At 45.9% G+C, this 71,114-nt stretch overlaps 1 protein-coding gene across 3 annotated transcripts; it reads left to right on the forward strand.

Moving 5' to 3' along the window:
• The first annotated feature begins 744 nt into the window (after positions 1 to 744).
• GRHL1 (grainyhead like transcription factor 1) lies at positions 745 to 49,046 on the forward strand. 3 transcript variants are annotated; one of them, XM_017853700.1, is made up of 15 exons: positions 745 to 1,720; positions 6,008 to 6,186; positions 8,265 to 8,655; positions 9,689 to 9,765; positions 11,134 to 11,290; positions 11,483 to 11,594; positions 12,540 to 12,634; positions 33,276 to 33,434; positions 37,742 to 37,793; positions 39,031 to 39,170; positions 40,228 to 40,265; positions 42,977 to 43,068; positions 43,412 to 43,497; positions 45,748 to 45,812; positions 47,367 to 49,046. In XM_017853700.1, exons 3-15 carry the CDS (start codon positions 8,440 to 8,442, stop codon positions 47,479 to 47,481), a joined length of 1,404 nt encoding a protein of 467 aa, XP_017709189.1. In that variant the 5' UTR covers positions 745 to 1,720; positions 6,008 to 6,186; positions 8,265 to 8,439; the 3' UTR covers positions 47,482 to 49,046. The 3 variants fall into 3 exon arrangements, with proteins under 3 accessions (XP_017709189.1, XP_017709179.1, XP_017709198.1); XM_017853690.1 differs by having other exon boundaries at positions 6,008 to 6,078; XM_017853709.1 differs by lacking the exon at positions 9,689 to 9,765 and having other exon boundaries at positions 6,008 to 6,078.
• The last annotated feature ends 22,068 nt before the right edge of the window (positions 49,047 to 71,114 follow it).

Below are 71,114 nucleotides of genomic sequence, written 5' to 3' on the forward strand. Positions count from 1 at the left end.
GCCTCCCAAAGTGCTGGGATTACAGGCTTGAGCCACCGCGCCCGGCCTCTTTATTTTCTTAAAAGTTGAGATTTGTGTAAGCAATCTCCATTTTTAGACAAATGATCTGCTCGCTTTGAACAGCCTTTTATGTTTGTTTTGTGTTAAAATAGTATACCACCTCAAGACTTCCTTACCAAATGTAAGATTTATGCCATGAGTGAGTAAAAACATTGGCTTTCAAGTAACACTTCATTTTGACTGAGGATACATTGTTGGATTTTTTTCCCCTTTTTTGAAGATGTTCTCCTTTTCTAAATCTATCTGTTTTAAAGGCCTTGGGTGATTCCCAAACCCTAACCTTTGTTGATTACTTGAAAAGATAATCAGTCTTTCTACATTCACTTTTAACATAGGTAGGTCACCTTTAGGCCATTTACATATTTCATTTGTGTGTTGCAATGAGAGCCAGTCCTTCAATTCGCTTGTTAGAATAGTAATAATTCAGAGGAGTTCCAGACATTTAAAATTTATTTGTCTCCTTGAAAATAAACTGCTTTGTTTTGCTAGAGTCAGTGTTCCATTTTTTCTCTTTATTGACTTATTAAATAGTACCAACTGAACAGTTGTTGAGACTGTTTACATTTCAGGTTTTTGGAATTAGTAATGTTTGCTTTAATCTTTTAAATTAAATCTTCTATAAGGTTTCACTAAGATCGCCATTGATTTTTTTGGATTTTTCCCACCAAACTACAGTGTTAAAATGAAACAGTTCTTGTGCAGTGTGGAAAACTAGTAAAGACTTTTAAAAGCCAGATTTTCCCACCTATTTTTTTTTTTTTAATCTTTTGTTCAGTGGCTTCATTTATTGTTGGAGATTCTTAAGTGTTTATCTCTAAGATAAACAGTTAACTCCCATGCCAGAAAATTATGCCTCTTTATTGATTTACAGTCCCCTTTGGCCACATTCCATGCTCAATCTGCTGGTAATCAGTAGAATATTCTGGCTTTCTCATATACCCCCAAGGATTGCGTGAAGTATCCCTTTTTCTTTCTGCTGCTTCTCCCCTCCCATGTTCAGGTAGGAATTTTTAAGGCATGGCAACCACAGTGGAGAGAGGGAATAACGTAGCAGTGTAATGAACGGCACATGCTCTTCTCAAGAGGGGACAGTCCTGATTGTTGTTGGAAGAGAACAGATATTCTCTTTTCCTTACTGTGTCCTCCTGTTTGTTTATGGAAAGTATTTGAATAGCGTGGCATTTTCTCAGGGATGGTTTTGTTTTGCTTTTTTGCCAAATTGTGTATCCTGAGTTCCACGTGTAAGTGAACTGCCAGTTCTCTGGCTGCTTAGACACTTTATGTCTTACTGTGGGACCCATTGGTCTGCACTAAATGTGGTTTGTCTTCTGGTCTTGTCTTAATTTGACTTCCTAGGGTCATTGATGAAACAGTAAGCTGTTTTATAGGAATGTCAAGGAATTGGTAGCTTATGATGCCTTGCAGTAGAAAATTATGTGTTTTTTTGTTTTTGTTTTTTTAATTTCTCTGAAGCAAACGGCCAGTGTTGGTTCTTCAGAATGAAGCACTTTATCCACAGCGGCGGTCCTACACTAGTGAGGATGAGGCCTGGAAATCCTTCCTGGAAAACCCTCTCACTGCAGCGACCAAAGCGATGATGAGCATCAATGGAGACGAAGACAGCGCTGCTGCGCTGGGCCTGCTCTATGACTACTACAAGGTGGGTTTGCCTGCCTTTAAAACCCTTAACAGCAGTCTCCAATACACTTGATTCAGCAGCATATAAAACAGTCATTTGCTGGTAGAATGCCATGCAAGTTGCTTCTATACTGACTATAAATAGTTTAATGAGTACTTTGACTTACTGTAGTTCAAAGCTAAAAATCTGTGATTGTAGAATCAAAGGGTTGTTTTTAAAACATGCAAAGCAGTCAGCTGCTGTGGCTGTATCCAGAAGGTGAAACCACCATAAAAGAGGATGCTAGATGTGCCTTCTTGGGTTTGAGCATCTCACTGAAGGTGGTTCTTAGTGCCATGGAAAGTGGGCAGGGCTCATTTACCTTTCACCTTTATTCCTGTGTAGTCAGGATGATTTCCTTTCCCGAAATGATACTACAGAGCCTTTGAAACCATATTCTCTAGTCTAGGGCTGTCTAGTTCCAAGATCAGGATATGTTTTGTTGCTTGTTTCTAGAGATTTGGAGTAGTCTTATAATCTATACTCTGCATGGAATTTTACATGGTTTTCATTATCTGGAAATGACACTACTGATCTGTGTCATCATCATCATTGTCCTGATAACACTAGCTGTCACTGTTATGCTAGACATGTTACCAGCCTGTGTGCGACTTCTCACTCAGAGGTCATAGCTAGGATGTGTGCATCTGGGGCCCTAGTCTGGTTCATGGCCGAGGCCACTGTCTTTCTAATGCAGGGTGCATACCGCTTTTCTTCTGGGTTCACCTCTCCATTCTTCCTTCTGACCAGGAACACACATTTGGGGGTGGCTACGTCTTTAGGGTGCTACTTAAAACAGCAGACTACGTTGAAGCACAGCTTTGCCATGGGGCCTTTGTCTCATTGTCACTCTGTGTGACTAACTTGTGTAATCATTGTGTTGTCATCAGTACCTGTATGAAAACAGGATCTGTTTGGGATTACCAGAAGCTTCTGAATGACAAGCATCTTCTCATGAATGTAGTGTATATTTTTTAGTTTATTTTGCTATATTTTGTTTTAAAACTTTCAAACCTACATAAAACTTAAGAGGATAATTAATTCCCGAATACCTTTACCCAGAATCGTCAGTTGCTGGCCATTGGCTACATTCTGGCACTGTATTCTTTCCTTAATATAAGAAATACAGAGGTGAAAAAAGCCTAGAAGATAGTTTTATTCTTAAAATTAGGGTGATTAGCCTGAGCAACATGATGAGACCCTGTCTCTACCCAAAAATACTTACATACATACATACATACATACATACATACATACATACAGAAATTCGCTGGTTAATACATGCATGCCTGTAGTCTCAGCTATTTAGGAGGCTGAGGTGGGAGGATCACTTAAGCCTGGGAGTTGGAGGCTACAGTGAGCTGAGATCATGCCATATCCCTACACTCCAGCCTGGGTGACAGAGACAGACCCTATCTCAAAAAAAAAAAAAAAAATAGGGTAATTATTTCCTAGTATGAGGCCATGTGTCTAACTAAGTTGGGGCTGGGGATTGAGGTAAGCTCTTTTTTCTTTGAATATGAACAGAAACTTGTGTAATCACTAATGATGCTAGAAGAAACCCTTACCAGGGAAACATAGCCATGAAGAGTTCCTTTGAAGGGGAAATTATTATATATCTGTTCTTATAGCTTGTTTTATTGACTTATTATAAATTAAGTTCCTAAAACATTTATTATGAAGTTACACATTTTTAACTGAAACTTTTGAGAATGGGAGAAACTTGTTGGTACAAGTTTCGTGCCAGAAAGACCAGTGTAATAACACTAGGTATACTACTCCTGTGTCTCATAAGCAAATAAATCCTCACGTCTGTCTGTGAAGGGTGACAATTTTAGTGGTATTTATTTGTCAGACTTCTTGTGATAAGTATAAATTTATTTTCTCTTCTTCTTCTTTTTAATTTTTCATTTGGTATTATTATTTTTTTTTATTATTATACTTTAAGTTCTAGGGTACATGTGCATAACGTGCAGGTTTGTTACATATGTTATATTGTGCCATGTTGGTGTGCTGCCCCATCCCATCAACTCGTAGCAACCCATCAATTCATCATTTATATCATGTATAACTCCCCAGGCAATCCCTTCCGCTCCTCCCATGGATAGTCCAGTGTGTGATGTTCCCCTTCCCAAGTCCAAGTGATCTCATTGTTCAGTCCCACCTATTGAGTTGCAGAACATGCGAGTGTGTTTGCGTTTTCTCTTCTTGTTGATAGTGTTGCTAAGAAAGATGGTTTCCAGCTGCATCCAATGCTCACCTTACAAAGCGGACGCCAAACTCATCCTTTTTTTATGGGCTGCCCATTAGTATTCCATAGTGTATATGTTGCCACATTTTCTTAATCCAGTCTGTCCTTGATGGACATTGGGGGGTTGAATTCCAAGTCTTATTGCTTATTGTGAATTAGTGCTGCCAATTAAACATACGTGTGCACATTTTGCGTATTATTTTTAGCAGCAGAGTCTCACTCTTACCCAGGCTGGAGTGTAGTGGTGCAGTCATAGCTCGCTGCAACCTCAACCTCCTGGGGTTGAGTGATTCTCCTGCCTCAGCTTCTTGAGTAACTAGGACTACAGGTCATGCCTGGGTAATTTTAAAATTTTTTGTAGAGACGGAGTCTCACTATGTTGCCCAGGCTGGTCTCAAATTCCTGGCCTCAGGTAATCTTCCTGCCTTAGCCTCCCAAAGTATTAGGATTACAGATGTGAGCCACTGTGCCTGGCCTATTTTCTTTTTTAAATAAACTGAATTGTTTGTTTCAGGTCTTTGGTTGTAAGCATCAGTCATTATTACATAATAATTTTGATAAAGCTTGAAAAGCATATTGTTAATAGATGAAGCAGTGTTTTTTTTGTTTTTTGTTTTTTTTGTTTTTTAATTTTTATTTTATTTTTTATATAGAGTCTCGCTCTGTCGCCCAGGCTGGAGTACAGTGGCACAATCTCAACTCACTGCAACCTCTGCCTCCTGGGTTCAAGCGATTCTCTTGCCTCAGCCTCCTGCCTACAGGAGGCTGTAGCTGGGACTACAGGCGTGCGCCACCATGCCCGGCTAATTTTTTGTATTTTTAGTAGAGACGGGGTTTCACCGTGTTGGCCAGGATGGTCTTGATCTCTTGACCTCGTCATCCACCCGCCTCGGCCTCCCAAAGTGCTGGGATTACATGTGTGAGCCACCGCGCCCGGCCAGCAGTGTTTTGTCTTTAATGGTGAAAACAAGGATGCAGGAATAGAATTTTCACGCTGAAAGCCATTTTTAAGCACCTTAGCCATTTTGGAGCGTGCAATGGTGTAAAATCTCAGTTGAGTTATTTCTACAGGACACTCACTAACGTTTGCCTACTTTTCACTTCCCTTGCAAAGAAAAGAACCAAAAAAGGAATAGAACACTGAGTTAGACTTGTCCTTTGGGTGATGGACGTATGAATCCCAGCATATCTAAAGACAGTGATCACATGAAGCCCTCATTTGGATCTTAGAAGAAATGAACGGTTAACATGGCTGTTCCTTCTGCTTTTGCATTTGATCTGAATGGAGAGTAGTAGGAAAGAGCCCTGAGAAAGTTGGAAGAGCTCTGTTGTGTTTTCATTAGCTTCTTCTCTAATGTTGTGTAGATAAACCAGTAAAACCAGGGCAGAGGTATTTCTTTTTTTCTTTTTTTTTTTTGAGTCAGGAAGGGTCTTGCTCTGTCGCCCAGGCTGGAGTGCAGTGGCGCAATCTCTGCTCTCTGTAACCTCTGCCCCCGGGTTGAAGCGATCTCCTCACCACAGTCTCTCTTGTGTAGCTGAGACTATAGGCACATGCCACCACGCCTGGCTGATTTTTAATTTTTTTTTTTTTGTAGAAATGAGTTTCACTATATTACCCAGGCTGGTCTCAAACTCCTGGGCTCAAACAGTCCTCCCACCTTGGTCTCCCGAAGTGGCTGGGATTACAGACATGAGCCACAAGCTTCGGCCAGTGGAAGTATTTCTTTTAAGAGATGAGACCCAAACTCCATGACAGAATAAATGTATCATGCCCTGAGTTTATTTGGCAACTCAATAACAGTTACTTTTTACATATCAACCAGATGGGTGACTAGATTTTAAGCTCATTGAGGGCAGATACTGTCTTTTTCTTTGTGTGTCCCCATAGCCTGGTGTTTGTTAGGCAACCAGTAGATAAATGAATGATTGAATTTACTGAAAAATAAAAGGCTATATCTTTGGGTAATCTGCACTTCACTGGATAAGAGCTAAATTCTTTTCATGTGTGCTAATATCAGGTCCCAAGAGAGAGAAGGTCATCAACAGCAAAGCCAGAGGTGGAGCACCCTGAACCAGATCACAGCAAAAGGTAACATTCAGTGCATAACAGCGTAAAGAGTGCAGGGGGAAATGCCACGTTTCTGTAACAGCAAAATGGGAGTTTGTTTGAATGAACAACCACTAGTGGAAGAGATAGGTAAGCTGGACGCTTATTATCTAAATTCAGATTTCATCACTGATTTGCCTCTGTTGCTCTGAAAAGTTCCTTTTTTCTTTGGGCACAGTAGTTGCCTTTTCTAGAATGAAAGCACTAACTTTCTCCTCCTCCAAAGGGTTAGTTTTAGTAATAACTTAAGTATTTGCTGATTTGTTTTTGAAGTTTTCTTTAGAAGATGTGGCAGTGGTCCATTAAAAAAATTAAGTACCAATTGACTCTTAACAGCTGCCTAAGTAAAATTGAATAAAGCAAGTTAAATTGTATTCAAATTCCTGTTGAAATTATTTGTGAAATATTTTAGATTAAAACTTTCAGAAAATTTAATTAATGCTTGTCTTTATAGCCATGAAAAACTTTAAAAAGACACCTTTTAAATTGCCCTGTGTTTTATTATCAATCAAGGAATAAAACATATTTAAAGGAAGAATGATCATCACCCAGTATCCCATTATCCTGATGATTGCTTTATTCATTGTTTTGGTGTGCATGCAAATTTTATGTGGCTGTGGTTTTGTTCACAGATAGGATTTGGTGGTATACTTTCTTCTACTTAGTTTGTTTCATAAACATTTTCTCTGTGTTTTAATCTTCATAATTATCCTTTGGAAGAGGACTTGTGGCTTTACTTTTCATTATGGGCGTTTTCAAACATAATAAAAATAGAGAAATAGTATAAGCCCACATGTATCCATGACCAGCTTCAACAGTTATCAACACAATTCCTCGTTAGATGTATTCTTCCGTCTTCTTCAACTTTGAGATTAATTCATGTTTTTATTTTATTTATTTTTGCTGGAACGTTCTGAAGCAAACTCTAAATATCCTTATAATTGCCGCTATACCTAGTTTTCACTATTTTGAAGCCTTAAGGAACAACTTTCTAGATTTTTTTTCTGTTTTAGGATAAATTCCTGAGAGTGAATTTATGGTTCAGGGTTCAAACAGTTGTATTGATCTTGAAATGTACAGAATTCCCAATTTGCCTGTTTCTTAAAGCTTCAGGCTATATGATTTCTGGGGGCTTTGAAAACTCATCCATTTTACCCACTGGAAATCATCTTGTATTGCTCAAATTATTTATCAAACCAAAATTGAATTTTATAAAAAGCAGATGTATCTACTGATATAACATAACAATAGGTTTTCTTGGGTGAAAGAGAAATCCAGGCCGGGTGCGGTGGCTCACGCCTGTAATCCCAGCACTTTGGGAGGCTGAGGCAGGTGGATCACCTTAGGTCAGGAGTTCGAGACCAGCCTGGCCAACATGGTGAAACCTAGTCTCTACTAAAAATACAAAAATGAGCCAAATGTGGTGACACGTGCCTGTAATCCCAGCTACTTGGGAGGCTGAGGCAGGAGAATCGGTTGAACCCGGGAGGTGGAGGTTGTAGTGAGCCAAAATCATGCCATTGCATACCAGCCTGGGCCACAAGGGCAAGACTCTGTCTCAAAAAAAAAGAAAAAAAAGAAGGAGAAAGCCAAATATCATAGGTGGTTGGAAAAGTGGTGGACCAAGTAATAATGGCTCATACTTCTTGAAGACTGTGTGTCAGGCATTATTATACACGTTTTAGTGTATCATCTCATCTCAACCTGATGAGAATGCATGCCATTATTGTCCCCATTTTACAGGTGAGGATTCAGTTACTAAAAGATGAAATAGCTTGCTCAGGTGACACAGAACTTGAACCCAGGCAGTTTGACCCTGGTGTCTATGCTGTAACCCCAGTTGATCAGATCACATAGCTTCAGGTTTCTAGTAAAACATAGTAATTTTTTTTTTAGGATTATGGAAAGTAAAGCTTGTTAGAGGAGAGCTCTGAGTACTTAGTATTTCAAATGAAATTTTACTTAGTATGTTTCGATTTTATTTGAACGATAACCAGAAAGCCTTTTCCCCTTTACCTAGTAATGGGTAGTTTCAATGTTTTCTGTTTATTCCCTGTCAAGTGTATTGTTATTGCACAGGACCCAACAGCCCAGTGCCATTAGGAAAATAAAAATTGTCAAAGAACTACATTAACATCAAGTTTGAAAGCAGTTTTCTTTTCTTAAAGAAACAGCATACCAATCGTGACAGAGCAGCCCCTCATTTCTGCTGGAGAAAACAGAGTGCAAGTACTGAAAAATGTGCCGTTTAACATTGTCCTTCCCCATGGCAACCAGCTGGGCATTGATAAGAGAGGCCATCTGACAGCTCCAGATACGACAGTCACTGTCTCCATAGCAACGATGCCTACCCACTCCATCAAGACAGAAACCCAGCCGCATGGCTTTGCTGTGGGAATCCCCCCAGCAGTGTATCATCCTGAGCCCACTGAGCGGGTGGTGGTTTTCGATCGGAATCTCAGTACTGACCAGTTCAGCTCTGGTGCTCAAGCCCCAAATGCTCAAAGGCGAACTCCAGACTCGACCTTCTCAGAGACCTTCAAGGAAGGCGTTCAGGAGGTACAGGAAACAAACATCTTCCTAAGACGCCTGTGTGTTTGTATAAGTATTGGGTTCCACCTTTTCCTTGTTATGTAAGCGTGAAACTCGGCCTGAAATGAATGGATTAGGAATAAAAGATTTTTTTTTTTTTTTAAGAGAAAAGGCCCATGGGTATAATTTGGAAGCTAAACCTATAAAACCAGAAGTTGTTATCAAGGGTGCATGGCTAATCTTACCAGCAGCTGAGTTAACAATTATGATTTCAGCTAAGTGATTTGCTGGAGAAAGAGAAAGAGAACCCCATACATAATCTTCTGTTGACCACAGGTAGATTCTCATAGTCTGTTTTTAGCACTTCTCCCAGCGCCAAAAAGCTCCCTGGAACTGGTCTTTATATAAAATGAGTTATTATGTCTTTGCTTGATGTTTCTTGGTTGGCAATATAGTCAGGGAGAGCACAAATGCATTGTGTGAAGTTTACAAATTAATTCCAAATAGTTCTGGGGGTTCTATGGTGATGAATACCTCACTCAGCTAAAAGTTAGGGACTGAAGGTGTTAGAAACCATACTTAATGACTCGGTGAGGTAAAGAGCATCCATCTCTGCATGTGGAGTTAGGGGCAGAATGTTAGCCTTTCCCGAGAAGATGCACCACATCTCTTCAGCTGTGGTGTGAACTTGATGCTGTGTCTTAACTTGATATAATGATAGGGTGACTCTTTAAAGTCATGACATTTTGGTTGCAGATCCTAGTGTTTGAACAGAGTTGGGATGTGTGTGAAAGACAGAAAAGGGGGTCGTGAGTCAGAAGCACTTAGTGGGGATACCTACACAGCTTGTTGTCATTTACTTGAGTGGCATATAAAAGTGGATATTTTCTCTGTTTTAATTTTTTTAATATTTGTAGTTTCAACATTTGTATTCAAAAATAAATGTGGAAAGGATAGTGGGTTGCTGTAAGCCACATACTTTTATGCAGTACCAGAGCTTGGTCTTTAGTAACCATGATAACCAGTTAAATAGTTGTGGCTTATCACATTGATATTTCAGGTTTTCTTCCCCTCGGATCTCAGTCTGCGGATGCCTGGCATGAATTCAGAGGACTATGTTTTTGACAGTGTTTCTGGGTAATAGATGTCTTTTAATTTGATTTTTAATTTGCAGCTTTTATAACTTACTCCTTTCACATTAACTTGATAAATCAAAGGTGGCTTTAGCAGGCTTTCCCCTTATCTTACTACTTTTACTGTGGTACAGTCTTGGGTAGAGGACATCTGCTTCAGTGCTTTTAATTTTGAACTCTTTAAACTACGTTTCAAGTTTCCTTAATTCTTGGTGTTGGTGCTTTTCCTTTCTTTTGGTTTCTTTATGTGATGGTAGTAGAATGGAATCTAATAGGAGAGATGACGGGATTAAATTAGGTCTCTGAGGTCCTTTCTGTTGCCAAAAATATATAATTAGGTGAGAATTTAGGAGGAATATCAAGTGATAAAAAAGTGATAAAAGCTTTTTTTTTTTTTTATCAGCCTCACTAACGATAAAATAAATGAAGTCAACTTTTTTCTGAGCTGACAACTTTCTTTTGACCTCACAAAATCGTATCTCACTCTGGCAATATGAATATTTTTCATGTTAATTGGGAACTCATATTTTGTTTTATGTGTTTTTTACATGTGTTATATTTTATGGTTTTAAAGGTGTCTAAGATTTTATGGGAACTAAGACTTCCCTTATAGATCTGCCTGAAGATGCAGGAGTCCCAAACGGAAATGCCTTTAGGGTTTGAGATAGGGGTCAGCTAACTTTTTCTATAAAGAGTCAGAGAGTAAATATTTCAGGCTTTGTGGGCCATACAACCTCTGTGTGTTTTTGCAACTACCCTGGTCTGCTGCTGTGCAAAAGCAGCCATAGGTAATATGTAAACAAATGATGTGGCTATGTGCTAATAAAACTTTAGTTACAAAAATAGATGTAATCTGCTGAGCCGTGGCCTGGGAAGGTTCTTAAATAACTTTAGGGGCACATATGAGTGGTAGTGTTAGGTAATAGGTAATGTCGAGAATTGGGGAGTGCCTGCTATTAAAGACATTTAAATTACAAGTAGAAACAACAAAAAAGTGCTATATAGGCCAAAAGGAATTTAGTCAGAGGAACACCAGCCACCTGTCTGAAACCTCTGCTGGAGAAATACCAGATTGGCAGCATGTCTTGTGAGAAGTTCCTTCCAAAGTCCTTTCCACCTATTAGTATCTTTAATATCTCGAGCCCTCAAACTCAGGATGTCCGATTGCTAACATCCATCACATCATAGAATTTTTAATCGGCAATAATTTGTACTTCCACATCTGAGAGACTTGAGAATTTTCAGCTGCTGAATACTTTTGTTTCAGATTTTCTTTATCATGAAAAAGATAGCAAACGCTATTTATAATATGATATATAGCAAACTTCCACGAGAGTAGATTTAGAGACCTGTGACTTTTTTTGTCCTTTAGGAACAACTTTGAATATACCCTAGAAGCTTCAAAATCACTTCGACAGAAGCCGGGAGATAGTACCATGACATACCTGAACAAAGGCCAGTTCTATCCTATCACCTTAAAGGAGGTGAGCAGCAATGAAGGAATCCATCATCCCATCAGCAAAGTTCGAGTAAGTTCTGATCTTAGTCCTGTTCTCTAGGAAAGCTAGTCAGAGTCTAACATTTCTAGGTCTGAAGCAGCTCTGAAGGACTGCCTGAAATTGCAGCTTTAAGCCTTCACTGTAAAATATAATATTAAATACATTTTCAAAAACATACTCACCCTTCAATGTCTTTATGTTGTAACGCATTCTCTTTCACAGAGTGTGATCATGGTGGTTTTTGCTGAAGACAAAAGCAGAGAAGATCAGTTAAGGCATTGGAAGTACTGGCACTCCCGGCAGCACACTGCTAAACAAAGATGCATTGACATAGGTAAGCAGCTCAAGAGCCCGCTCTTATTCCCAGAGGTACAGCCATCCAGTTTCTAAATCCAGTTATTTTTGGCAGTGATCAGCTTCCTGCCAAAAGCATTTGAATTTTTATGCCAGCTACTGATCTGTTCTAAACGCTGTCCTCGGCCTCCTGGAACCGGTGCGCTCACCATTCCTCCCATGCAGTAATGGGACATGTGCCCACGTGGTGGCTTTCCACAGGACACTAGGGCCAGAAGCCATGTAGCTGGCTAACCTGAGAATGTCCCCACTTTTCAGTCTGCAATTGCTTTAAGGGGTAATATCTTCTTTAATAGATTCTGATTATTATTTGGACATGATGGAGATAGAGAAAAAAAACAAGTAAAAGAAAATAAGTAAAAAAAGATACTGCTGCTGTGCAGTTGCCTAACATTCTTCCCTAGTCATGTGCTAAACTGTGTAACTAACCTATCTGTGAGCTGTAGTGGCAAACCTGTGCAAATTCGTATTTACTGAAGTAGTGTTACACAGACCTCTATCCTTGCCATGTATGTTATTTTCATGTAAAACCATTGTCTGTATCACAGATGGCTGTTAATATTAGTGTTACTTTTTTCCTTTACCTTTTGTAATGCTCTTGTTGCCTTTTCAGGAGAATGAGAACTCAGTTCTAATCTTGGTTCTACAGAGTAGTTTTGTGACCTTGGGACTGTTATTTAAACTTTTTAGACCTAAATTTCCTAATTGTGACATAATGAGATTGAATTAAATATGTCTGAGCTTGCCTCTATTACAAAACTCTGTGATTCTTTTCTTCATATTTTGAACTTCTTCTAACCAAACAAAATGTTAAGTTGTCCATAGGTGATAATGTTAAAAAATAGGTCTTATTTTGAACTGCTGGGATCCCATGTTAAAACTAAAACTCATGAGTTTTCATTTTCTCTTCCCCTGCTTCCTATAGCTGACTATAAAGAAAGCTTCAACACTATCAGTAACATCGAGGAGATTGCGTATAACGCCATTTCCTTCACGTGGGACATCAACGATGAAGCAAAGGTGGGTGGTGAGGTCTGGGCGCCTTATGTCCAGCCGTTTGAGAATGGGAGGAGTTTAATGATTTGACAACTGATTTTTTTTTCCCACAGTTTTATGTGTTTTCATTCTCAGGTGTTATGAAACTATCCTCTGCCCTTTCTATTCTCCCCTCCTCCAAAACAGTTCATTTTTGTTGCCATCCTTTGCGTGGAGTCCAGTGTGTGTGAAACACCGCGATGAAGTTGCAGTCTGCCACTCCTGCCTGTTCAGCCTTGAGTCTGACTCCCCATTCGCTTTGCCTCATTTCCTCATTTGCACAGTGGAGGCGCTTTCTGTCTCCTCCCTCTATTCAAGGAAGTGTAAGGAGTCATGAAACAAAGCCCATCAAACTGTTGGAGTGTCTTTGAGAAAGGCTCTTAAATATAAGTGATTATTAATAGTATTCTGTTTCATATCATCACCTTGTAAATATGATTCCGTGTTAAGATTCTTTTGTCTTGTGCTTTTCCCATTGAAGAATTGCCTCCAATTCAGATGGAGTAACTCTAATTGGCTAGAGTTACTCCATCTGGGTGACTCTAATGAGACTTTTTGTGCCCTTTAAGACAAATTCATCATATTCTTTTTTTTTTTTTTTTTTTTGTTTGAGACGGAGTCTCGCTCTGTCGCCCAGGCTGGAGTGCAGTGGCCGGATCTCAGCTCACTACAAGCTCCGCCTCCCGGGTTCATGCCATTCTCCTGCCTCAGCCTCCCGAGTAGCTGGGACTACAGGCGCCCGCCATCTCGCCCGGCTAATTTTTTGTATTTTTTAGTAGAGACGGGGTTTCACCGTGTTAGCCAGGATGGTCTCGATCTCCTGACCTCGTGATCCGCCCGTCTCGGCCTCCCAAAGTGCTGGGATTACAGGCTTGAGCCACCGCGCCCGGCCTAAATTCATCATATTCTTAAGTCCTTTCTGCCTTTCCTCTGCCTTCCCTGTGAGTGTGATCCTTCTCTTCACTCCATTATTAGAGTTCCTGTATTTCTTTCTTTCTTTGGATTGCTTTAAAAACTGGGAACTCAAGAAACTGAATAGAGGCCAGAAGTGGTGCTTCACACCTGTAATCCCAGTACTTTGGGAGGCTGCGGCGGGTGGATCACTTGAGGCCAAGAGTTTGGTGAAACTGGCCAACATGGTGAAACCCTATCTCTTCTAAAACTACAAAAAGTTGCCAGGCGTGGTGGCACATGCCTCTAATCCCAGCTACTCTGGAGGTTGAGGCAGGAGAATCTTGAACCCGGGAGGCGGGGGTTACAGTGAGCTGAGATAATGCCACTGCTCTCCAACCTAGGCAACAGAGTGAGACCCTGTCCCAAAAAAAAGAGAAAAAAAAAACTCAATAGAAACATAGGTCATTTTTCAGACAGTTGTTAACAGAAGGCTGATCTTTAGTTTTCGTTACAATATTAGGTATAGCATTCTCTCAGAGACCTGGTAGAAAGAAGTTATGTTCATCTTCTTGTCCTTTTTAAGTCTCTGTTTTTTACTTTTTCTTTTATGTATTCAATAAGAATTTTAGTAACTTTAAGATACTGTATTAGGCGCTATTAGGGTTTCATTTTATCCTGCCCAAGAATGCTTTTGAAAATCATGTGACTGGGTCTTGAGAGTCACGTTAAGCTTGTATTATAATTGCCCTTCTTTCTTATCATCATCATCATGTCCAAGACAAACATGTGCCTTTCAGACTGCAGACTCTAGGCAGTTGGGCCCACCAGGCAGTAAGGAAGCTTAGGCAATTGTAGCTTTAGATGGGTTTTCCTGCCAACCACCTCAGTCACATACAATTGTCAGGTGGCTGCATAGTCCAGAATTTGTTGCTTGGCTAAGCAATAAATAGATAAACTTTCCATTTTATATAATTGTTGTTACGGTTGTTTTGAAATTAAATATCATAATAGGACTCAGTCCACTGGCTACTAAGAACAGCCCTATAAAAAGTGTTGGCCTTGTGCCCCAGGACGCTTTCATTCTTAAAGCAAACTGGAGTGTTACTTGCTATTTGCCATTGGGGCCTCACTGAGAAATTGTGGAGGAGGTGATAAAGAGCCCGTAAGTCCTGAGTTCCCTTTTCCAGCTTATCCATGACCTTGGTTTAGTCCCTCAGCTCACTAGCTCAGTCCTTTCCCCTTGATCCCCCAGGAGACTCACAAGGTTAGAGCGGCCAACTCTTCTTTATTGGGTGTTGTCAGGATTAATAAGTGCTTGTCAGAGGCTTGGAGATCTTGGCCGAAAAGCCCAGTGCATGGGCAGGGTGCTTTGTTTGTTTGATGTGTCACTCTTTGGGGTGGGAGTAATGAAAGCCAAGATGACGGGTAGGGATAATGGCTTGTTTTATTCTGAAGGCCTGCAGCGTATTTGTATTAGAAATATTGTTGGGGGAGCGGCTTAAGTAGCCTTAATAGCATTGCTAATTGATGTAGGTAAACTCAGTTTCATTTCCCCTTTCAGACCCCCAGCACTGACGCGATTTTAAGCCTTTGCCTGCCGCCGGAAGGGTGTTGTGCCATTTCTTAATGAGGCTACCGTCTTTTGAAGCTAATATCAGGCAGCAACTTCAAGCGCGTGTTCTAATTAAGTATCGAGGTTTTTTGCTTTCCCTGGCCGACTTGGTGTTTTCTGTTTTTATTCTTAAAGTAATGAGTGCCTCAGGGCAGCAAGAGTGAACAAGTATACATGCAGAATCCTGTATAGTTGGGTTTTGTTGTTGTTGTTTTACTATTTTCTGAAAACAAATAGGATACATTTGTTGATTTTTTTAATTTTAAGATTTATACTTGGCACATAATAATTGCACGTATTTATGTGGTATTTGTTAATGTGACTTCCAGTTCTTTCTTCCTCACAAACATAAGGGTTTATTGGAGCTATGTGGCATTTCCTCCCCTCCCCTTTTAGTGATCTCTAACGTACTCTTTTGGCCATGCTAGGATGAGTAAAACTGAAAATCTGGCTCAGTGTCAACATCTGAATCTTACCTGTAGCTTCTGCTTCTCCATTTGGAAATGATGATAGTTTGAGGATGTTTTGGGTTGAATCGTGAATGCTTTGGTTTACATTCCACTTTGGGAAAAACACTGACCCGTCTACACTGGCCCTGTGTGCACTCTGTTCATCACCATAAACACATGTCTACCATTGTCATGGAAACTTTTGGAAGTTTTGGAACTTGTGAAAATTTGTTCCTTTTCCAAGTGGTGGAAGAGAAGGAAGTTGCTTTTTGAGAAGCAGAAATGCCTCAGAAACAGGCCCTTAGTGGGATCTGTCTGTCGTGTAGGTGTATCTCATTCCTTTCATGGTCCTCCCACAAAATTAGATTTGTTTGGGCAGTTAAGAGTCAGAGGTCTCTGGACAGGTTAAAGGCCATCAGGCATTCACATTTCATTGTGAAATAATCAGTTTTCTTCCTGATGCACAGCTGAGATTAGCTGCTTGAGGTAATTGTTGCAGGGAGAAAAAGCAATTGCCTTTGAAGCATTAAAAGATGGAGCTCTGGTAAGATGCTGAAGTTTGGGACTTGTAGGGCAAGGTGAGGGCACTGGTCTCCTGCAGAAGAGAGGCCTATGAGCTGAGGGGAGGGGTGCATACAGTGAGGTGGGAGAAAGATACACACAAACTCAGCTGGATCAACATTTTCTCTGGAGCCAGCGGTGCACCTTTGCAGGAATTCAGAACTGATCCCAGCACTTATCCCAGAGCCTGCCATGGACAAGGCGTGGGCTGGATCTAGGCTCCTGCCACTAGTTCCGCCAGCCAGGTAGATAGTGGCATAAGTTTGTGGGGACAGCCTGAGATCTTATATATGACATCGTGTTTTCTTAGGAAAATGTTTTATGCCACTTTAAAATGAACTTTGGGAATGCAGTTTATAAATTGGGGCTGTTTGTTCTGCAACAATTTCAGTATTTTCTAAACCAAGCGAGTTTAGAATAGGCTGAACTGAATGGGCTGTGCATCTTGGCCTAGAGTGTAATTTCTTGCCTGAGTTGTAAATCTTAAGAGTCTACAACAGCATTGAGATTTGCTGAATGATAAGAAGCAAGGGCCTCTCGAAGCCTGAAGATCTAAAATAAACAGAGGAAAAAGAAGTTAGGGAAAGAGCATTAACTTCTTTGAGTGCCTGTTATATGCTAGGTGCTGTGCTATGCTGCCTCACCTATGTTCATAGTTAGTGGGGCATGGCTGCCTGCCCAGCACCCATAAAAAGCACTCAGTACTCCATGCAATTACGTGCTTGGTGCTTGGTCATCCAAATGAGGTCTTCTGAGGAAGCTAAACTCTAGACCTTGAAATGAATAGAAAACGTTATTGACGGGGAAGATTACTTAAAAATGTAGGTATTATTATTAATAGAACAACTTTATGGACTCACTCATATAAATGAGAGCACCTTTGCTCGTAAGAAATAATTTATGTTGGATTATATTATAATGTTTACGTTGAATGAGTAACAGTTAAGCACGGAAGATAAATTATAAACTAAAAAGCTGCTGTATTGGAATCCAGTGAAAACGGGGCCAGCCAGCTCTGAGGGAGACCTGTGAGCCAGCAGGCACTAAAGAAGGGGATGTCTGGGGCTGTTGTGGGGACACCTTTGGTAGAGTCAGCTACCCAGTATGGCAGATGGGAAAACAGCTGCGGTCAAAGGAAATCGCAGGATTTCTTTGATCATCTGTGCATAGGTATGATCTTCATGAATAGTAAGCACACTGTTAAAGGATATAATGAATCCTGGGAGTACAAAATAAGAGGTTTTTCCAGTGGTAACATCTAAATCCTTACACTGTAAAATGAATTATGTTGTACTTTTCATTCACACATTTAATTTTAAAAATAGTAACAGCAAGAACTTTCTGCCAGACGTGCGCCAAGCTCCCGCTGGAGTAAGTGACATCAGAGAAGTAGATAGATGTAGAGTCTGACTTGGTTTTACTGTGTTGTGCCTTCCATGGTAAGACACCCTGAAGATTTGGGCATTTCTCCTGAAGTGCTGTGTTTGGAACCTGGTTGCTTTGGAACGTCTTTATCAAACCTTTGGAAGGAAGCTCTTTGTCCCAGTTTGTGAGCAGGTTGCTCGCAGACAGATGGAACTGCGTCTTTTTCTTGATGGCGTGATCTTATCTCTGGGTGTGCCAGAGCCAATTTCAACATACTTTTGTCTCTTCCCAGTTCAGTCCCTGTCCATTTTTTCCCTTCAATGTGGTGTCTCAGTCTGTGGAGAAGGAGAAGGGGCAGTCAGAGACAGGACAAAATCAGAGAGCCTTGTTTCCTGGGGGAAGAAAACCCTGTCAAATCAGAGGACGCTGTGCTTTTACTTTTAATTATGATCTATCAGCTCTAAGAAGGAACTCTGAGGCCTTTGGAAGGGTTGTCCTTCAGAGTCAAATGGTTTATGTCATGGAAAGACTCATGTTACAAAGGAAAGAGGATTAAAGTAGAATTTGGAGCCCAGCTAAGTACCAAGAAGCTTTTCTGTGAGGGAGTCTGTGTTTGGATGGGAAATCAGTATCTCTCTGTTTTGTCTCCTTGTCTCGGCAAGAGCCGATAGAGTTCTTGGTGAGGGATTATTGAGGCTTGTAGAGTCCATTCTGTAAAAGAGGGGTGTAACCATCCTAGCAACCTGAACGAAAGTCTTTCTGCTTGTGGGATGCAGGTTTATGAGTTTAATAAGTTTGTTGTTTTGTCTAAGCATAATATTTGGAATTCATTGTGAGAGTAATTTTTAGTTTGTTTGGACTGAACATATTGCTTGCATTTAGAAGGATTCCATTCTAGGGAAGCACCCATCAAGTGTGCCATTAAAATAAGGTGTTGCCACGTTTGGTTCCATTAGGCAGGGACAGGTTTGGTTTGTTTCACAACTTTAAATTTCCAGTGTGATGGGAGGAAGGAGGGGGGAGAGAAGTGAGTCAAACATCCTACTTGCAATTGCAATTAAATGAAGACAGGAGATTTAAAACTAAAGGTATACTCCCTGGCCTAAATAGAAAAAGATGTCAGGAAGCACTGTTACTTTTAAAGTGAAGGAGAAGAGGCTTTTAGTGTCTAGGCATATCACAAGGCTAACTAGACTGAGCTGGATTATTCATGCATTTCTATCCTTAAACCCCAAGGAAAACCCAAGGTATAGCCGTGGAGGCTTCTGAATTGAGATTTGTTAGATCCCAGGGGTTTTCTCTTATGCAGTTTAACAATACATATCTATTAAAATAAAAAACGAAATGTTTTGTACCAGAGTCGAGATAGTCACATTCCTGTATAGGGAACGAATAGTCTTTAGAGTTGTAGCTTGATCAGTATTGGAAATAACAAGAAAACTTCCTGAATTGGAAATTTGTAGAGAATGCCTTTAATTAGCTGATATAGAATAAAGTCTTTATTTAGCAATTGGACATTTTTCTTTGACGAAGCTGCTGTTTTCGGGGTGATTGTGAGGATGATTTCTCCTAGAAAGTTCTCATTTTTTTTAAAGCTAAGTCTGTTGGACTTTGGCTTGAAGACATGTTCCATGCAGATGTAAGATAAAGTACATCGAACCACGGTAGAGCTTGGAATCCACAGGTAACGAAGCGTACATTTGTCATCGCACAGGCCGGGGGGTAAGGGCCAAGCGGAAGCTGTCTCTGGACCAGGGAGGGACTTGGCAGCTGAAGAAAGCTGTAGTTTGGTGGTGAAACTTGCGTCTTGTGAAACGGATTTCAAGCACCCATGTCTGTGTAGCCTGCGTCTGGGCTGCCACTGGAATTCCTTTTCTTTTTTTTTTTTTTTGGTCAAATTTTCCCCTTCCTCCACCCCGCCACTGTCAAGAAACAATTGACTCCTCTATAAAACTTTCTTTTTTGATAGCTTGTCACCTTCACCCTCCTTCTCCTAGGTCCTTCCTGGAAATTCTATCTGTGGTAGCTTTCGTAGCTTTCTCAAGCTGTCTTTTCAACCAGTTTTGCTACTTGGAAACTAAAGCAGAGAGCCTGACTGTGGCCTGACATCATTAGTAGTAACTGAACTTACACAGCACAGCAATTTCGAGGCAGCATGGGGCCTTGGAGTTCAGATTTCTTTTCTGCGGAGCCCTTCTGCACACAAGACCCTCAGTCCTTTAGTAAATACAGGGCACGCCCTACACTAACTTAGGGATTTTGTTTTTAGCTTTTCCTTGTAAATGAAAGAGAACTTCTGATTGGAAGGCAGCCTGCCCACCAGCTCTGCCTTTCTGGCCCATGGGCTTGCCTGCCCTGTTCCGTGCCTGGTGAGGATGGAATGTGGCCTGTGTGCCTTGTGTCACACCTGCATCCAGTTCTGCATATTTCAGAACAAACATTGTACTTACTTGGGACAACAGGTGCCAAATCACTGTATATGCCAAGTGTCCTTAGGTTCACCAGGTCCTGCTTACAGGACCGTGACACAGGGGAGAAGAGTGTGCAGGTACCGCCAGAGTGTTTTGGTTTTTTTTTTATCTGTCTCTCTTTTTATCTCTGTGACTTTTTCCCTGGCTCCCTGCACTCCACAGAAACCAAGCCCACATGTGGGCGGTGTGGGAAGGTGGTGCTGAGGCAACAGCCAGGCTGCTGACTCGTTCTTGTTTTTCTTCAGGGAAACGCCCCACATAGATGTGGGAAGATTTCAAGTTAGTGCCTCTTTATTCCCACATCCCTGTCCTCCTCCCTGCCCGCCTCCTGCCAATTCTTTTTCTTTTTCCTTGATGGTGATTGGATAGTCTGAGAAATAACACAAAATGCTGGCTGCCACTGGAAGTCTTTTATTTCTTGGGGGTAACATTCTGCCCTGGGATAGGCTCGTCTCCTCCCACCCTCAGAGTAGGCATGCTGGGGTTCTCTGAGTGGGACTGGGTTCTGCTTCTGAGTCTGTGACTCAGTCCCCAATATCTTCTTGGGCCTCATGAATTAATGGAGCCCACACAGATGGAGGACTAGCAGGGGACCACAAGGCCCAGATAGAAGGAAGGTCATCAGTGTTGGTTTGTTTATTTTGGGTTGGGGAAGGAATGCTATGATGATTATGTGTCTGCCGTATCGTACTTAGTAAAATGTGCCTGAATAATCCGACTTTGATTTGTTAAACTATTTCCCACTCTCCTGGCTTCAGCTGAATTTTGTAACTGTATATAAATGTCTTAGAAAATGGTGATTTCATTCTCTTTTAGTGCTGTTGGATTTGGGGTTAGAATAAACTACATTATGGACCTCACATTTTAATTTTGTTGTTAGGTTTCTATGAACTGTCTTAGAGCAATCTTTTTCACTGATTTAGAGAATTAAAGTAGAAATTTCCCTAGGGTTTCTACATTCAATTTAGTAGACAGATTACTTTCTGAAATGATATTATGTCGGCATTTGACTAAATTGAATGTAAATACTAGGATGGGTTAAAATGATAAAGACTCCCAGAGGCAACTGGGCCTGTGTCCATGACCACTGCTGCTGTCTCATGGAGCCACGTCACCAGCTAGACTCATGACTTATGTGAAGTCAAATAGGAAGTTTGGAACAGCCTAGCTCTGTGGTTTGAAATGCAGAGACCTTTAATTTCATGCCTCGTGACCAAAAAGCAACCTGCTCAGAACCATTCAGGGTTCGCCCTTTTCTCTGCGTTCGTCTACTTCACCAAACAATTTTTCCACAAAGTACTTCTCTGGCTTTCTATTTGTCACTGTCGCAGTGTGATTTTGAGAAAAGAGCCTTGAGGTTGGAGTCAGGAGACTTGGGTCCTGGCCTTGGCTTTGTCACCTGTTTAACTGCGGGTCTTTTGCCATCTATATCTTCAAAGCCTGAGGCTCAGTCACAGCTTGACACCGTTTCTTTTGAGTTTAAAGATACTGATAGCCAGAGACTGTGCGCTGTGTGATATTCTTGTGAGAGGTGAATGTTTTCAGGGTAGGCAGTGAGGATAAGTGCATTTTGGGAATGTAAAACTTTTTTCGGTGACCAACTTTCTGAAGCATCTTCTACAGTTAAATCAACCTACATTACTTTTTTCTTTTCTGCCTTCTAACAGATATTTTCTTGATATATTTACCAGGCAGTTAGAACTCACTTGAAACTTTTTAGTGGGGCGTGATAATACACACATGACAGCACGCCATACTGACATGGGCCAGCAGGCACTCTCAGCTCTGTGGGCTGGTGCTTCCAGAAGCCTGCTGGGGATTATCCTCTGATTCACAAAAGCAAAACACTTCCTCAAAGTTTTTTTTTTTCTCTCTCTCTCTCTCATTATTGACCAATTAGACTGTTTTCTGACATCCAGGAAATTCTATGCAAGGTGATCACTCTGTTGCACCTGTGGAAGAAGTGACTTAGGAAATCATTTTGCAGGGAGTCAGCTTCCCGAACTGTACATTCATTCATTGAGCGAATTGTTTGTTGCACTTCTCTATGTAAGCACTGCGAAAGAATAAGAAAATGACTGAAGCATAAAGCCTGTCCTCAGAGGAGATTACACTCTGTATTATGGTCTATGTTGTAAGTGAGGGTAAAAACATGCTCTTAAGATTTCCAGGGAAATGGACTTTTAGCTGAGGGAATCCCCAAAGTCCCAGTAAAGGGGCTGCAGAATATTTTTGCAAAAGATGTTTGATTGGATCTTATTTATTTTTCCGTATCTTTCCCCTCATAGAGTTGCTGTTGTGAATGTAAGTGGAAAAGGGGCAGCTGGAACAGCTTAGTCTGAAGAGGTGCTTTCACCTTTTAAGGCCTGTGTAGTGCAGAGGCAACAGCTGCAGACTTGTCTTCTGCAGCTCGAAGTCACAGAGGAGTCTGAAGTCACAGACATTACCACATCTGTAAATGCAACATGAAGGGATAAACCTGTATTTATCAAATAAAAATTGTTAGGTACCTGCAGCTTTTGTAACAGAAAGATAGTCACTGGAGATAGGAATTGAAAACTAAAAGTGAATACACACAGTAGAAAACCAGGTCATAGCCTGTGAGGTGGGTTTATCTCTACCCTGGCACTTACTTTGTATGTCTCAGTGTGTCTCAGGCAGTCTCTAAATACTATAATCTTTTCCAGAATAATTCAGGGGATGTAAATAGTCAGTTAGTATTCAGCAAACATTTACTGTTCAGTATGTATAAAAAACTGCTTGGCATTTTGGATTCTACCCAGATGACCGAGGAGTTCAAGTCAGCTTAAAAGAAAGATATAAACACAGGCCGGGCACGGTGGCTCATGCCTGTAATCCCAGCACTTTGGGAGGCCAAGATGGGTGGATCACCTGAGGTCAGGAGTTTGAGACTAGCCCACCAATGTGGTGAAACCCCGTCTCTAGTAAATACAAAAAAAAAAAAAATTAGCCAGGTGTGGTGGTGCGTGCCTGTAATCTCAGCTACTTGGGAGGCTGAGGCAGGAAAATCACTTGAACCTGGGGTTGGAGATTGCAGTGAGCCAAGATTGCATTATTGCATTCCAGCCTGGGCAATAAGAATGAAAATTCTGTCTCAAAAACAAAACAAAACAAAACAAAACAAAAAAAAACAAAAAATATATAAACACAAATAACTTGTGGATTTGGACAACAAGTTACCTAACCTCTAAGCCTTGGTTTCCTCATCTGTAAAATGGGGCCAAAATAGTACCAGTTTCATAGGTGTTTTTCAGGGTCAAAGAATGGTATAAATGTAGCCCAAACACCATAGCAGCATGTAGTTTTATTTGGCTGGAGTTTAGGAAAGTGGGTCATTCGTTCAGGAAACGTGTATTTCTTATTGGCCAGGCACTGCCAAGATGCTCTTGGAATGGAAAGGTGAGTAATCCGTGACCCAGAACTCAGAACTCAGTAGGAGGATTCCACTCTAGTAAGTGTAGGGATGCAGTGACACAAAGGAAGGGAACCTTACTTGGAAGTTTCGTCACGCTTCTCAGGTGACCCCAGTGGGGTGGGGGGTTCCCAAAGGATAGTGGGAACCAGGCTGGCATGCAGAGCCCAGAATGAGCTATGACCTTTGATGTCTTCTGAGCCAGGAGCGAGGGGGACTGCATAGGAAGGCCCTGGGGTGCCCTCACAAGGAGCTTGTCTCCAATCCGTGGGGTCTGTGGGCCAAGGGTCTTGGGGCTGGAGGTTCTTTGAGGCCGTGTAATGTTGTGTTTTCAAGTCAGTGATGAGACTTTTTAGTCAGAAACATATCCTGCATGCCACCAGAGCCAAATGCTGCCAGGAGACATCAGTGCCGGGGTGTGTGCTTAGGTTTGGGGTTGAAGCCAGATAAAGGCCACATGAGGTCTTGGGGTGCTGGGTGATCAGACATTTTGCAGTCGTTTGAATAGAGTGGCATTTCTCAGACTCAGATCTGGGTGTCTTTTTAAGGGTGAAACAACTTTCGCCTTTTAAAGAGGATATGTGTAGTATTCACATTTGGGAAATACTATTACAGGTGGTACAAAGTATGGCTGGAAAGGTGGATTGGAGCCACATGAATAGCTTGAATGCTAAGGAATGTAGTCTTTCACATAGACTGTGGTAAGCTACTGAAAATGTTTAGGAATACATGATTAAGATTCTGAAGTGACACTAATATTTGGCAATTGCCTAATATTAAGCAATCTGTCTCTTTCATTTAATTGCCTGATTTGTAGTCATTTTATTGTTCAGAGGATCCTCTACTAGAGGTTGGAAGAAAATGTTTAATTTCTGTAACTTTATATTAGCTCTTTTTATTGTTTGTGTTTATTTGGTGGGGGCACTGTTGTGTATTTAAAGTTTTATGAGGATTTGAAACTTGTTGAAATAAGATTTGGAGACAGTATGTAGATTTTGTATGCTCATCGTTTTCTGTCTCTCATTACTAGTATTTAATACAGTACCACTTAATAATGGATAATAATTGGAAGAAATACAAAATATGTGCTAAACACTGGAAGAATTTTTTTTTTTTTTTTTTTTTTTTTTTTTTGAGACAGAGTCTCGCTCTGTTACTCAGGCTGGAGTGCAGTGGCATGATTTCGACTCACTACAACCTCCGCCTCCTGGGTTCAAGCAATTCTCATGCCTCAGCCTCCCGAGTAGCTGGGATTACAGGCTTGCACCACCTCACTCAACTAATGTTTTTATATTTTTGGTAGAGACAAGGTTTCACCATGTTGGCCAGGCTGGTCTCAAATTCCTGGCCTCAAGTGATCCGCCCCCCTCGGCCTCCCAAAGTGCTGGGATTACAGGCGTGAGCCACCCGCCCGGCCCGTTGTGGTAATTTTTAAAGAGGAGCAGCCTTTTTGCTAGTTCATGAAAAAAGCCCTGATATGTATTAAACATTTTCATCTCTTAGCTCCTAACTTCACCACTTAATGTTTTTGTAACTTTTAACTGATAAACTCCAAGTGCTTTGTTCATGCCTTCTTTTCTATGAATTAGGAGAGTTAAAAATATTTCTATAATTTCTCTCCACAAATTAAATTCACTTGTAAAAGTTCACATTCCTGACTACTCTCTTTAGACTACACAGTTAGCAAGCTTTGGAATTGTGTCTTGGTTTGTGGTGTTGATGATAAAGCTCAAAAGGAGTGGGTGAGTTGGGTCAGTTTTATAAAACTGATTCTCACTTTCCCTATACCTGCTGTGAAATGAACCTCTGATGGTGATCTCTGTTTTGAGCACAGTGGGTTTTTTGTTTTGTTTTGTCTTTTTCCTCCTTGTTTTCTCTTTGAGGACAAACTTGGCGGAAGCAGCCGAGTGTGAACAGTGCTTATGTGGCTGCCACAGTGCTTCCTGGAAGAATTATTATAAATTCAAGATCTGATTTCTTGTTGGTTTCTGTGCTTGAGAGCATTTAGAATAAAAGTCTGTATCAGTTAATCCTTTGATCATTTAAATCATTTTATTTTGTTTTCCTCTCATTTTCAAACTGAGGTTTGAAAACAAAAAAAAAAATGTTTTGAAACATTCTAAGTGCATAAATTATTGGTCAGGAATGAGGAACTGTCCTTAGAAAAATGGGCTAGACATTTTAAAAGGAACCTTGTAGAGCACCTTGGACTGTTCAGCAGTTTATGTTTGTGGTTAGTTTTTTTCTCTTCCAGTAATTTGGGTGGGAATAATATTAGTTGCTCATCTTTTGACATTAATGTTCTAATTATTTAAATACAAATGTTTTCTCTCAAAATAAGTGGGAAGTATGAAAACAGAAAAGGTCATCTTTTGAGTTCTTAAAGTTTTATGTCAGAGATCTTCACATCTTTCTAGAGAAGGAAGGTTGTAAATCTTCAGCCTACTCCGATTCTGAAATGGGGCTTTTTAAGCGTGTGTGTGTGTGTGTATACATGCACTCCCATATGTTTTACAGAGGAGGAGTTGAACGTGTCCTCATTCATCGTACTTTTTACCTCTTTCCCATCCTCTGTAAAGATAGTGGAGTGTTTTCTGTAATCACATTGATACTGTTTGTCTGCAGGATAGGAATGGTCCGAGCCTGGTTTTACCTGGATTTGGGTGAATAGCCCTGTGGTCTTGCTCACTCGGGGCTCCGCAATAGGTAGAATCCATGCGAAGTGTTAAAACTGAGGAACAAAGTGTGCCCATCTTGTTGCTTCCACTGGACCCAAGGGAGAGCTCTGGCTTGTGTTTCTACACTCGCCTTATATGTATGCCAGCAGGTTTTTAACATTAAACAAAACTGTTTAGTTGCAGACTAAAGAAGGCCGCCCTCCTGACCACAAAGCTCCCCAGAAGCTGCACTTCTGCCTCAGAACTTGCCGGGTCCCCTCCATGAGTGTGGGCTGTGCTGATAGGGACAGTGTGTTTCCACAGGGGAGCAATGCATGGGCAGCACACACTGGATGTCTTGCCAGGAAGTCACTTATGCGGAAAGTGGAAATACTCAATTACAAACAGGGAAATACACCTCCTCCCTATTTACTCCATCATGATGATGTAAGGATAAATTAATGTCCAAGCAACTTAGAGGATGGTTTAGATCAGTGGTCAGCAGATGACACCCCTGACGCTGGGCCAGCTAGCTGCCTGTTTATATAAATCAAGTTTTATCAAAACACCACCACACTCATATCCATGGCTGCTTTTACACTATTACTGCAGAGTTGAGTAGTTGCATGTGGCCCACGGATGTGAAAATACTATCGGGCCCTTTACAGAAAAATAGTTGCTTCTGGTTTAGATAAGGGGATGAAAAAATATTTTATATATCTACTTTGTACTTATTCTTAGGCATACTTATTCACTACCCAGTATGTATTTTCCTCCTTTTATTAAAAGCATACGTTAAGCATATGTTATGATCCAGACATGAGACATAGAGATGATTATTAAGACAGGGTCATCTCAAGGAGGTTGCCGTTTAGTGAGGAAGGCAACACATCATGCTTTGTCCTGTGGTTCAGAGTTACAACCTCAGCCTTCAGCTGAACACACAAGTTCATCCACAAATGCCAATCCCTATGGAATCAAACATAACATGAGTAATAAAAATAAGCGGGAGAGTTTAATACGTGTGTAATTGAATTTTTTTTTCCTGGTTAATATCTTAAGAACTTTTGAGGATTTGCATGACCTTATTGAATAGCAGGGTTGGACAAAATGGCTTTAATCTAGATCTTTCTGTGGATTACATGAATATTCTTATTTGATAGGACTGTGCCTCTGTAAAATTTTGTTTAATGTTAAAAACCTGCTGGCATACATATAAATACATATAAAAATATCTTAACTCTTTAAGGAAAGGAAGCCATGTATTGGAACTTGCTTTAATAATCTCAGAGTTTTAGAGCCAAGGGAGACCTTTTGTGGATCCTAGTGTGTAAGCAGCTGGAAGACTAATCACTTTACTGCAGTGGTTTCTATCTTGGCCAATCACTCAGATTACTCGAATTTGGTGTGGAGCACCAAAAAAAAAAAAAAAAAAAACAGTCCCAGCGTCTCCAACCCACCCCAGGACAATGAAATCAGAATCTCTGGGGTGTGGCCAGGACATCCGACATCCGTATGTTTTTAAGTCCGGCCTAGCTGTTTTTGAACTAGGAATTGAGCCACATGGCCTAGAATGACAGAAAAGATTCAGATTTTCCATTTGGTTGTACATTGAAAAATATATGGTGGTTTGGTTACTAATTCAGTCAGGGTTGTGAGGCACTGTTGTACAGACAGGATTCTGAAACTTTAGTGTGCATAGAATTAGCTGGAGAGCTTGTTTACCTCCCCTTCCACTCTCCCTGAGTTCTTGGATTCAGTGAGTCTGGGGTGGGCACCAGGATCTTCATTTCCAACAAGTTCCCTCATGCTGATGCTCTTGGCATCACACTTTGAGAGCCCTTGCTGTATGAGATTCTTAAGTTTTACATAAGTAGTTATTGTGATGACTTTAACTGGCAACTTATGTGGTATTTTTAAACTAATATGACTTACAAAAAGTTGATAGATAAATGTATTACACAAAACTATTGTCACCAGTAAAAACAGTATGGATATAGGATTCATCCTTTGTCAATGTAAGTATATAATCATGGAAGTCCAGAGGTAGTCATCTAGAGATCCACGAACTCACCCTGCCCTTTGACAGGTAAGGACACTTGCACTGGGTTGCAGCGCTAGTTAGGGGCCAGCTCAGGTGCTTTGATGTTTAGACCTAAGCTGCTTCTGTTGGGAATGTGGCTCCCCTTGTAGACTTTGGTTGAGGGTTAAACCCGGCACACCTGTCCCCTCTGCACCACCATGTCCCTTGATCGTCTGTGTTCTTACCTTGGATCCTTTCTTAAGAGCAGGGGCATCGCAAGCACCAGCCCCATCTTCTCTCTGGCATCTTCAGCCCACTGTTCCTGTCTCTCATGTTCCTGGCCTGCAGTGCTTACATTTCACAGCTTTGTCACTTTCTCCTGGGATGTTTGTGTATTTATCTAGGCAAGGTAGCATTTTTTTTAATGCTGAATTAGGACCATTGTAAACTTTCTTTAATACATTTAGAAAACTGCCAAGTTTGGAAATAACTGATTTTTTAAAATAAGAGAGAAATGTATATCAGTAAGAGACCACAGATCATCACAGATGCACACCAGCATGGGCAAAGCTGTGCCGAAGCTCCATGTTTGCCCTGATCCTGGGATTTGGCCCCTGCTCATTTCTTTTTTGAATAGAAACTTGAAACTGGGAAGCAAAGGGAGGTTAGGTTTTGGGTTGGATTACTGTGAAATCCTCTTGTAAAGGGAATATCACTTTGGGTCAAAGACTTCCTGGAATCGTGAGGGTAAAGTTGAACTTTCCCAGGCAGCTAGCTGTTTTTGAACTAGGAATTGAGCCACATGGCCTAGAATGACAGAAAAGATTCAGATTTTCCATTTGGTTGTACATTGAAAAATATATGGTGGTTTGGTTACTTTGCTTAGTTGTTTGCATGGACTTTTTAAAAAACCTGAATGCATTCCACAGACTCTACATACCTCTGATTTGTGGATTTAGAGATTGTACTTTAAGTGTTTTAAAAAAAAAAAAAACGTGGCCAGGAGCAGTTACTCACACCTTAATCTCAGCACTTTGGGAGGCCGAGGCGGGCGGATCATGAGGTCAGAAGTTCGAGACCAGCCTGGCCAATATAGTGAAACCCCATCTCTACTAAAAATACAAAATTAGCCAGGTGTGGTGGTGCAAGCCTGTAATCCCAGCTACTCGGGAGGCTGGGGCAGGAGAATCGCTTGAACCCAGGAGGCAGAGGTTGCGGTGAGCCGAGATAGCTCCACTGCACTCCAGCCTGGGCGAAAAGAGTGAAACTGAATCTCAAAAATAAATAAAAGATGTAAAGTCAAAGCATATATTTTCTGTAATGTATGTGCCACTTTTACCTATATATCTAGATCTAGGTATTCTTTAAGTTAAAGCAGTTTACTTATTTACTGGAAATAAGTTTAAGTGGAAAGAAAAATTATAGCAGGCAGGATAAGGTACTGTGCTCGGTGTTAGAAGGGACAAAGCGTAGAATTACGGACCCGGCCTGCTAAATATTTACAGTCTAGTCAGGGAGATAAACCATGCACATATCAAAAGGCAACCATCCCAGGTAGGAGATCAGAGCCAGCTATTTGGGGAAGATGTTAGTTTGGGAGTCGTAGTGGGGTGTAAAGGGGAAAGCCTTCCAATGAACCCCAGTGCATCGCTTTCTACCTTGGGACAACTTTAAACACTGTTGTGGGCTTCATCTGTGCAAGAAGGACGATGGTCCCTTTCCCTGTGTGGTGATTCGATGAGAACGGTGCTTGACATGCCCAGCACAGGTCCTGACGCCAGGTGCGCAGTGTGTGGTCCCTCTGCTGTGTGGCCAGCCTGTGCTGCCATCTGCGTGCTTGTGACCGTGTGTGGGGTGGGACTTGGGCCGGCCTTACATGTGGAGACAGACATGGGGAGCTGTGGAGGCAAGCCTGCCTGGGAAGTCGTGAGCAGGAAGCCTGGAGTGGGAAGTGGACGAGGACTGAGGTGAGGCGGGAATGGATGTGCAGATTGTGTTCAGGGATGGTGAGGAGACCAGCTGGGGTGGAGGGCTTGTGAAGGGACAAGATCAGAGATGACTTTCAAATCTGTTAACTTGGACAAGTCTTTCATCTTTTTAGGATGTGTTGGTCTTTTCCTGCTGAGAAACAGTGTGTAGCCCAGAGTGAGGGTAAAATCCCGACCTCAGCTTTCGCATTTTGCATGGCTTCTAGAGAGCCATCTTTGTCACCATGGTCCTGACTTTCCTCTTCTCCCTCCCTTCCTTCTCTTTCATCTTAAAGTTCTTATAGCTGGGCTGGGCGTGGTGACTCACACCTGTAATCGCAGCACTTTGGGAGGCCAAGGCGGGCCGATCACTTGAAGTCAGGAGTTCAAGACCAGCCTGGCCAAAATGGTGAAACCCCCCCGCCTACTAAAAATACAAAAATTAGCCAGGCGTAGTGGTGGGTGCCTGTAATCCCAGCTACTCAGAGGCTGAGGCAGGAGAAGGACTTGAACCCAGGAGGCAGAGGTTGCAGGATTGCAGTGAGCCAAGATTGCACCATTGCACTCCAGCCTGGGCAACAAGAACAAAACTCCATCTCAAAAAAAAAAAAGTTATTATAGCTGTCCCTCACCGCCATTATAACTTAAATTTCTCCCCATCTGCCCTGGTTCAGCCAGTGACACCCAGTGCTGCTCGTGGTGGACCCATTCTTGGTTGTTGACCCAGGGGCTAGAAGGAATCTTCCCCTGTCAGCTCTTGGGTCTGAAATGGGCCAGTCTTAGTTTTAAAAACTGTAATTCCAATAATGTCCACTATGTGGTACACATGCATCAGAAATAAATTCTAAAACTAGTTGAAAGGGAGCTCAAAAACATTTAAAAAATCCAGAATGATAAAAATGGCTGGGAAATAGCACATGTTTATTTGCTGTGCACTGGGTTCCTCTTAAGTAGCAGCTTCCAGTGTCATGTTCATAATGTGACTCAGTTTATTTTAACTTTTGAGAAAATGTGCTGGGAGATAACTGATTTGGAGCCCAGGAGAGGAGAGAAGGTATGACATCTTCTGCCTTCCATTTCGATGGTGGGGGATCCCCCTGGATGGGTTCTCGCCGGCTTAATGCATCGCTCAGGCACACGCTGGCAGCTGGAGTGAGTGTACCTGGTACTAACCTACTGCACTTGGAAGTCATCTTTAAATATTGTTCTTGTGGGCTGGGTGTGGTAGCTCCTACCTGTAATCCCAGCACTTTGGGAAGCCAAGATGGTAGGATCGCTTCAGCTCAGGAGTTCAAGACCAGCCTGGGCAACATAATGGAACCCTGTCTCTACAAAAAAAATACAGAAATTACCTGGGCATGGTGGCACACACCTATGATCCCAGCTACTTGGGAGGCTGAGGTGGGAGCATGGCTTGAGCCCAGAAGGCAGAGATTGCAATGAGCTGAGATCACACCACCAGACTCCAGCCCGAGCGACAGAGCCAGACTGTCTTTAAAAAAAAAAAAAAAAAAAAAAAAATTGCTCCTGTGGGAAGTGGTGGCTTGGGCACTGATAGGAAAGCAGACTTTTGAAACTGTGGGTTGAGAAGCTCAAAGTCTGATTTAGACAGTTTCTCTGAAGTAATTTCATGATTGAATAGTAGAACTGTTGCTTAAGGAATTGGATTCTTCTTTTCTCTCATGGAAATAGACCCACCAGCATAACATCTTCCCGGGTTATTCTAGGAAGTTTTGACCGCATCTGTGTGGAACGTCTTGAACAAGGAACCACATTCCTGAGTGTTTAGTGATCGTTAAGTTCTCAGCCTATTAACAAACTTCACCACTTTTGTTTTAGGTTTAATCTGAGCATGTAAAGAATCCAGTTATGTTTAAATAAAAGACCCTTGCACTGATATTTCCGTACCTAGAAAGGAGTGTGGAAATAATTGTAAATTATAAATTATTCCTTGAAGACTGGGCCCAATGTGATTTGATAACCAAAAGATTAATAAGAACAAACTGGAAAGAAATGAGGACTGTTTAGTCTGGATGGGCAGAGATTGAGAGAGAACTTTATTAGAATCTTATAAAAATTGTGGATTAGAGGAACACTGATTTCATAAGTTCTAAAATATGAGGACATAGAGTACTACAGGTTATCCTAAGAGGTGGTGTCAACATAAACATAGGTGGATTCCCAGGAATTTTTTACTAAGTTACAGAACAGCTGCAGAGGGAGCTATGCTATTGGTAACTTTGGAAAATGGCATCAGGAAAGCTAATCAGCCTCTTCCCCTGTCCTAGCTGATATTAAATAGGAATTCTGGAAGGGAACATGAGCAGAGGTTCAGAGCTGCTGACTCTTCCTTCCCTTTTTTTTTTTTTTTTTTTTTTTGAGACGGAGTCTCGCTCTGTCGCCCAGGCTGGAGTGCAGTGGCCAGATCTCAGCTCACTGCAAGCTCCGCCCCCCAGGTTTACGCCATTCTCCTGCCTCAGCCTCCCAAGTAGCTGGGACTACAGCCTCCCGCCACCTCGCCCGGCTAGTTTTTTGTATTTTTTAGTAGAGACAGGGTTTCACCGTATTGGCCAGGATGGTCTCGATCTCCTGACCTCGTGATCCACCCGTCTCGGCTTCCCAAAGTGCTGGGATTACAGGCTTGAGCCACCGCGCCCGGCCTTCCTCCCCTTTAAGGTCTGCTATTTCTATGACCAAAAGCAGTTTTAAAATAAACCCCTGATCACCTCTTTTTAAAAACCCTTTTTTAAAAAATGAGAAACTGGCCGGGCGCGGTGTTGCTCAGCCTGTAATCCCAGCACTTTGGGAGGCGAGACGGCGGTCCACGAGGTCAGGATGATCGGACATCCTGGCCTAACACGTTTGAACAACCCCGTCTTACTAAAAAAACTACAAAAAACTTAGCCGGGCGAGGTAGGGGCGGCCTGTAGTCCACAGCTACCCGGAGGCTGAGGCAGGAGATGGCGTGAACCCGGGGGGCGGAGCTTGCAGGAGCTGAGATCCGGCCACAGGCACTCCAGCCCGGGTGACAGAGCAAGACTCCGTCTCAAAAAAAAAAAAAAAAAAAAAAAAAAAATGAAGAAACGAAATTCTCATTTAAAATAGACTTGAGTAATTTCAGTGATGTTAATCATGAGCTGTGCTAGGTTTGACTTGGTGCCTGTTGCTTATGGAACCTTCTCTTCCCTTTGCAGGTTTTCATCTCTGTGAACTGCTTAAGCACAGACTTCTCTTCCCAGAAGGGAGTGAAGGGATTGCCTCTTAACATTCAAATTGATACCTATAGTTACAACAACCGCAGCAATAAGCCTGTGCACCGGGCCTACTGCCAGATCAAGGTCTTCTGTGACAAGGTAAGGTCGGCAGGGATGCTTGGAACAAGTGTTTGAGACAACACTCATGGAAAAAAACCAGGGTCTCTTTAATTTAATATTTAATGTCAAAATGAGAATATAGCTGCCAATATAGAATAACTTTAAAAATTATTTTATTTATTTATTTATTTATTTTATTTTTGAGACAGAGTCTCGCTCTGTCGCCCAGGCTGGAGTGCAATGGCGCAATCTCAGCTCACTGCAACCTCTGCGTCCTGGGTTCAAGCAATTCTCCTGCCTCAGCCTCCTCAGTAGTTGGGATTACAGGTGCACACCACCATGCCTGGCTAGTTTTTTGTATTTTTAGTAGAGATGGGTTTCTGCCATGTTGCCCAGGCTGGTCTCCAACTCCTGAGCTCAAGTAATCTGCCCACCTCGGCCTCCCAGAGTGCTAGGATTACAGGTGTGAGCCACCGCACCCAGCCTTTATCAGAGATGAGGTCTCACTCTGTCACCCAGGCTGGAATTCAGTGGTGTAATTACTGCTTACTGTAGCCTCAACCTCCTGGGCTCAAGTGATCCCCCGAACTCAAGTCTCCTAAGTGGTTGGGACTACAGGCGTGTCCCATCACACCCAGCTAATTTTTTCATTTTTTTGTGGAGAAGGGTTCCCACCATGTTGCCCAGGCTGGTCTTGAACTCCTGGCCTCAAGTGATCCTCCCACCTTGGCTTCCGAAAGTGTAAAACAGCCTTTTTTTTTTTTTTGAGACAGAGTCTGGCTCTGTTGCCCATGCTGGAGTGCAGTGGCGTATTCTCGGCTCACTGCAGCCTCTGCCCCTCTGCCTCCCGGGTTCAAATGATTCTTGTGCCTCAGTCTCTCCAGTAGCTGGGATTACAGATGTGCGCCCACCACACCTAGCTAATTTTTGTATTTTTAATAGAGACAGGATTTCACCAGGTTGGCCAGGCTGGTCTTGAACTCCTGGCCTCATGTGATCCATCCACCTTGGCTTCCCAGAGTGATGGGATTACAGGTGTGAGCCACCGTGCCTGGCCTAAAATAGCTTAATTATTGTTTTGGCCTTGCAAAGACACATTATATGGAGATTTTTAAAATTACTTTTTAACTGAAAGATTAGAAGGATTGATAGGTACATTTCGTTGGGCATGTCTGGTAAGTAAAGGAGGTGCACACAGGCCCCTCTGAGCCCAGCTGCTGGAAGTGTAGGCAGTCAGCCCTGCACAGAAGCTCTTCTTCAGCTGTGTCTGATTGGATGAATCACAAAGGGCTATGCCTTCACAGTGCAAGGCCCAGAGGGATCTCTGCATGACCTGTTTTCCCTGGTGTGGCTCCTTTTTATCTGGAGAAGAGAGGCTTGCTTTTGCCCAGTGCAGAGTCAGGGGCTGGGCTGGATTCGATGCAGGGAGAGTCTGGAAGGTGTGTCGAGTCTTGAGGGGAAAGTTTGTGCTGGCTCAGAACTGGGGAGCAACTGCAGATGAGTGGACGGTCCATTGAACTAAGACAGCAAGATCTTGACTTTTCCGACTCAAAATGTTGGACCTATTTTCAGCAGGGGAGGGGGCAGTTCTTTTCATCCTATTAAGGGAGCTTGTCTTTTATGGAGATTTTTAGAAGGAGCTAGGTAACTGGAAGTATGTTTGCTGTCAGAGTCCTGGTCTTTTACCCTGGCTTTTGCATCAGGTATACAAAGCGCAGTGGCTGAGCACAGTGAATGATTCTGAGGCCTTTTTCGGGTTGTTTGGATGGTGTTTACTCTTTGTGTGGCATTTTGGTGATTTTCACCTTCCTGGGTGCTTGACATTTTTGTATTATTGTGAATCTCCTTGAATTTTGTCCTGAAAACTGGTTAAGTTGCTTGGAAACCATTTGATCTTTCAGATCTTATGTCTATGATTTGATAGGCGGATCCGGAGCTGTGCTCAATGTAAGGCTAATCATTCTGCGCTCCTGAGCAGGATTTTCCTGAATATTCTACCAAGTGTCCTGCTCATTACAAGTTTTTCCAGTCATATTGTTTCCTTGTAATAATCCTCATTACAAGGATTTCCAGTCCACCCCATATGGTGGGAACGGGTACTGTTTCTGGCTCTGTGTGAGTTTCGGGAACTGTTTCTCTAATCTTTTCAGATGTCAATTCCCAACCCTGACCCCCAGCCTTGGGCAACTTCCTGGTACCTCTGTACCTGTTGGTGCTGGCCACCCTGAAGATCTCGGAGCTTTTTCCTCTTTGGTACTTTGTCCTGCTGCCTTGATCTCTGTGGACTTCCAGCTCTGTCTCCTCAACCCTGGGCACCTGGACTGAGAATACATGGGCTCCCCCTCCCATGCCACAGCCTGGGAACTCGGAAGGCAGCAGCCAGCATGGTTTTAGGACTTGCCACGCGTTCCTGTTCTCCCTGTTCTTTAGTTGCCTACTGGGCAGGGCCTTGCGTTCTTGTTTTATGCATTTTGTCTGGTTTTTGTTGTTGTTTCAGGGTGGAGGGTAAACGTGATCTGTGTTACTCCATGTTATGTAGAAGCAGAAATGCCTTATTCTTTATAGATACACAGGTAAATAAAGAGGGACAGTCCTGTTTTGTAATATGGGACTGCACCCTCCACCCTTTGGAGGAGGGTGGTGGTTATCATCAGAATGAAGTTATGGTTAGACTGTTAGAACGGACAGGGAGACCCAGACCAACTTCATACAATAATGGCTAGGAGATTGGGGTATTTACCTGTTTTTCTGTGTCAAGGAGGGACTGTTATGTCAATGTTACATAGCAATTTTTATAAGCAGGTTGTATATTTACTATGTTAATATGCTACCACCTTCTAGAAAAGGCAGAAGGTGGTTTTATATTCTGTTTTTAAAGTGTTTTATTGTATAATAATGCTAAGATCAGTGGGATTTTTATTGCCTCTCTTTGCTATCCGCAAATTTATTTAACAGAAAAATAAGCTACCAGTTCATCCTTAACTGGATAACTATGTAAAGAAATCTGTACCATCCAGAAATTCCAGTAAGTCAAGCAAAATGATTAAATGTAATGTTTTTAAATATACTTAATTGCTTGCCTTTAGGTAGTGTTTATTACTAATATGGTTCTTTTGAAAATTGCTGTGGGTTCAGTTGTGTGGTACTATCAGTCTTTGTGCAGTTGGTATACAGAGTACATGAGCGGCCTTTTTCTGGGACTCTGAGTACACTTTTTCTCTTTTTTCTTTGAGGGAATCTCACTCTGTCACCCAGACTGGAGTACAGTGGTGCGATCCCAGCTCACTGCAATCTCCGCCTCCCGGGTTCAAGTGATTCTCCTGCCTCAGCCTCCTGAGTAGCTGGGATTACAGGCACGCACCACCACGCCCAGCTGATTTTTTTGTATTTTTAGTGGAGACAGGGTTTCACCATGTCAGCCAGGCTGGTCTTGAACTCCTGGCCTCAAGTGATCTACCCACCTCGGCCTCCCAAAGTGCTGGGATTACAAGTGTGAGCCCCCGCGCCCGGCCCACTGTTTCTCTTTTAAGTGATTATGCAGATGTCTAGTTCCATCTTCACTTTGTGAATTCTGCTTGGTCAGATCTGCCACATGGTTGATGCCAGGCCCTTGGACTGAATCACAGCTTTCAGTGATAACCTTGGCCATATAGGAGAGTATACTCAAGAGTAGGGCCAACCTAGTTTTTTTCTTTCATTTCCTTTTCCTACTGGACAAAGGGAAAATACCCTTGTGTCTTTGTGGGCGTGTGATATACTCAGATTTTCTCAGCTTTCATTTAACGTGACCGCATCCATTATAAGGAGGAATTTTGCTTTTTTTTTTTTGAGACAGAGTTTCGCTTTGTCACCCAGGCTGGAGTGCAGTGGTGTGATCTCGGCTCACTGCAGCCTCCACCTCTCAGGGATTCAAGCTTTTCTCCTGCCTCAGCCTCCCAAGTAGCTGGGACTACAGGTGCCCGCTACCATGCTTGGCTAATTTTTGTATTTTTAGTAGAGGTGGGGTTTCACCATGTTGGCCAGGCTGGTCTCAAACTCCTGACCTCAAGTGATCCACCCACCTCAGCCTCCCAAAGTGCTGGAGCAACTGCTCCCGGCCGGAATTTTGCTTTATTTGTTTTTCAAATAAATGTTGTTCCCTGTGATTTCATGGAATTAAAATAATTTTAAGACTAATCTTTTAGAAGAAACTACTATGATAAGCTTCATGAATATAGTAAGTAATGGAGTTCCTGTCCAGAGAAGGGAGAAGGGCTTTTTCTAAACTCCCTTGGTCAGGATAAGAGTTAAATATTTTAAAGAAGATCAGAAAACAGAATCATATCTTGTCTTCTCTTGACCTACAGGGAGCTGAGCGGAAAATCAGGGATGAAGAACGAAAGCAAAGCAAAAGAAAAGGCAAGTGTCCTGACCCCAGCTCCCAGTTGAATGCCTGTAAGTAGAAATGTTCCCGGCAAGCTTCAGACCTTTTCCGTTCAGAATGGTGGCTGGAGTTTGCACACAGAAGACAGTGGGTGTTCTTCCTGTTCTGCAGTGTGGCACTGCCTCTTCCTCAGATCAGCAGCAGATGCCGCTCAGCAGGGAGTTTTCCTGGGGACCACAGGGTAGATCCCCGGGTTTTCCCGACCTCAGCGTTTTTGACTCAGTTCTAGTTCAGACTCCTGCTTCCAGTCTTGAAAAATGACAACACATTCTGCATGAATCACTGTTAAAATTGGGACTTGTCTAGATTTTTTAAAGTTAAAATAATGGTCTTGAGAATTCAAGATGCCTTAACTCCAAGTAGGATCATATTTTGTATCTTAAGTATAGTATTTTAATATTTGCAGAATCTGTAGGGCTTCTGTTTGGACATTTCACCAGGAAAGCTTTGTTTTCTTGTTTTCTTTTTTTTTAATTGTGACCAGTATTCGTATTCACAAAATCTTGTATCTACAATGAAGAAGGTGCTGCTCTGTGCCTGTAGGGTTCCATCCGTAGTACGTGGGCTTCTGGCACGCTCTTTTGAATGGTCTGTCTGGCTCAGCAGACATTTGCCCTGCAACACCTTAGTCAGGATTCTCCCACTGGTATCAAAGTGCAAACTCCCAGTGACACTTCAGAGAGCAGCTGACGAACTAGGAGACCTCATTACTAAGTACTGCAGGGCCAGATTATTGGGGAAGATGGAGTCTATAACTTACTAAATTAAAAATTGGATGGGCATGCTTACACTTCACCTCATTGTCGAGTTTCTTGATATGTTCTGAAGTCAGTGGGTACGTGAGTGTTGGAATGTAAATTATTTAATGAGGACAGCTGAGGTGAAATTTCTCCCAAATTTATATAAATTTTAGCCTTTCCAATGAAAACTAAATACGCTCTGCCTCTGTTACAGATCTTCTGTGGATATGTGTCTGTGTGTGTTTGAAGATACCTTTTCCCTTTTGATTTGATAAAACATTCAGTTGATTTTAGTGGAAATACAGCAAATTCCTTTACATAAACTGGGATTCTTAGGCAGCGTGCCCTGTTGTATCTTACAGAGTGCTACACTTGGAGTGTCTTACACAGAGGCGAGGGCTCTGTGGCCTCATCCAGTCTGTATGTAATCCTTTGACCTTGGCTTCCTCTTTGTTAATTTTTTTTTTTTCAGTTTCTGATGTTAAACTACCACTGCTTCCCTCTCACAAGCGACTGGATATCACGGTTTTCAAACCCTTCATTGATCTCGATACTCAGCCTGTCCTCTTCATTCCTGACGTGCACTTTGCCAACTTGCAGCGGGGCACTCATGTAGGTAACCAGGATCCCAGGGGAGGCTACCAGGAAGGAAGGCATGGCAAAAGGAAATTCTTTGGCATTATTCATGGGAAATAGAAGCCAAAATTGAGTGAGGTTTGACCAGTTAGTCAGCTCTTTGGAATATTCTGCTGGGGTGACATGATGCCCGTGCAATAAAAATGGTAAGCATCGTTGATTGGAAGGTGCAGTGCAGCCTGTCAGCTTTATTCTGTTTGTATTCATTCATTCGTTCATTCTTCATACCTACATATCCTAACTCATGTAAAAGATTCTAGAAGAGTCACATAATTTGGAGTTTGAGCCTGTGATCTGTTTGGATTTAACTTGGGGGAATACCTGGGTTAAGGAGCTCTCATAACATAAGAACATCCGAAGGCTTTTCTTGTGGTTCCAGTTACTGAGCCGTCCTTGCCACGTGTAGTTACCGATGGCCATGTCTTGGCAACTAAAGCTAAATTTTAAAAAATAGTCACTCCCTGTTTTGTGGCAAAGGCTTACAAGAGATAGGAGCTTCAGTAGAATGAAGCATGGTTTTATGCTGAGTGCAAATAAATATCAAAAAGACAGTCTTTCATGCACTTTGTGGACAGATTTATAAGGACTAAAGATTTGTCGGAGTTCTTGGAGCCGTGGCCAGTACGTTTAGTTTCTAATGGGAAGCTGGAGGTGAGCAGGGGTTAGCATACTGTTTTTGTGAAGGGCTAGGCAGTAAAGGTTTTCGGCTTTTGGGACCCCGCGGTCTCCACTGTGCTGCTCAGCTCTGCCGCACTAGTGTACACGTGGCCATAAGCAGCATGTGAATAAATGAGCATGGCTTTGTTTCAGTAAAGACTCTATTTACATAAACTGGCTTTAGACCAGATTTGGCGCAACCACTGAGTTAGAGGAGTTCAAGACTTCTGTGAGAATCTGGTTATTGAAAAATAAGGCTTAAGGATTTTATATTAGATTGATCAAATTCAAAATTATTTCCATTTTAGGAATAATTCATTTATGGTCAAATATTTTGAGCATACATTTGAAAAGCAATCTATTTCTTTGGTCTTAGGTCCTTCCCATTGCCTCCGAAGAATTGGAGGGTGAAGGGTAAGATTTATGTTTTGTTTTGTTTTGTTTTGTTTTAATAATGGAAAAAGTATCAAACTTGTGGAAAAACCGGAACAATGATTTGCTCCTGGATCTGGGCGTTAACTGGGTTCCACTGGGCAGTTCTTGCTCAGGGACTCCCATGTGTTTCCAGAGACATGCAGTGTAGAGTACAAAGAACTCATTTTTCCCTGAGCCATTGAGGGTAAGTTGCCAACCTGATGGGCCATCACTCCTGAATATCGTGGGGTATATATCCTAATATCCTAGCAACAAGGACATCCTCCTTTGTCACAGTCAAGACCAGAGTATTCACATTGCTACATTCGCACCAATAATGTCCTTTATAGCAAAAAAAGGATCCAGTTCAGGATCACATGTTGTAGTTAGTTGTCATGTTTGTTAATCTTCTACAGTCTAAAACTAAACACTCCTTAACTTTGCTGACCAGATATTTTTGAAGATTACAACCAGCTGTTTTGTAGACTCTTCTCAGTTTGCCTGTGTCTGCTGCTTTCTCATGGTTAGATTCCAGGCCTGGCAGGGATGTCACAGAGGCGAGGCTGGGTTCTCCGTGCATCCTAGCAGATGGCGCTTGATGTCAGTTTATCTGTTACTAATGGTGTTCTTTGGTCACTTGATTAAGGTGGTATCTGCCAGCTTCTTCACTGCAGAGTGGCTCCTTTTATAATAAGTGTTGCCTGGGGAGGTGCATTGTAGCTTTGTAAATATCTCATTCCCCATCCAACTTTCGGTTTACTCGTTCATTTATGGTTATCAGTATGAACTCAATAGTTTCCTGTTTTATTCAATAAGTTGTGATTCATTAGTCATTTACTTTGATGCGCAGGTTGTCCCAGAATTGGGCTCTGCCTTCCTGTGCCGGGCAGCCCCCTACTCAGACACTCTGCCTAGCGGAGGGGGCTGACACTATCCCTCTTTGGGCCATCAGAAACTTCTTGATGGCTCTGGGACTTTTCAACAAGGCAAAGATTCTTTTGTTTTATTTCATTTTACTTTTAGAGACAGGGTCTTGCTCTGAGGCCCATGTAGGATTGCAGGGGTGCAATCACAGCTCACTGCAGTGATTGGGCTCAAGTGATCCTCCTGCCTCAGCCTCTCGAGTAGGCGGGACTACATGCACATGCCACCACGCCCATCTAATTATTATTGTTGTTGCTATTATTATTATTATTATTATTATTATTGAAATCCTGGTCTCAGGCAATCCTCCCGCCTCAACCTCCCTCTTTCTGTTATCCACCTTCAGAAAGGTGCATCCTGATGGAAAGAGCCAAGGTTTCCATGGGAAGTTCATTCCTCAGCATCCTTCTTCCCTCGTGTTCCATCCATTCCCAGGGCTTAAACCATCATACTGGGGACATTCATGCCCCACCCGTTACCCACCGTGCCTCTCTCTGAAGGCGAGTCCTGCGCTGCCCCTTTGATTCTTAGTGTTTCAGGCTTGAGTCCTGCAGGCACCTTCACTAGATGGCTGCTGTGTGCTAGGAACTGAGATGGCAGAGTCTCATAGGCTCAGCCCCAGCTCCCGAAGTGGCCATTCTGCTCCAAATCCAGCACTCCCTCCCTTCACTTTCAGTTATTTACCTCTTCTCTTGCTCGCCATGACAGCGCCTGCTGGACCCTCCATGCCAGGTGCCCCTGGTAGCCAGGCGCTCAATCTGAGCTTTTCTCTCCTCAGACTCTCCTTGGTCTGTTCTCCCCTTCTGGCTTCCATGATACCACCGTATTTTAAACCCGTGGAACCCTGTGCTCAGATCGCACCAGCCTCTCCCTCCCCTGTTTTTTCTGCTTGAAGGTCCTGGGGTCCCCTCCAGTCTTGACCACGCTTTGGGGACCACACTCTGTCTCACAAAACTTTCAAATATTCCGTCTTCCCTGCCATGTAAAATTTAATTCCTTAGAACTGAACGATCAGGACATTCACGGTAGAGCCAGCTTCCCAAAATTTCTAGATGTGGCTTCTTTTGGGCCATTCTGTTTGAGCCAGGCTGGCCCTACGTTTTCCTGCTCACACTTCCTCAGTGTTTTGAAACATCATCTCCTTTGTCACTGCCTGTACGAGGTTATCTCAGATCCTACCTCCACCATAGAGTGTTTCCTGAAAAGAAGCACCCAATAGCCAGGCACGGTGGCTCACACCTATAATTCCAGCACTTAGGGAGGCCAAGGTAGGAAGATCGCTTGAGCCCAGGAATTTGAGAACATCCTGGGCAACACAGGGAGAACCCGTCTCTACAAAAATAAAACAATTAGTTGGGCATGGTGGTGCGCGCCACTTGGGAGGCTGAGGTGGAAGGATTGCTTGGGCCTGGGCGGTTGAGGCTGCAGTGAGCCATGATCCATGATTGCACCACTGCCCTCCAGCCTGAGCAACAGAATGAGGCCCTGTCTCAAAAAAAAAAAAGAAAAAAACCAAAGCGCCTCATCTTCAAGAAGGCAACTTTATCTAATGAGAGTGCAGATACCCGCCGGGAACCTGAGTGTGGTCCCATGTCTGCCTGTAAATATCCATGAGCCCTGGAGTCAGGATTTTCATTCAGCCGATTTTTCATCCACAAATAAGGAAGCTGGACCAGATAAAGAATGAAAGTCACTTTAAATCTAGTTCCATGATAGGCTCTAAAACACCTTTTGTTGATGCAGCTGGTTAAGTTGAATTGCTAACGGCATATTTTGGATCACTGCAGCTCTGTCTTGAAAAGGGGGCCGTATGGCACAGAAGATGACTTTGCTGTCCCTCCTTCTACCAAGCTGGCCCGGATAGAAGAACCAAAGAGAGGTGTGTTGGTTTCCATGTCTTAGTGGGAGTTTTAAATCAGAAATGAGTTCGGAATCTATCAAAAGCATAAATGGTTCAAGCACATTTTTTCCAGTTTCACTTGCTTAGGAATTCTTCCATCAGACTGACATCTAGCTTGAGCTAGGACTTACAGCAAAGTTCAGAGAAGCTGAAACCCATGTTCCTTAAAACAGAATTGATACTGGCTAATGCCTGCCATCCTTGATGTGAATGTGGTTTTTATTTTAGCTGGTACCCTGGTCTGTTTTCCTCTTTTGCTCATGTGAACTGTATCCTTTTTTCTCTCATTTCCCTTCCTTATTCCTGGTTGGGGATTGATTAGTGCTGCTCTACGTTCGAAAGGAGTCAGAAGAAGTCTTTGATGCCCTGATGCTCAAAACCCCATCTTTGAAGGGCTTGATGGAAGCTGTAAGTAGGATCAACTCTGTAATCCCCTGTACAAAATGAAAGGACACATACATAGGATTTCACTGAAACACTTTTTCAGATGATCCAAATCCTTTGTCAGACCTTCTGGAATCCTTGACACCTTTCTTGAGTCATCATGTGTCCCACATTTTATCCTCACCCAGGCATCTTAACTCACATAGTCACTAGGTCATACCTGTTCCACTGAAGTGAATGCATTTGTGATGGCCTATGAAATCGTTTAATTTTTTATACGTGGTTAAAGGGAGACTGCCATTTAGCAAGCCACTTAGACGCTAACAAAATGATTTTAATCAGGTACAATCTCAAAAACTTCATACATAATAAAAACAGTGGCTCCTAGGCTGGGCGCGGTGGCTCAAGCCTGTAATCCCAGCACTTTGGGAGGCCGAGGCGGGTGGATCACAAGGTCAGGTGATCGAGACCATCCTGGCTAACACGGTGAAACCCCGTCTCTACTAAAAAATACAAAAAACTAGCCAGGCGAGGTGGCAGGCGCCTGTAGTCCCAGCTACTCGGGAGGCTGAGGCAGGAGAATGGCGTGAACCTGGGAGGCAGAGCTTGCAGTGAGCTGAGATCTGGCCAGTGCACTCCAGCTTGGGTGACAGAGCGAGACTCCGTCTCAAAAAAAAAAAAAAAAAAAAAAAAAACACAGTGGCTCCTCAGTCTACCTTTGCAACTTCCAATCCTAGGAAATTACTGAACTTGTATCAATACCTCACCACAGCCTATTGCAGAGAAAGTAGACGTGTAACCAGTGGTGGCCATATGTCCATCTTACAAAGATCTCAGCATGAGGCTGGAATAAACTGACCCCATGCTCCCTGTAGGGATATCAGTAAGAGAGGAAACATGGAAGGCTGCTATGTTAATTTCCTGTTCTGGCTGTGCTCTGGAAAAACGCATGTTAGCAGCACTGAGTGCAGATATTTACCAGCCTGTCTCCTATAGACCGTAGAGATCTTTAAGCTCAAAGTGTGTCCATAATTGGGCTAAAAGCATCTCCCCTAGCTCCCTCTGATGACTGTAGTATGTTGAATTCATTTAACACGTTTTGATAAAGGGCTCGCTTCATGCCAGGCACTGTGGCGGGCACTGGAGTTATAAGCATCAGTGACAGTGCTGAATGGAGTTTATGTTCTAGTTAGGAAGACAGAGACACCAAAATAAGCAAAGAAGTTGAGGTCATTTTTCAGGTACTGATAAGTGCGATGAAGACGATAAAGCAGGGAGATGGGGCGTGGGTTTGAGGAGCTGCTGTGCGGCCTCAGCCAGGCGGCCCAGGCCCACGGGCGTCATTCAGTGCGTCCCTGCCTGCCCACAGCACAGGCAGTGCCGTCCCCACTGTCGCTTCCTGCCTCCTGGGGTGTCCCCTGGGTTCTCTTTTCTTGCCTCTTGATGACCCTTCATCATGTCTTAAGCATCATGCAAACTGGCCAGGTGCGGCGCCTGCAATCCCAGCTACTCGGGAGGCTGAGGCAGGAGAATCGCTTGAACCCGGGAGGTGGAGGTTGCAGTGAGCTGAGATCCTGCCACTGCACTCCAGCCTGGCATGGCAAGACTCCGACTCAAAAAAAAAAAGAATTGTGCCTACTCTGATTACAGAGAGAGAGGAGAGTGAAGAGGATGCAGAGTTACTGGGCCAGCATAACTGTCCATGGCTCACAAGGAACTCATGACAGGTCTTACATATCAGAACACAAAGTATTATCCACTGGTACAGAAAAGAAAAAGGGTTTGTGTGGTGAGAACTCGGAGCTAGGGTCTGGTCTGAAACACATGTGTTTGGAAGGTTGGCGGGATCCACGAGTTCGCCACCTGAGGCTCCGTTTCTCAGCCCCACCTTGAGCTTTGCTCTGTGGCTTGAGGTTAAGCTGGTGATGCCAACCTGAGGATGGTCTGGATGACAAGTGTAACGTTTGATCTAGAGTGAATCAGCTGTTTGCCCTTGGAGCAATTCACCCATTCTGTTTTAAAATATTAAAAATAGCCTCTATGCCCCGAAAGGAAGACAGCCAGAGTTTACACAGAGAAGCTCATTACAGTGAGGGGCAGCCGGGCTGAGGAGGGGTGGAGGCCCCCAGCATGCGAGCTGGGGCTTTTCCATGTCTTTGTGTCTGTGTTTTGGAAAAACAAAGTCGAGTGACTATGCACATATGTATATATTTGTTGTTTGGTTTCTAAAGCCTTGATACAGGGTTTTGTAATTACTTTTCTTTCCTCTTTTAGATCTCAGACAAATACGATGTTCCCCATGACAAGATTGGGAAAATATTCAAGAAGTGTAAAAAGGGGTAAGCAGCCACTGTGTCCTGTCTTTGAAGGGCTTAGCTAGGAAAGTGCTGATGCCCCCCACAGTGCCAGTGAGACGCACCCCCCAGTGCTGTTGACACCCCCAGCACCAGCGTAACACACCATGCACGCTAGTGACACACCCCCTGTGCCAGTGTGACATGTGTGCCTTGTGTCCAGTCCAGAAGCAGCCAAAGAAACCTGGGTGCTAGAATGTGGCTTTTCTAAATTATATACGAAATTACTTAGATAAAATTGATCTGCCTTGAGGAGATCTTTGTGTACTGTTTCTCCAAGTCACCTTCTTTGCCCTCCACATGCCTGGCATCAGTGCCATGGCTCCACATTCCAGGGTGTGTGGCCAGCGCCACTGAGGATGGCCAGGCAGCACCTTCGTGTGTCGAGCCCGTTGGAGCCACGCACTGGGTTGGGCACGTCCCACGGTACTGTGCTGGGTCTTCATGTCTTCTTTCTCAGCTGGTCTTTGGGCTTGTTCATAGTTTATAGACAGTCGGCTGAGGCTCAGAGCTTGAGAGGCTCATCGGAGCCACGGTTGGTATCTGCTCCCTCTGCAGCGCATGCCCTGCTCTACCCTCCTGCCCAGGATCCTATTTCCAAGTTATATCATATTGCTGCTTTGTCCAGAAATTAGTATTTTTAGTTCTTTTTTGTCTGTCTGTGATGTTTGGCGTGGATAAGCAATGGCTAGCATAAGAATTTTTTGGCTTAGTTTTAAAACAAATTCTAATGGGGAATTTCTAGATGGTTCTAGTGGAAAGAGTTGGACTTAATAGTAGTTAATTTATTTTTGTTTGTTTTCTTTTTTTTTGTTCTTTATTTTTTGTTTGATAATAGTAGTTCATTGAAACTTAGAGGCTAACTTGTCGGAGTGTGTAATTTGTCAGGGGGCTGTGGCTTCGCATCGTGTAAGTTAGTGTTATTGATGTGCTTCCGCTTTATTCGCTTAGATATGGTTTCACTCTGTCGCCCAGGCTGGAGTCCAGTGGTGCAATCGTAGCTCACTGTACCCTTGAACTCCTGGGCTCAGGCAGTCCTTTCACCTCAGCTTCCCAAGTAGCAGGGACTATAGGCATATACCACCATGTCCAGCTAGTTTTTAAAATTTTTCTGTAGAAATGGGATCTTGCTATATTATCCAGGCTGGTCTCAAACTCTTGGGCTCAAGTGATTCTCCTGCCTCAGTGTCCCAAAGTGCTGGGATCACAGGTATGAGCCAAGTACCATTTAGCAAGTGACTACTATTAAATACATGCTGGAGATAGTAATCATAAATAAGCTAGTATATTTCATTTTCCAAATGCTGTGATAGAAATATATCACCTGATTTCCTCCTAACTCAATTCTCTCAACAATCCTGTAAGATGGGTACTACTATTATCCCCATTTTATAGATGAGGAAGTTGAGGCTTAAGGAGATTTAAATAGTTTGCCTCACATGCCACAACTAGTAAGTGGGAGAGCTAACAGTTAAATCTAGGTCTGACTTCAGAACCGAGTGGGAGTGAAGTTGGCTTGTCTTGTCCCTCCGCATCCAGGATCCTGGTGAACATGGACGACAACATTGTGAAGCATTACTCCAATGAGGACACCTTCCAGCTGCAGATTGAAGAAGCTGGGGGGTCGTACAAGCTCACCCTGACTGAGATCTAAAGGCCCGCAGGCCACAGCTCCCCAGGAGTTCAGTGCAGGTGTTTCTAGATCTTATGGTTTGGCAAGTGCAGGTAACCCCAGTCAGTCACGTCGCCAGCACAGCTCTACATCAAGGGAAGGGGTTCCTTGCAGGTTGGAGGCGGGGCTGCATCTGGCTTGGTGGTAGCATTTAATCTATTGCATTGGCGTTTTTCAGATGAAAGAGAAATCCATATACCATTATATTTGAACGTCCTGATATATACAGGATTTAAAGTGAAAACTTTATTCCAAGAGTTAACAGAGTCTCTGGGAAGCTTTAGGACATCTGCTACGTTATTTATCAAAATATTGGGATATCTGCCTTGTGCCTACAATGTCGTGGGCCTGCTCGCTAGCGGAAGTCAGAAAAGGCGATAGGCTTGGCTTTAAGATTTCGCCCTCGCCTGAATTCAGTACAACTCCACTGCCTCAGGTTAGTGGGAGCGCACCTGAAGAGTACAGGGGTGAGCCCTCTCTCCCTTAACCTCTCACTCTCCACCAGATGTTTACTAAACAGGGCATGTTACTGAAATCTTCCTTTGCGACTTTCTTGGACATATCAACTGCCTTTCTCATGAAGAATTTTAATGGGTTACAGGATGGATTCAGTTAAGATAAAGCTGCATTGTATATAAGTGCAATATATTTTTGAAGGTCTGTAAATGTGTACATACATGTCTTATATAAATATATAATATATAAATATGGTGTCTGTGTACATATAGTGAAGATACGCAGTAAGAGCTACCTTAAAGACTTGCCCTAGACAAAGGTTAAGTTATTTTTGATGATGTATACCAAGCAGATAGAGTACTGTGCTTAGTGAAACCCACTAAAAACCTTTTTCTGTTTTTCCAAACACAGTCATTCTGTAGCATAGCAAAACCTTCTCAAATGACAGAGATTCTGTTTGCTATTGAGAATGTTGTTAATTGGATTTCTGCACTGTTTAACAAATGAAGTAAAAGAAACACACTACTGCAATCACGTCTTTTGTTATGCTAGTATCAGTCAGATGCACTTAGAGTGAAGAAACACTGTAATGACAGCACACAGATTACAAGTATTGTGTACCAAGTGATACAACTCGAAATGGGGCTCTCATCTTCCTGTTTTGAGAAATGATTGTTTTTTCACACATCAGAGCTTTCGTGCTTTGATTATCTTGTATGTTAACAATTCTAGAGAACATTCATGAATTTATAAAAATACATTACTATGGCAGGGGAACATTTTGTACACATTTAAATATATAAAAATACTAAAATATGGAATTTTATAACAAAGTCACGGGTATCTTTAGGTTCAGGGAACTAGACTAGGTCATTCGTGTAAATGGACTGGTAGTAAGTCTTAGGTTAAAGTATTCTAATGACGTATGGGAACTAAATTGCTGGTTTTCTAAGATAAGATATGGGATATGGGTCATATAACTATTTTATGTTTTTTATGAAATTGATTTTGTCTTGTGTGTTATTTTTAATTGTATCATTGAAGATGTATTTTAAACCAAAGGGATTAAATTTTATATGTCTATTTCGTAATATGTCATTTCCTGTTTTTCAGTTTGACTTTATATTGCTCAGTAAAACATGAGAGCTGGAAAGCATCTCATTGCTGGCACTTTCTCCTTATTTCTCAGCGTGTGTGCTTAGGTCGTTTCCTTCGTGTTAGCTTTTCCTTACTGATACCGGAAATGATCCACACAACTGTTAAGTCAGGATCCCTGAATGACTTTCCAATTCTTACCAAAGTTTAACCACTAAGGCTGAATGCTTTCATACCAAAAATCTTAGCATTCTTAGTTTTTAAAAGTCTAACAAAATATTTAGTTAAAAAATTTACCAATATTTAAATCATCAGAATCTCTAACACAGGCATCCTGAACGTATTCCAGGGTAATCCAGGGCCTAAATATGGTAGACACTAGAATGGATTTTAAATGGATACATGGTCAGATTAATGAAGTGCGCTCCCTGGTAGAGCTCCTGGGACATCAGCACTTTTCACAGTAACACTCGGGCCCAAGTGAAGACTCTCCTGCAGCCTGGGTTCCCGTTCACTCAGTGGTTCTGGGGTTCAGCTCCACACAGAAGGCCTGGGGACCCGGCCGGCGCATCCTCTCCATGGGAGCCCTGCCTCGCTCCATGGGTTTCCTTCACCCCCCGCCTTCCCAGGACTTACCTTTGCCTCAAAACTCGCCTTTTCCCGGGCCTCCCCAGGGACATTACCCCTGGTTCCTCAGCCCAGCACCCTCTGCCTGCTCTCACGGCTCCAAGTACTGACAGACACCTGCTGGCTCTCCATGGCCTCTGGTTCCCTGGAGAGCAAGTTCTGGTGTCTTTGTCAGCTGTGGATCTCTGGCACCCAACCCAATGCTGGTTACGTAGTCGATGCTCAGTGAATGATTCTGTAATGATAAAGTGACTAGTTTATCATTAGGAACTGCCTTCAAGTAACACAGTCACTTGCAAAGCATCAGCAGGGAGCGTTTTTAGACATTACAAGCCCAGAAATCAGTCAGGGCTGGACTTGGACCAGTAGGTTGAATTGTCTGGGGCTCAGGTGTGTGCCACTGGGCCTAGATTTCTGGCCTGGATCTTTGCAGTAACGCAACTGGACTCATTATTTCCACCCCGGGCCCCTTTGTTTTATTCCTAATCTAGGAGCCATGATGATTCTTCTAAGATATAAATTAGAACTCTGCTCAGAACCCTGCAGTAGCTCTCTGCCTCACTCATAATGTAGACGGGATCTGTCCTCCAGCCACTGACCTCAAATTCCACCATAGCTGAAGGTCCTGCAGAGTTAGGCCTGCTGAGGTTATGCCATGTTGAGAGCAAATGTGGGTATTCGGGTAATAAATGCCTTTGACTCTCAGTTTCTATTGCTCAAAGTCATGTTGGAGACGTTTGCCCAATCTTGGTCATGTTTCCAGGAAGAAAGACTCGTTTTATGAGCCTCATGGGATATTGGTGGTATTAATAACAAGATGAGTTGAAGTCTGAGTGTCAAGATTGCCATTCTTAGCAAATACTTCTTTCTCCCTATTAAAATTCATCAGAAGCAGTTCACTTGGCGGCTGGCAGGGCCAACGATACACCTTCAGTGTCCCCCTCGGCCCTCCTGGATTCCTTAGCTCAGCATTCACTATGTGAGGGGGTCTGGTCTGCAGCAACTGAGGTCACCTTTCCAGCCCACAGGGCGTCAGTCAGCCCATCCCATTGCTGAGAGTGCAGGAAAGCCCTGGAGAGCAGGGGTAGCCTCTTCCCCAAACAGCGTTAGGAGGTTACGTGAATGTCAAAGGGCAGAAAACAATCCCTGCAAAAATGCAGGGGCTGCCTCAGTAGCATTCTAGGGGCCCAGCAATCTGGGGCATGTAACAGACCCCTCCAGGGTGAAGGACAAATGCTCAGTGACAATCTAGTCACAGCCCCTCAGTCAGTTTCCGGACTTGAGCTAGTTTACAGAGCCAGAACCTCTTGAATGAGGGGAGCCCAAGACCCCTCAAGGAAGGACCTTAGTACATTACCAAAAATTGATACTGTCAATCTCTCTCCCAGCCTTCCCCAAAGGGAACCACCCTGGCCAGAGAAACTGTGTACTGGGGGAAAGGAAACAGACCTTTTGTTGACTATTGGGCACTGGCTTTATCTAAACTGATGCTGGTTCCAGGAGACTCAAAGCGACACTGGCCTTCCAGTCAGAGTAAGGGCTTATGGAGGTCAGGTGATCAATGGAGTTTTAGCTCAGGTCCATCTGAAAGTGAGGCTGGCGGGGCCGTGACCCCGTCTTGTGGTTATTCCCCCAGTTCCAGATGTGTAATTGGATCAGACAGACTCAGCAGCTGGCAGGACCCCCACACTGGTTCCAGGACCTGTGGAGTGAGGACTATTATGGCTGGAAAGGCCAAATGGAAGCCACTAGAACTTCCTCTACCCAGGAAAATAGAAAATCAAAAGCAATATTGCATCCCTGGAGGGACTGCAGAGATCAGTGCCACCATCGAGGACTCGAAAGATGCAGAGATGTTTAATGGGTGCAGCACACCAACGTGGCACATGGATACATATGTAACAAACCTGCACGTTGTGCATATGCACCCTAGAACTTAAAGTATAATAAAAAAATTTTAAAAACCTGTAGAAAACAACAACAACAACAATAATAATAAAAGAAAGATGCAGAGCTGGTGATTCCCAACACATCCTCACTCGGTTCTATTTGGCCTGTGCAGAAGACAAATCGATCTTGAAGAATGACAGTGGATTATCATAAGCTTAACTCAGTGGTGGCTGCAGCTGCAGCAGCTGTACCAGGTGTGGTTTTATTGCTTAAGTAAATTACCACATTTCCCACTACCTGGTACTGTACGCAGCTATTGATCTGGCAAATGCCTTTTTCTTCGTACTTGTCCCCCAGGCCCACGAGAAGCAGTTTGCTTTTGGCTGACAAGGCCAGCAACCCCCCTCTCTGCTGGGGCACATCCGCTCTCCAGCCCTACATCAGACTTTAGCGCACAGGGCTCTTGATCTCTCCCTCCCACAAGATGTCACACGGGTCTAATACATTGATGACGTCATGCTGACTGGACCTGGTAAGCATGAAGTAGCAACCCCTCTTGACTTACTGGAAACATTTGCACGTCAGAGGGTGGGAAATCCAACTAAAATTCAGGGGCCGTTTCCTCAGTGAAACGTCCAGGAGCTCGGTGGTATGGGGTATGTCAAGGTAACGCTTCTCAAGGAGAAGTTGCATCTGGCCCTTCCTACAACCAAGAAAGAGGCACGATGTCTAGTGGGCATCTTTGGATTTTGGAGGCAATACATTCTTCACTGGGGTATGTTACTCCAGCCTGTTTACCAAGTGGCCCCAAAAGCTGCTAGTTTGGAGTGGAGCCCATAGCTAAGGCAGGCTCTGCAGCAGGGCCAGGCTGCTGTGCAAGCTGCTCTGCCACTTGGACTATATGACCCAGCAGATCAATGGGGCTCAACGTGTCAGTGGCAGATAGGGGAGCTATCTGGTGGCCACCATTGGTGAACCCCAGTGCAAGCCTTTAGGATTTTGGAGCAAGGCCCTGCTGTCATCTGCAGATGGTTACTCTGCTTTCAAGAGACAGCTCTTGGCCTGCTACTGGGCCTTAGTAAAAACTAAACGCTTGACCAGGGGCCACCAAGCTACTATGCGACCCAAGCTGCCCATCGTGACCCGGGTGTGATCTGACCCTCCAGGCCATAAAGTTGGGTGTGCACAGTAACACTGTCATGAAATGGAAGTGGTGACTACAGGACCGGGCCCCAGCAGGCCCTGAAGGCACAAGCAAGTTACGTGAAGAAGTGGCCCAGATGCTCCTGGTCCTCACCCCTGCTGCCCTGCCTTCTGTCTCCCAGCCTGCACCTATGGCCTCGTGGGGAGTGCCCTGCATTCAGTTGACAGAGGAAGAGAAGACTCTGGCTGCTTTGCAGATGGTTCTGCATCATATACGGACACCACCTGAGGGTGAACAGTGGCAGCACCACAGCCCTTCTCTGGGACATCCTCCCAATGGGCAGAACTCCAAGCAGCGCAACTGACCATTCACTTTGTGTGAAAGGAGAAATGGCCAGATGTGGGTTATACAGCCATTCATGGCAATGGTTTGCCTACATAGTCAGGAACTTGGAAGGAGCATGATTAGAAAATTGATGACAAAGAAATTTGGGGAAGAGGTAAAACCTCTCCAAATGAGCAAAATGTGAAGATATTTTCTCCCATGTAAATGCTCAACAAAGAGTGACCTCAGAAGAGGAGGACTTTAATCAGCAGGTGGAGAAGATGACCTGTTCTGTGGATGGGCTCATGAACAAAGCAGCCGTGGCAGCAGGGATGGAGGCTGTGCGTGGGCTCAGCAACATGGACTTCCACTCACCACGCCCAATCTGGCTACAGCCACCACTGAGTGCCCCATCTTCCAGCAACAGAGGCCAACAATGAGCCCTGATAGGGCATCGTTCCCCAGGGTGATCAGCCAGCGACCTTGGGTCAGGTTGATTACATTGGACCATTTCGATCATGGAAGGGGCTGCATTTTGTCCTTCCTGGAGACACTTACTCTGAATATGGATTTGCCTTCCCTGAACACAGTGCCTCTGCCAAAACCGCCATCTGTGCACTTACAGAATGCCTCATTCTCACCTTCATGCTACTCCACAAAGCATTGCTTCTGACTAAGGAACTCACTTCATAGCCAGAGAGGTTTGGCAGTGGGCCCATGCTCATGGGACGTGCTGGCCTTACCATGTTCCCCATCATCCTGAAGCAGCTGGCTTGATAGGACAGTGGAATGGCCTTCTGAAGCCACAGTTACAGCACCAGCTAGGTGGCAATCCCTGCAGGGCTGGGGCAAGGTTCTCCGGAGGGCTGTGTCTGCTCCAAATCCACATCCAATGGATGATGCTGTTTGTCCCATAGCCAGGATTCGTGCATCCAGCAATCAAGGGTTGGGAATGGGAGTGGCACCACTCACCATTACCCCTAGTGACCTGCTAGCAAAATATTTGCTTCTCGTTCCCACAACTTCATGCTCTGCTAGCCTAGTGGTCTTAATTCTTGAGGGAGAAATGCTTTTACCAGGACACACAACAACGATTCCATGAAACTGTAAGTTAAGACTGCCACCGGGTGCTTTGGGGTCCTCATTCCTCTGAGTCAACAGGCAAAGGAAGAGAGCTATGGGTGATAGAGCCAGACTACACGGGGAAATTGGACATTCCTGCACAAAGGAGGTGAGAAGGAGGATGTCTGGAATGCTGGCAATCTCTGAGGGCGCCTCTTAATATTCCCGTGCTCTGTGATTACTGTCAATGGGAAATTGCAACAACTGAATCCAGGCAGGATTACCAAAGGCCCAGACCCTTCACAGGAATAAAGGTGGGGTCATCCCACCAGGTATAGAGAGTTACAGCCAGCTGAGGGGCTTCCTGAAGGCAAAGGCAGTGCAGGATAGAGAGTGGCAGAAGGCAGGAATAAAGCCCAGCTCCGACCCCACACAGAAATAGGACCGCCATTGTCATGAGTGTTTCCTCCTTAGTTTTGAATACATTCGTGGTATACATACAGTACTCAAATAGCTTTGTTTCCATTCTTCTCTGATCCCCTTAGCATGTAACATACACGTGTTGGCTTTCTGTCAGTGGTTAAGTATGGTTAATTTCACATCATCATATTTAGAGTATGGGATGCCAGGAGAAGACTGAACATCCAAGGCCTCTATGATGACCTCGTTATTGCCTTCATTTGGAGATTAAGTGAGGTTTAAGGAGATGCAAATGGGTGCTAAGTTGACAAGGGGTGGGCGAGGGGCTGAGAGATGCCCAGGTCGCTAGTGAAACCTCATTTCTAAGCATCTGTGAGGATGTTTCCAGAAGAAACTGGCATCTGAATGAGTAGACTGAGGAGGAGTCACCTCCACCCATGTAGGCGGATAGCCCTCAATCTTTTGAGGACCTGAATAGCACAGAGACCAAGGAAGGGCGAATTCACTTTCTTCTTGAGCCGGAAAACTCTTCTTCTCCTGCCTTAGACACCGGTGCTGTTGGTTCTCAGGCCTTCTGAATGGGACCAGGACTTGCCCCACCCTCCCCTCCCTGCCCACCTCCATCCCCAAGTTCTCAGTCTCATACTCAGAGTGAATGAGCTCCCCTGGTTCTACAGTTTGCAGATGGGAGGTCATGGTGAACCAACTTCTATCATCTCTCTCTCTTCCAGATAGATGGTAGGTAGGTAGGTAGGTAGGTAGGTAGGTAGATAGATAGATAGATAGATAGATAGATAGATAGATGAGGGATAGATGAGATAGATGATAGATTGATAGATGATAGATAGATGAGGGATAGATAGGTGAGATAGATGATAGATTGATAGATAGATGATAGATAGATAGAGGATTAATGAGGGGAGTTGGGCCCCACATTTATGGAGGCTGAGAAGTCCCACGACAGGCCGACTGCAGGCTGGAGCCCTGGGATGCTGACAGCTTGGCCCTGTCCGAGTGTGAAAGTCAAAGAACCAGGGAAGCCGATGGTGTAACTTTCAGTCCAAGGCCAAAGGCGTGAGAGCCCGGGCACCACAGGCATAGGTCCAAAGGACAGGGATCCTGGAGTTCTCCAAGGACAGGAAGGGTGTGCCTCAGCTCCTGCAGAGTGGCCCCCCCACAGAGTGGACGCCGCCCGCCCACGCTGAGGGCAGATCTTCCCCACCCAGCCCACTCGGACTCACACGCCAGTCTCTGGAAACACCCTTACAGACACACCCGAAAACAAGGCTTTGCCAAGTTTCCAGGTATTGCGTAATACAGCAAGTTGACACCTAAAATTAATATCACTGCAGCCAAGGTCAAAGAATGCTCATTTGGGGGGTGGACAGACAGCCTTCCCCAGTCTGTATCCCTGGGTAGTGTCTGGGGTGGTCCTGCTCCCAGGGTGGGCGCTGGGAGTGGTCTGTTTGCCCAGAGCTTGGTCTCAGTCATGGGGTAAGGAGGGTACCTGGGCAGAAGCCCTGCCTCCCACAGCCTCCCAGGGCCTGTGGCAGCCTCTCTGTGGCTGCTCCCCACCCCTAGCTGGCTAGGTTTCCCCCTGGCCTCCCCCTCCCTTGTCTTTGTCCCGTCGGGCCCGTGTGGGTTGGTGGACTCCCTCCCCTGTCACTGCAGACAGAGCACAGGGAGAGCATGGCAGCCAGCAGGGTAGCCCAGTTGCCAGGCGCCCACACGAAGCACTTGGCTCTGTTCACAGGGCTGGTCTTGATAAGAGCAAGCAAACATCCCGTGGGCCGTGCAGGCTGGGGGTGAGGCTGCCAGGGTGCCCCTGAGACCAATGGCCCCTCTGGAAGCAGCCCCTGAGGGAAAGACCAAAGGAGAGGAGAACCCCGTCCTCAGGCCGCTCTGGCACCTTGAGGCAGACAGGGCAGAGCTGACCAGGCAGGATCGTCATCCCCAGGGCTGTGGGCAGTGACTCGTCACAGCGGCAGACAGAGCGGCAATCTCTTGCCTGTCCCCAGAGCCCTGCACGCTGTACAAAGGCTGTGCCCTTTCCAGTTTCCGTCCCTTACCCGATACCCAGCTCCTTTTTTTTTTTTTTTTTTTCCCTCGACAGCTCTCACTCTGTCACCCAGGCTGGAATACAGTGGTGTGGTCATAGCTCACTGCGGCCTCGAACTCCTGGGCTCAGTAGATCTCCCGCCTCAGCCTCCCAAGTAGCTAGGACTACAGGGGCAAGTCTAGCTTATTCTTATTCTTATTCTTATTCTTATTCTTATTCTTATTCTTATTCTTATTATTTTGGAGAAACAGGGTCTCACTATGTTGCTCAGGCTGATCTCGAACTCCTAGCCTCAAGCAATCCTCCTGCCTCGGCCTTCTGAGCGGCTGGGATTACAAATGTGAGCCACTGTGCCGGGCTCTTTGTCATTTTTGTTCTTTGGGATCCAGCCTCAAAGCAGGGTGTGCCCAGCTCGACAGTGCCCGAGGACTGCCCCCTCCGCCAGAAGCCACCACCTCCTCGGAGGCCAGGCTGGCTGCTGCTTTCATTCCAGCTCCCTTGGACTTGAGGGGGCTCCTAGTGCCTCCCCGGCCCGATTTCTCATCTGGTAGCTGTTTGCAGGCAACTTTTGGAGGGCGGGGTGGCTCTGGCCTGCAGACGGCACCTCAGAGGTGCTATGCAGTGAGATCATCGTCCTCATATTTTCTTTTCATTCTTTAGCCATGCTTTCCTTTAGTTTATTTAGCATATTTTAAACAACAGACTTAATGTCTCTGTCTAATAAATCCAGTCTCTGGGATATTTCAGGAAGTTTCTGTTGATTTCTTCCCTGTACATGGGCCGTACTTTTTTGTTTATTTGTGTGTCTGGTAAGTTTTTGTTAATAACTGGACATTTTAGGTAACATAATGTGGCTACTGTGGAAATCAGATTCTCCCTTTCCCCAGGTTATGTGGCTGCAGTTTTGTTTGATTAGTGACTTCTCTGGACTAATTCTGGAGTCTACTTTCTGTGTTGTGTGGACCCTGCAACCTCCACTCAGCAGTGCGGTGGGTGGCTAATGATTGGAGAGAGATGGCCTTCGACACCAGAGCTTCCCAGTCCTTACCAAGAGCTCTGTGGGGTGCTGGGGTACCTTCAACACTGAGCCAGGCCAGCGGCATCTCTGCCTTAGCCTGCACTTCCTGCTGCTCAGAGCCTCAAGATCACCCAGAGATGAGATCTCAGCCGCTCCAGGTCCTTCCTGAGCACGTCCACAGCCCAGGAATGTGCACGGCCTCCCGGGTGCCTGGGAGTATGCACGGCCTCCTAGGAGCTGGGAACACGTTGGAGCCTCTGAACGCACCTCTGCACCTTTCACTGCCTGGTTTTTCCTCCTAAGCCTTTTGGTGAGCCCAGTGTCTACTCCAGCTGCCATGTGCCTCCTCAGCCATGAAATTAGGCAATTTCTTCCAGATCGTTTTTGACAAATCCCCTTGGGAAAAAGGCTTTTCTTACTGGGGGAGCTCCCGGGCAGGTCAAATGAGGGCAGCCTTGCAAGCAGGGTTTTCCAGGGAACCACCAGGCGGCAAAATAACGACAGTTCTCCGGATTAAGCCTTCGAAGGAGCTCCAACCCCGATGTGCCACTTCTGGGGCTTCCAGGCTGCTGGTTGTGATTGTGGCTTTTGGTTTTTAAGGCTCCCGCAGGAGCTGAAGAGTACAATGGATGCCACTCAGTGAGAGGAACAAACCACTGACCACACAGAAACATGAATCTCAAAATAACTGCGGAACTCAGGAAGCCAGACAAAAAGAACACATTCCACGTGGCCCAATCATCTGCAACTCTAGAAAACGCAAACTGATCTATGGCGACAGAAAGACGGGAGGCTGCCTGGGCTGAGTGCGGGGCGGGAGAGTGGGAGTAAAATGGGGCTCGAAGAACCCTGTGAGGATGATGGAGATGCTCGGTATCTGATGTGAGGACAGTTTCAGGAGTGTAGATGTGAAAACTTACCAAATGGTATACTTTAAGTAGGTGCAGTTCATTGTATATGAATTATATCTCAACGAAGCTGGGTTTTTTCATGAAAAGATGACCTGGATCTCTGTCTACCTGAAAACAGCTGTCTCCTTCTCCCGGCTTCCCCCAACTCCAGTCTGCCTGCATCCGGAGTTGGCAGGACCATGTCTCTGTGTGAGACGGCAACTCCCTCCCGTGGGTCCCTATGGACACGGCTCTGCCCTTGCCCACCTCTGCCAGCACAGCTCCCTGCTGAGAGTGCCCCCTCACCCTTGCCCTGGTGAATACCTACGGACTGCCAGCCAAGCCCATGCCCACAGCCCCTCCTGCTCTCCCTGTCCAGGGCTTGCCTCTGGTTGTTCTGGAATCCTCTGTGTATGCAACTGCTTCTGTCCACAGCAGGCGGTTTTGGAAGGGCACTAGGGACGCGGTGGCAGGAGCCGGGCTTCTGCATCTGCTATTGAAACAAACTCAGCAGCAATCTGGAAACAATCTAGAAGCTCAGCACCCTGGGCCTGGCGGAGCGCCCGGCACCTGCACTGGGTGGGGGCTGTGCAGTCCTGGCCGTGGCCTGGAGGGGACAGGCCTAGCTGAGGGATGAGCACGGTCTGCTGCTCTCCTTCCTGCCTCTGCCTCTCTCCTCCACGAGCCCCTGCCCATGGGTGAGGAGGGCCGGATGGCTAGCAGGGGCCCCATGGGGGTGCCCCACAGCCACCAGACCCCTGTCCAGCCAACTCCTCCCCTCCAGCCATCACACCCTGGCATGGCCCCAGAATGCCCTCCTGTTGGGACAGCAAGGGCTGGGGACTGGAGGGGTCTTTCCAAGCAGGAAGAGGGAGGTGCTGCCATAGGGCCTCCTCTTTCCACGGCCCACAGCCCTCCCTCCCCACGCTGGCCTGCACCTGCCCTGGAGACCAGAAGCCAGCCAGGCCTGTCCGCAGGTCTGTGTAGCCGGCCCTGGTGGCTGACGGCCAGGCCGGGGCTGGCCTGTGGGTGTCTGGCCCAGCTGGCCACTGGCCACTGGCCACCTTTCTCCCACTGGTCTTGGCCACAGCCCCACAGCTGGCGTGATGCTGCGACCTTTCCCCCACTTCCAGCTCTGGCCTCCAGATGATTCCAGGCCCCTGAAGTTTCCACGAGTCACATGTCGCTGGCACGCTCCCACCCCGTTCCCTCTCCTTGCTCTGGGTTTAAAGGGCCACTCTGGAGAGCAGGCACAGGGCCTTGTGTCCCTGAGCAGGGCCAGGTGTGGGACCAGAGTCTCTGTTGCGCCCAAGGCCCGCAGGCCTCAGAAGCCCCCGCTCCACACCATGCCGGTGTTCCCAGCTTTACTTGAATGTCATTCGTCATGAGGGCTGAGGTTCAGTGACCCACTTACTCTGGTGGCCGACAGGATGGTGGTGTCCGTGGGCCACACCCCTCCCAAAAGAGACTGACCTCTGCCCCTGATTAGTGCCCACAACCACCACCCCAGCCATTTCTCTGCTCCCTGCAGCATGGCACAGCCTCCCAGGCACCCCCTCCTGCACACCTGTCCCCAACACAAGAGTGACAGGTGGGCCCCTCATATCTGCCCTGAGGAAGCCTGAGGCCCAAGCGATCTTCCCAGAGACCCGCAGCAGGGGCACAGGGCTGTCCGCCTTCAGAGCAGGGGCCGCTCCCACTGCACCACATGGGCCAGATGGAGAAACTGAGGCCCAGAGAGGGAAGGCTTCCTGAAAGCAGTGCCAGATACATGAGGCCCTGGTGACCCGCAGCCCCTCACTCTGCCTTGATCAGTACTTGCGGACCCAGGGGCACAGAGCCGAGGGCGGGAGGTGTAGGGGAGCTGGTGACTCCCACACCTCTCACACCTGCCTGAGGGTGTGGGGCAGGAATGTGGGGAGGTCATCTTGGCCCTCCCCTGGGCCTTAGGGGAGGGAAGCAAGGTCCTGGGCAGAAACTACTGCCTGCCATGGAAGCCTCCAGACACCACCCGCCTCTGCCTGGCTTCTGCGTTCTGAGACCTTCCCTGTCTCCAGCCTGATGCTTTGTAGACCCTGGGCAGGGGGTTCCCCCGATTGCATGTTGATTGCAGGGTAAACGGCACCAGAGTCAGTTCTCGGCTTCTACCCACTCTCCCCTCCCTTCTGGCAATTCTTGTTCTTCAGGTCTGGGACAGGACTCAGTAAGCAAACTTGGGAAGTGGCATCCACCAGTCTACCCCAAAGAGCCTCCGGTCTGCCGCCAGGTCCCTTGGGTCTGTGCCCTTCCCAGGCTGAGGCTCCTTGACCACCCAGCAAGCAGTGGTCCACCTGCCCCTGCCCAGCTCCTGGAATGGGCTCTCACTACTTTCCCATCCCCAGGGAGATCCCCATGGGCACACAGGTTGCAAGAGGTCACTGCAGTCCCTAAGAGGAAATTTCTTATCTAAAACTTGCAAGGACCACCACACCTGTGTGAGGAGACCCCAGAGCTCAAGAGCCTGGGACAAGTAAGAAAGGGAATCTAACTGTATTTCCAGAGGTATTCCAAGCCTGCAGAAACAGGCAGGGAGGTGGCCCATCTGCCTGCTGCACTTAGGCTGTGACAGGTGACTCGCTGCACCCCTTCTGAGCTTCCATTTCTGCAGTTTGAAAATGGGAGCAATGATGAAACTGACTCATGGGCTAGCGTGGAGACGGAGATGGCGCACAGAGCTTGCGGAGCACGTGGTGGGTGCTCGGTGCAGCTGAATGAGGGTTGCTATGGCAGCACTTCTGAGGGCAAAGCACCGGCCTCCGGCTTCTATCCAGAAATACCATCGGCTGCACACGGGGACTCATGCCTGAAATCCCAGCTCTTTGGGAGGCCAAGATGGGAGGATCACTTGAGGCCAAGAGTTCAAGAGCAGCCTGGGCAACACAGTGAGACATCTCTACTAAAGATTTTTTAAAAATTAGCTGGGCATGGTGGTGTGTGTCTGCAGTCTCAGCTACTCGGGAGGCTGAGGTGGGAGGATCGCTCGAGCCGGGGAGTTTGAGTTTGCAGTGAGCCGTGATTGTATCACTGCACTCCAGCCTCGGTGACAGAGCGAGATCCTGTCTCAAAAATAAAAGAGTGGGCATGCATGTGTGTATGCGCGTGTATGCACCCACGTTGCTGTTGTGAGTGTGTGTGGCTGCTCTCTCAGGGGTAGGGGGACACTGTGATGAGAATAATCACCCTGGTGCCCAAGTCTTGGCTTCTAAGTGTCGTTTTTCACTAAAAGAAACCAAACCTCCTTGGAAAAATGGCTGACTCCAGGGACAGGCCTGGGAAAGGGGCAGGTGGGCCTGGAGTATCTTGTTGAGCCAGAGCAAGGACTTGCTGGAAGAATGATGGGACATGTCAAAAGGCGACCAGAGCCAGGGCGGAGGGGCTCTGTCTTAGTCTGTGCGTGCCTCCATGACAAAATCCCATAACTTGCTGGCCTCTACATAATAGGAATGTATCTCGCGCAGTCTGGAGGCTGGGGAGTCTGAGATCCGGGCCCGCATGGCTGGCTCTGGTGCGGGCTCTCTTCAGAGTTGCCAGAGGCTGATTTCTCATGGTGTCCTCCCGCGATGGAAATAAAGGAGCTAGCTTTCTGGCCTCTTCCACCCCCATGACCTCATCACCTCCCAAAGGCCCAGCCTCCTAATGCCATCACCCTGGGGAATGAGGATTTTGACACCAGAATGTGGGGAGGGTACAGATGTTCAGACCATGAGGGCTCCCACCAGCCAAATCTAGGAGAGTTTTGAGCATCTAAGTAAATAAATAATTATAACACATCTGAACAAAACAGAATATCACCCCTCCACACGGATATAAACTAATACATAAATAAATTGAAATGTTAATGAGAAATGGATATTTACATAATTTCAATGTACCTCCCCTCAAAACACTTACTAATCTACAAAATAAAAAAGAGTAACTTTACGTGGAGATGCCTGGCAGATGACACTTGATCAAAAGACCACAGTGAACGTTGTTGGTAACAGGAGAAATCAATCCTCTTAGGCACCGTGAGCTGCAGTGAGAAGAACACAGCCTGGCTTGGGGATTTCCTGCCAAAGATGCAAACTCTGAACCCAATCATAGGCAAACATCGCACAAACCCAAATGCAGACCCGCCGAGGGCATTTTCCCTCGTGGGACACCACAGAGAACCCTCTGGCCTGACAGCGTCCTAAAGCACATCCGCTGCCGTCTCTTCCCGGGGCACAGCCACCTCTGCCTCACCTTGCCGGTGCAGACAGGGCCGGGCGGCTGCAGAGGCGGTCGGTGCGCAGGGTCTCTCTTATGGATGTCGTGCCCGAAGGGCTTCATGAGAAAGAGGTGAGGAGTTGGACCCCGGGGAGTAGAGGGGAACTGAGGAAAGACAAGGAGAGAGATCGGGCTTCATGTAGTCAGGGAACCCAACTGAAAGTGGCCCGTCACTGGGGGAGCCCCAGCAAAGCAGCCCCACAGCACCCCTGCTGCTGTGTGCTGATGAGGGCGGCCCTGGGAGGGACAGAGTCTCATGTGTCAGCCAAGGACTTACGTGGACAAGGAGGGGCAGTGAAAGGTGCATGCATGTGTGTGTGCCCCTGTGCACACAGCATGTGTGTATAATTGCATGTGTGCACGTGTGTATAATTGCATGCATGCACATGTGTGTGTGTGTTGGGGGGTGGGTTCCCCTGGCTGGTGCTGGTAGCTTAACTGCTAACTTTGCGAAGGGAGGCCATGTGGAAGGGTGGGCCCAGGGCTTCTCAAGAATCCCTGTGTCATGGGACATTTTTAGCTGTTCTGTTTCTTCCCGAGGGCAATTTGCCATCAGGTGGGGCCTGTCAGCCTGGAGAAAGAGGGATACCTTCCAAAGGAAAAGAGGAAGAGGAAGGAGCTCACCTTCCTGGGCTCTCACCTGGTTCTGGGCCTTGCACTGGGTGCTGGGGATTCAGCTAATTCACACTGATGTCAGTCAGCACTCTTGGTCGCAAGCAACAGAAAACTCTCCAGCTAACGTGGGCAGAAAGGCAGCTCTAAAAATCTATAGGAAGGCTGGAAAAACAGGCAGGAACACGGCTAAGGTCTCGGCCCAGGAACTGTCCAGGACACAGCCCGCTGTACTGGGAGAGGCAAAACTGCAGGACAAGGGTTTCCTGGAGACAGGAAGGGAGGGGTGAAGGCACCCATGAGTGACACAAGTCCCTAGGCTACCCCGGGTCTCTGAAGGGGCAAGGTGGCAGTAGAGCACCTGGAATGGCAGGAACCGGGCAGGGAATCCCAAGGTAGTCTTGGGGACCTTCACAGAAGTGGTGACGTGGTGGCAAAGGCTGGGCCAAGCTGGGAGGAGAGAATGGAGAAGGGCACTCTGGGGCTGGGGCAGGTGGGGTGGGAGCCCGGCCTGCCTCAGAGTGGCACAGCTGTGATGTGAGGGCTCCGGGCGGGCTGCAGAACTCGGGCGAGGAATGCAACGAAACTGTTTGCCTCTTCCCTCTCCGAGGGTCTCCTGTCACGGGAAAGGGGGTGGGCATCTGTGCAGCTCCTCAGGCTGGAGTCTCCTCCTCCGACCTCTCTCAGCTGTTGCAGGCCCCTCCCCATCACTCCCTGGGACATCCGCATCATCTCCAGCGAGAAACAGCAGGGCCGGGGCCCACATCCAGGCCTGGGACTCTGCATTCCTCACTCTGCTGCTGAATGTGTTTGGAATTGGTCCAGAGGAAAGGGGGGAGCAGAGAGGGGTTTGAGCGGGAGAGTTCCAGAACCGCTGGGCTGTGGAGAGCTGATTTGGCTACAGCTGGACAATGGACAGGAGACAGGCAGGAGGCAGAACTCCGGGCACAGACGAAATGAAGGCGGGGACACAGAGCAAGAGTGGGCTTGGCAAGAGTGTGGAAAGAGGAGAAACTGGTTCAGCTTAGTGACTGATTGGATGTGGAGGGCGAAGGGGAAGTGGCTTGACCAGAATAAGCCTTCTTGTCTAAGGGAAGGCACTGTGGTTTTCAGGCCCCCTGAGCCTGTGGCCCCTCTGGCCTGTCGTGGCCCCCACTGTGGAGACATCTCCTCCCCACAACAGGGCCCTGGGCAGCAGGCTCAGAGCCACAGGGTTTTCTGGAAAGGCGTGATTTCCTGGAAGGCCCAGACAACAAACACACAGCATATCTCTGCACTTGTGACTGTGCCAGGGCCTTGACTTGGGGAGATGAGGCCGTGTGCACAGCGGTCACATGCAGAGGGCTCACCTCGGCTCCCCGGAAGCTGATGGGAGATGCGGGGGCGACAGGGAAGAAGTCTGAGGGCACAAAGGCCCAGGAGATACAGTGCCCTCCTCACGGGGCTGCATCTGAGACAGGGGTCCCAGCTAGAGGCCCGAGTACGCCAGGCTGTGAAGCTCTGCCAAGTACTTGGAAATCTATGTGCATGCGGGGCATTGTCTCAAACCACATGAGTCAGGTGGGCAGGCATACACATGGGCAGGTCAGGCAGAGTGCGTATTGATCGGGCAGGTGCACAGCGTCTTATGGTGGCGTTTGGGCGGGTCAGGTGGACAGGCGTGCGGTACGGGTGGCATATGGGCGGTCAGGTGGAGGCATGCGTTAGGGGTGTGCGTATGGGCGGGTCAGGTGGGGACAGGTGTACTCATGGGGTCAGGTGGACAGGGCGGTTCGTTATGTGTGTGCGTTATTGGGCGGGGTCAGGTGGACAGGGCGTTACGTTATGGGGTTGTGCGTTATGGGGCGGGTCGGTGGACAGGGTTGCGTATGGGGGTTTTCCAGGTGGACAGCGTGCGTATGGGTGTGACGTATGGGCGGGTTTCAGGTTGGAAGGGTGGCGTTATGGTGTGCGTTGGGCGGGTTTTCAGGTGGACAGGGTGTGGGTATGGGCGGGTCAGGGGAACAGGCGTGCGTATTGGGGTGTGCTATGGGTGGGTCAGGTGGACAGGAGTATAATGGGCAGGTCAGGTGGGACAGACGTGCGTTATGATCGTCTATGATCGGGTCAGTGCACAGCGTTTGCATTTATGGGTGTGCGGTATGGGCGGGTTCAGGGTGGACAGGCGTGCGGTATTGGGTGTTGCGTATGGGTGGTAGGTGGACAGGCGTGCATATGGGGGCAAGTCAGGTGGCCAGGATTGCGTATGGGTTGGTTTTTCAGGTGGGCAGGGATGTGTAGGGGGAGGTTCAGGGGGCAGCTTGCATGTGGGCGGATGTGTTTGGGCGGTCAGGTGGTCAGGCGTGCGTCATGCATGAGTCAGGTGGGCAGGGGTGGCATATGGCTGTGCATATGGGGCAAGGCAGGGACAGGCGTGGGCATATGCGCAAGTCCAGGTGACAGGATTGCGTATGGGGTGGGTCAGGTGGGACAGGAGGCATTATGGGTGGTGTGTTAAGGGCGAGTTTTCAGGTGGGACAGGATGCGTATGGGGGGATAGGGACAGGGTGCGTAATGGCGAGGTTCAGGGTGGGACAGGTGTGCGTGGTCAGGTGGGCAGGCGTGCATATGAATAAGTCAGGTGGGCAGGCGTTCGTATGGGTGTGTGTATGGGTGAGTCAGGTGGGCAGGCGTGTGTATGGGCAGGTCAGCTGGACAGGTGTACATATGGGCAAGTCAAGTGGACAGGATTGCGGATGGGCGGGTCAGGTGGACAGGCGTGCGCGTGGGCAGGTCAGGTGGGCAGGTGTGCACGTGGGTGGGTCAGGTGGGCAGGTGTGCACGTGGGCAGGTCAGGTGGACAGGATTGCATGTGGGTGGGTCAGGTGGGCAGGCGTGCGTACGGGCGGGTCAGGTGGGCAGGCGTGCGTACGAACGGGTCAGGTGGGCAGGCGTGCGTACGGGCGGGTCAGGTGGGCAGGCGTGCGTATGGACGGGTCAGGTGCGCAGGCGTGCGTATGGGCGGGTCAGGTGGACAGGCGTGCATATGGGTGCATGTGTGTGCACAGGTGCTACTTTATTTCTTCCTGTGTTCAACACATGTTCATGGAAGTGCTCCAGGCCCAAGGCAAAGGAATAGGATGTAGCAGGGGCAGGGTCTCCGCCCCACACTGAGTCCTTAGGCTCTGGAGAGACACACAGATAAGTGGTTACGTGGATGCCTGGGAGCCATAAGCACACACAGACCCACCTGGGCCCGGCATAAGGGCCAGGGAAGACTTCCTGGGAGTCCAAGTGGAAGCTGCAGGGTAAGTAGGAGGAGGGAGGGTGGGTGCCAATGTTCTAGGAGTCAGGGGTGCACAGAGTCCAAAGCAGGTACTCCGAGCATGGGATGGATACTCTGGGGATCGCTCAAGCCGCCTGAGCATAGAGCTTATGGAGATGAGCATAGAGCTTATGGGAGGGGTAAAACCAACTTTAAATTCCCACAGCTCTGCTGGGACTGCTGGGTCCAACCATAAGACGGTGACAGATAGCAGACTTACCTTTCCCCCATAAACAACTAGACAAATTATATGAAGCAACGGTTTTTAAGCATAGGTGCCATGGCAGGGCTGTGACCCTAGAGGACACACATGAGGGAGTTCCAGCTTCACCCTGGCTCTCTGCCCAGAGGTCGTTGGGGCATTTTCTGAACACAGCACAGGGAAGTAGAGCTCAGAGAGTGGTGATGGCATGGGCCAGAGCAGGCAGAGACTGGAGTTTAGGGCCCCTGAGGGGGCTGGAACTTGTGGGGTTCCAGAGAGGAGAGGGTTGAGCAGGGGAGGAGCTTTCAGACATTTGCAGAGGAGCTCTCTTGGGTGTTTGAGTGAATACTAAACTGCAGTGCACAAGATGAGACTGAAACGTCTGGCAGATGAGAGCTGCTGGGAGCTGGGAGCTGAAGGGGGTGCCGGAGGATACACGGGCACAGACACCTTGGAGTTCTGGGCAGCCAGAGTGAAGAGACCACAGCAAACATGCCAGGCATTCAGCTGAGACCTCAGAAAAACCACCCTTTTTTAAAAAGTTAGATTTATTCAGGTATCATTCACATACAGTGAAATTCTCCATTTTTAGGTGTACATCTCTATGACACATGCATACAGTCATGTAATCACCACCACAATCAAGATAGAAAACATTTCTACTGCCCAAATGTTCCCTGTGCCCTTTGGTCATCCTTTCCTCCCTCCACTCCAGGCCCCGGTAACCACTGCCCTGATTTCTGTCCTTTTGAAAAGCACATGCCTCAGGTGTCCTACACTAACCCTGGGGGAAGGGCTGGTCTAGAGTTGTCCTAACAAGCCCACAAACAAGCCTTGAGAGGACAAAACATCTACCAACAATTTAGTTGCCAAAACAAAATTCACTGATCTTTGAAAGAAAACAACAAAATCCAGATTCCCAACAATGTCATATCATAATGTCCAGCATCCAATCAAAAATTATTAGACATGTAATAAAGCAAGAAAATTTGAGTCATAACTGGAGAAAAACTAGTCCATAAGAAGTCCTGTTGAAGCCGGGCATGGTGGCTCACACCTGTAATCCCAGCACTTTGGGAGGCTGAGGTGGGTGGATCACCTGATGTTAGGAGTTCAAGAACAGCCTGGCCAACATGGTAAAACCCTATCTCTACTAAAAACACAAAAATTACCTGGGCATGGTGGTGTGTGCCTATAATCCCAGCTACTCAGGAGGCTGAGGCACGAGAATTGCTTGAACCAGGGAGGCGGAGGTTGCAGTGAGCTGAGATTGCGCCACTGCACTCCAGCCTGGGAGACAGAGTGACACTCCTTCTCAAAAAAAGAAGCCCTGTTGAATTCATGGGGCAAAGACAAGGTGTCTTTTGTCATTGAGTATTTGCCACTGATAGATGGTAGAGCTATCATGAAAAAAATATTAACATTAAAAGGAGTCTTCAAAAGCAAAAGAGAAGCACAGGTGTAGGAGCCAGCCAGAACCCAAGTGCATATCTAGATGGCCAATAGGTGCACAGTGTGGGCAGGCCTGGAGTTAAACACTAGGACCAGACATGTGCACAGTCATATCACTAAGGGGTTCAGCCTGGGTGAAGACACAGACATATGAGCATAGCACAGAATGTAGATGCCACAAGAGAGGCACAAATGTCCCAGGCATCAAAGAGTGACAGATCATTTCTGCCTAGAGGAACTGTAAAAGACTTCATGAAGGAAATTTTTTTTGAGATCGTCTCACTCTGTCACTCAGGCTGGAGTGCAGTGGTGCGATCTTGGCTCACTGCAACCTCTACCTCCCGGGTTCAAGCAATTCTCCTGCTTAGCCTCCCAAGTAGTTGGGACTAAAGGCATGTGCCATCACACCTGACTAATTTTTGTATTTTTAGTAGAGACAGGGTTTTACTATGTTGGCCAGGCTGGTCTCAAACTCCTGACCTCAGGTGATCTGCCTGCCTCAACCTCCCAAAGTGCTGGGATTACAGGCATGAGCCACTGCACCTGGCCAGCAAATTTCTTTTGCACTGGGCTTTTAAAGATGATTGAGAAATAAAGAAAATAATTTTAAAATCACCGTTAAAGTCATTTATTACCCAAATGTGATCACTGTTGGTATTCTGGTAAATTCCTTCTTTCTGAATTATCTTATGTTTTCCCAAGTGGGGCTCCATCTCCTTAATTCTGTTTTGCATTTTCAGTTAACGTTATTTCAAAAAGCATTTTCTGAAAATTCTTTGTAGCAGCTATTTTTCACAGCTGTGAAATATTAACTGTCTGTGACATAATCCAAGTAACTGATTCTCTGTTGTTGGGCATTTAGATTATTTTCAAGTTCTAACTAATCCTGCAATAAGCCTCTTGTTCTCCCCTGTTCTGGTTACTCTCTTAAATTAGATTCCCAGAAATGGGAAAATTGTTTCCAAACATATTTGGGAACACCTGGGAAGTTCCTGATCTGTATTGCCAAATGACTTTTCTAGAAAAGTAGAGTGAACAAATTTACACTCCCACTACACGTACTCTCTTATGTTGTAATACATGTTTACATGCTTTTTTCCCCACAAATTACGCCCTATCCACCTTCCTGTCCCCGGTGCCTGCACAGGCAGCTGCCCAGCGGCGTCCCTTTCATCACACATACCCATACTTGCACCATACGTGACTGTACTTTCACAGAGAAGGAATATCCAGGGTCAGGGGGAACATCCCTGACAGACACTCCAGGAACCAAGATGTGGACAAGTGTGGATGGACACGTGGGTCTCTGGACTTTTTCTAGAACACCCGGCGTGGAGATGAGACGGCCGTCAGAGACTTGTCTGTTCTGCTTTCTCGCTTAGTGGCTGAGATGCTGAGATCTAGGTGGGGCAAGTGGGCTCCACATGGCACAGTTCATCCACGTCAGCACAGTGCCTGCTTCTCGGGGTATGGCCAAGCCGGGGTCTTGCAGCCTCAGCTCCCAGCAGGACCTGCCCAGCCAGGGTCCTCAACCCTAGGCTGACATCTTGGCCTCACTGGAGTCACAGCTCAGCCCTCACCCTGCGACTCTGTGCACGTGAGGAGTGGGAGATAAGAGCTGGAGGCCAGACCTCTTAAGAGGAAGGAAAACAATGTGGATGTGGGGGAGGCAGGGTTCACCCTCCTTTTCTTCAGTGAGACTTTCCTCTTCTCATAATGCAGGGAGGACCTCAATATGGCTGTCTCCCCTTTTAGAGACGCTGTGTCCCAGCGAAGGGGCACCCAGAACAGGAATTCTCAACCTTCCAGGACAACGGGTGGCCACTGAGAAGCCGGGAGACCTGGGGCAAGTGTCTCGGGCTTTCCTCAGCTGCTCTACCTGCAAACTGGAGCTGGCAGGACCGCCTCTCGAGGCTGCTGTGAGCGTCCAATTAGACCACGTGGGTGGGCGAGGGGCTTGTGCCTTGCCCCGAGCAGGGAGCTCAATGCACACCTTTATATAGGACACGTTCAAGGAGGCCAAGCTCACCAGGCACACACTGCAAGGCCTATTTTTTGGGGGGGGGGGGGCGACGGGCGGGTTTGGGGACAGGGTCTCACTCTGTCACTCCAAGCTGGAGGGCACTTACAGCCCCAAACTGGGCTCAAGCAATCCTCCCACCTCCCGAGTAGCTGGGACTGTAGGCGTGCTCCACCATGCTTGGCTAAGTTTTTAAATTTTTGTAGAGACAGGCTGTCATCGCTGTGTTCCCCAGGCTGGTCTCAAACTCCTGGCCTCAAGTGGTCCTCCAACCCTGGCCTCCTTAAATCCTGGGATTCCAGGGATGAGCCACCCCACCCGGCTGGAAGACTGCTGCCTTGATGGCCCCCAGTGAATCCTCCGCTATTGATGATCTTCTGTAGTCCCCTCCCTCACCAAATCTGGACAGGCCTTGAGACCTGTTTGGCAGATAGAGTGTAGGGGAGGCCTGGCAGCTTCCTGGTCTCTGGGAAGCTACCACGTTGTGGGGAGGTCAGGCCATCCTGCTGGAGGGAAAAGCCATGCACACAGCTGCAAGAGTGACCTTCCTCAACACCACATGGAGCAGAAGAACCACCCAGGTGACACACAGACTCGTGAGGAGGAATCAATCACCCTCATCTTAAGGTCCTCAGGTTTTTTTTGAGTCTCACTCTGCCGCCCAGGCTGGAGTGCAGCGGCACGATCTCGGCTCACTGCAACCTCTGCCTTCTGGGTTCAAGCCCTTCTCCTGCCTCAGCCTCCCGAGTAGCT

The sequence above is a fragment of the Rhinopithecus bieti genome, unplaced genomic scaffold (genome assembly GCF_001698545.2).
Source record: "Rhinopithecus bieti isolate Rb0 unplaced genomic scaffold, ASM169854v2 scaffold_1530, whole genome shotgun sequence".
In the NCBI taxonomy this organism is placed as follows: Eukaryota; Metazoa; Chordata; class Mammalia; order Primates; family Cercopithecidae; genus Rhinopithecus; species Rhinopithecus bieti.

Excerpts from the sequence above, each read along its gene's own strand:
- GRHL1 (XM_017853690.1), top strand. The coding sequence starts at position 1,655 with ATGATGAGCATCAATGGAGACGAAGACAGCGCTGCTGCGCTGGGCCTG. Across the intron at positions 11,595-12,539 it reads ACAAAGATGCATTGACATAG|CTGACTATAAAGAAAGCTTC; the intron begins GTAAGCAGCTCA and ends TGCTTCCTATAG. Across the intron at positions 12,635-33,275 it reads ACATCAACGATGAAGCAAAG|GTTTTCATCTCTGTGAACTG; the intron begins GTGGGTGGTGAG and ends TTCCCTTTGCAG.